Source organism: Macaca mulatta, chromosome 1 (assembly GCF_049350105.2).
Source record: "Macaca mulatta isolate MMU2019108-1 chromosome 1, T2T-MMU8v2.0, whole genome shotgun sequence".
NCBI lineage: Eukaryota > Metazoa > Chordata > Mammalia > Primates > Cercopithecidae > Macaca > Macaca mulatta.
The window spans coordinates 127129490-127201262 of record NC_133406.1 but is presented as its reverse complement, the minus strand read 5'-3'; the positions used below and the strand labels follow the sequence as shown (position 1 = coordinate 127201262).

The 71773-nt window shown below is 42.7% G+C and overlaps 1 protein-coding gene across 5 annotated transcripts; it reads left to right on the top strand.

The window, feature by feature from the left end:
- Window positions 1-13752: 13752 nt before the first annotated feature.
- On the top strand, window positions 13753-71548 carry LRIG2 (leucine rich repeats and immunoglobulin like domains 2). Of its 5 annotated transcripts, none has more exons than XM_077950984.1 (20): window positions 13753-14202; window positions 14685-14786; window positions 34613-34678; window positions 37205-37279; window positions 37440-37574; window positions 38131-38274; window positions 38404-38547; window positions 39664-39807; window positions 40011-40154; window positions 43085-43165; window positions 44878-44949; window positions 45087-45155; window positions 52893-53056; window positions 56180-56500; window positions 58405-58686; window positions 60309-60758; window positions 62398-62547; window positions 62856-62909; window positions 65010-65300; window positions 70227-71548. In XM_077950984.1, exons 3-20 carry the CDS (start codon window positions 34665-34667, stop codon window positions 70451-70453), a joined length of 2961 nt encoding a protein of 986 aa, XP_077807110.1. In that variant the 5' UTR covers window positions 13753-14202; window positions 14685-14786; window positions 34613-34664; the 3' UTR covers window positions 70454-71548. The 5 variants fall into 5 exon arrangements, with proteins under 5 accessions (XP_077807110.1, XP_015004011.2, XP_077807114.1 ...); XM_077950987.1 differs by having other exon boundaries at window positions 13918-14202; window positions 14360-14786; XM_015148525.3 differs by lacking the exon at window positions 14685-14786.
- Window positions 71549-71773: the final 225 nt, after the last annotated feature.

Below are 71773 nucleotides of genomic sequence, written 5' to 3'. Positions count from 1 at the left end.
CAGTGAACTGGATTTGGGTTGCTCAGAAGGAATCCTTGCAGTTGCATGTAACAAACTTCCACCTCCACGTCCTAGCAACTTGCCCCCAACACTTGGTTAGGAATTACGTTCCATAGGCTAAATCTCATGGTAATCCTTATCCCCCTATGTCAAACTAAAGCTTCCTCCATGGAAAAATAAAATGTCTCACCATTCCTGCAGCTAGCCTTCTCTTATGCAGGATGCCTGCAGGAGCTCAAAGTAAAGGGAAATTCCTTGTAAGAGAATCAAGATAAGAAGTGCAGCTGTGGAGTCAGGTAAATGGATATCATATCTCTGCTCTGATACTTTCTAATCATGTGGCTTTAGGCAAATGACTTCACCTCTCTGAGACTAATTTTCCTCATCCGTAAAATAGGGAAAATTAACATACCTGTCTCATAGGGTTGGACATAGAGGAATGTAAGTGCTATATTTATTTATGCATTGAGCCTCATTTCCTATCACTCCCTACATGGCAGTGGTTAAGAGTTTGGCCTCTGGAATCAGATTGTCTAGGTTCAAATCCTAGCTCTATTACTTGTTTTATTTATTTATTTATTTATTTATTTATTTATTTATTTTGAGATGGAGTCTTTCCCTGTCGCCCAGGCTGGAGTGCAATGGCGTGATTTTGGCTCACTGAAACCTCTGCCTCTTGGATTCATGAGATTCTCCTGCCTCAGCCTCCTGAGTAGCTGGGATTACAGGTACATGCCACCCTGCCCAGCTACTTTTTTGTATCTTAAGTAGAGACAGGGTTTCACCATGTTGGCCAGGCTGGTCTCAAACTCCTGACCTCGTGATCTGCCCGCCGTGGCCTCCCAAAGTGCTGGGATTACTGGCGTGAGCCACCGTGCCTGGCCTATTCCTTATTATGAGTATGATTTTGGACAAAGCTCTTTGGGCCTCAGCTTTTTCATCAGTAAAATGGATATTCTCATCTCATAGGAATCTTATGAAGATTAACTGAGTAAATATAAAACAGTAAAGTGCCTGGAACACAGACAATCAGGAAATGAGGCTGTTCTACTTTGCTGCTGATGAAAAAGTAGCATGTTTCCTATATAGAACATGAAGTTTGTAAAACTATCTTCTAAGTCCCTCCCCGTCCCCTCCCCAAACACTCAGAAAGTGAGCTGCTGGCTCCAGTCTTAAATCTAGTCCTGTCTTCCTGTGCTGTACGATGTTCCTCTCTTCATCTCTTTCCTTCTCACTCTTCCGGCTTCTCTTTCTCTCCCTGCCCAGGCCTCTCATTAGTCCAATTAATAAACCGTTGCTGTCATTTTAGTTCAGCTCCAGGATCAGGGTCCCTTGGGGATACGCATTATGCTGGGGAAGTGAGATGGTGGGGGAGCTGCAGGGACATCCTCATTTCCACAGCGGAGTGGAACTAGGAACCAGGGTTGGCAGCAGATGAACCTCCCCGGGCCCAGGTCTCCTGGGCCATCATCAGGATAATCAGTGAGAACTTCATTATATACAGTGAGAGTCTGGCTGTTTGGTATTGTGCCAGGGTCCCATTCAGGGTCAGGAAGGTTCTGGCTTGGAGATAATGACCAGCCTGAGGCCTCTGCCTTCTGTGCACTAGCCTTCAGCTCCCTCTTGGGCATGCACACATACGCATTCATGCATTCATGCAGGCAGGCACGCAAGTTCCCTGGGCTTTCAGTCAGCTCAAGGGTTTGTGGGTACATTCCCAGCCTGGAAAGCTGGTGAACAGAGTGAGGCTGGAGGGCCGAGAAACGCATGACTGCCTCTGCTGATTGCTGAGAATAATCAAACTCTGAAGTTCCCACCAAGAGCCCATTAAACCAACGCAAGTGTCTCATCCAGAGTGAGAGCAAGGTTTCCTCCCAACCTTGAAAGGATAAAGGGGCAGGTCTGGGGAGTAGCCCAGCTAGCTGAAAACACAAAAATGGGACTCGTTGCAGGTTAGCTCAGAAGATCAAGCAGCCCATGGACAGGATGGTTTGCTGGGTATGGGATGGAGGTCAGCATTTTCAATCCCTTCCTCCCCATGCCTTTAGGGTATGAATCGAGTTTGTGCAGAGGATGGGGACTGGGGTGGGAGTATGAAGGGCATGGTTTGATTTTCTCAACCAGTTACATTGTACTTACTTCTTCAGGCATGTATTTGGAAGAAAGGGGGTTCATATCACACTAATTCTCCTGACATCTGGCTCCTACCTGCTGCACTGTCAATACTCCTATTCACCACCTAGAATTATGAGCTTCTGTGCTGGCCTCAGCCCAAAGAGAATGTAGAAAATGGCACTCTTTCATTCACTGTTTGCCTCTTAATTCCTCACAACCACAAAAACACCTGTATTATGTAGACAGACTTTACTGTAGGTCCCAAAGTGTGGTTTTTAAGTATAATCTATGGACCAGCCACTTCAGCAATACCTGGGAACCTGTTAGAAATGCAAATTCTCGGGTCCCACTCTAGACTTACTGAATCAGAAAGTCTGGGGCCAGCTCAACAATCCATATAATAACAAGCCCTCTGAGTGATTCTTTTATGGTTATTATTATTATTATTTTTTGAGACAGAGTCTGGCTCTATTACACAGGCTGGAGTGCACTGGTACGATCTTGACTCACTGCAACCTCCATTTTTCGAGTTCAAGTGACTCTCCTGCCTCAGCCTCCTGAGTAGCTGGGACTACAGGCGTGCACCACCACGCCTGGCTAATTTTCTATATTTTAGTAGAGGCAGAGTTTCACCATGTTGCCCAGGCTGGTCTTGAACTCCTGAGCTCAAGTGATCCACCCATCTCGACCTCCCAAAGTGCTGGGATTACGGGCATGAACCACAAGCCCTCCAAGTGATTCTGATACTTCATGAAGTTTAAGAACTTACTGCTGTATGTTTAAGGGTAACTTGAAAAAAGGTTACAATGTAAGGAATGAAACTTAAAACTGATTTTCTTTTCTTTTTTTTTTTTTTTTTTTGAGATAGAGTTTCACTCTTGTTGCCCAGGCTAGAGAGCAATGGCTCAAACTTGGCTCACTGCAATCTCTGCCTCCTGGACTCAAGCGATTCTCCTGTCTCAGCCTCCCAAGTAGCTGGGACTACAGGCATGGGCCACCACGCCCGGCTAATTTTTTTATATTTAGTAGAGATGGGGTTTCACCATGTTGGTCAGGCTGGTTACGAACTACTGACCTCAGGTGATCCCAGCCTCCCAAAGGGCTGGGATTATAGGCTTGAGCCAACATGCCAGGCCAAAACTGAATTGTAAATAGGGCTGTTTAAAAGCCTACAGGAGCCGGGCGCGGTGGCTCAAGCCTGTAATCCCAGCACTTTGGGAGGCCGAGACGGGCGGATCACAAGGTCAGGAGATCGAGACCATCCTGGCTAACATGGTGAAACCCCGTCTCTACTAAAAATACAAAAAATTAGCCGGGCGAGGTGGCGGGCGCCTGTAGTCCCAGCTACTCGGGAGGCTGAGGCAGGAGAATGGCGGAAACCCAGGAGGCGGAGCTTGCAGTGAGCTGAGATCCGGCCACTGCACTCCAGCCTGGGCGACAGAGCGAGACTCCGTCTCAAAAAAAAAAAAAAAAAAAGCCTACAGGAGCAGCTGGGTGCAGTGGCTCACGCGTGTAATCCCAGCACTTTGGGAGGCTGAGGCAGGTGGATCACGAGGTCAGGAGACTGAGACCATCCTGGCTAACACGGTGAAACCCCGTTTCTACTAAAAATACAAAAAATTAGTTGGGCATGATGGCACACTCTTGTAGTCCCAGCTACTTGGGAGGCTGAGGCAGGAGAATCGCTTGAACCCCGGAGGCAGAGGTTGCAGTGAGCCAAGATTGTGCCACTGCACTCCAGCCTGGACAACAGAGCAAGACTCCATCTCAAAAAATAAAAAATAAAAAGAAAGAACCCCACCCCGCAAAAAAAAAAGCCTACAGGAATATAAAAAGTGTCTTTCATGGGGTTTTGCTTCCCTCTCTGGGGGTCCACGTGGTAGAGGTTGATTTTTTTCTCCTACTAAGTTAACAGAAAGCATGTACCCATACATTCACACATGAACTCATTCCTCACCTTTTCTCCACAGAGGTCACAACATTTTTGAATTTGGTATTTGTCACTCCTCTGCATGTTTTTACTATATATTTCCTACATAGTCTTTTGGTTTTTGCTTTTTTTTTTTTGAGACAGAGTTTCCATCTTGTTGCCCAGGCTGGAGTGCAATGGCGTGATCTCAGCTCACTGCAACCTCTGCCTCCTGGGTTCAAGCGATTCTCCTGACTCAGCCTCCTGATGACAGGCACGTGCCACCATGCCCGGCTAATTTTGTATTTTTAGTAGAGATGGGGTTTCTCCATGTTGTCAGGCTGGTCTCCAACTCCCAACCTCAGGTGATCCGCTCGCCTCGGCCTCCCAAAATGCTGGGATTGCAGGTGTGAACCATCATGCCCGGCCCTACCTAGTATTTTCCACATATTTTGAACATTGTATATTTTAGATATATTGTACATATCTGTTAGCAGTTTGCTTTTTTCCCATTTGCCACTGTTTTTAGATTTATCTGTGATCCTACTACATCTACCTTTTTTTTTTTTTTTTTGAGATGGCTTCTTTCGCTGTTGCTCAGGCTGGAGTGCAGTGGCATGCTCTCAGCTCACTGCAATCTCTGACTCCCGATTTCAAGCAATTCTCCTGCCTAAGCCTCCCAAGTAGCTGGGATTACAAGCCTGTGCCACCACATCGGCTGATGTTTGTATTTTTAGTAGAGATGGGGTTTCACCATGTTGGCCCAGCTGATCTAGAACTCCTGACCTTGTGATCTGCCTTTCTCAGCCTCCCAAAGTGCTGGGATTATAGGAGTGAGCCACCGTGCCTGGCCAGTTCTACTTTTTTAACTCTGAGAGTGTCTTTGTGATTATTTTCACCTTAGAATACCATGCACATTTGGGATTTTTATTTTTTTTATTTTTTATTTTATTTTTTTGAGACGGGGTCTTGCTCTGTCACCCAGGCTGGAGTGCAGTGGCCGGATCTCAGCTCACTGCAAGCTCCGCCTCCCGGGTTCACGCCATTCTCCTGCCTCAGCCTCCCGAGTAGCTGGGACTACAGGCGCCCGCCACCTCGCCCGGCTAGTTTTTTGTATTTTTTAGTAGAGATGGGGTTTCCCCGGGTTCGCCAGGATGGTCTCGATCTCCTGACCTTGTGATCCGCCCGTCTCGGCCTCCCAAAGTGCTGGGATTACAGGCTTGAGCCACCGCGCCCGGCCTCATTTGGGATTTTTGTGATTATTTTCACCTTAGAATACCATGCACATTTGGGATTTTTATTGGGATTGCATTAAATCTGTAAATCAGTCTGAGAGGATTGACATCTTTTGTTTGTTTGTTGTTTTTTTGTTTTTTTTTTTTTTTTGAGACGGAGTCTCGCTCTGTGCCCAGGCTAGAGTGCAGTGGCCGGATCTCAGCTCACTGCAAGCTCCGCCTCCCAGGTTCACGCCATTCTCCTGCCTCAGCCTCCCGAGTAGCTGGGACTACAGGCGCCCGCCACCACGCCCGGCTCATTTTTTGTGTTTTTAGTAGAGATGGGGTTTCACCGTGTTAGCCAGGATGGTCTCGATCTCCTGACCTCGTGATCCGCCCATCGCGGCCTCCCAAAGTGCTGGGATTACAGGCTTGAGCCACCGCGCCCGGCCTGTTTTTAATTTATTTTTAATTTTAGAGGAAGGGTCTTGTTGTGTTGCTCAAGCTGGCCTTGAACTCCTGGGCTCAAGCAATCCCACTGCCTCAGCCTTCCAACTAATTGAGAGTACAGGCCCACACCACCACACCTGGTCATTACAATAGTGATTTTTTTTTTTTTTTTTTTTTTGAGACAAAGTCTCGCTCTGTTGCCCATGCTGGAGTGCAGTGGCACAGTCTTGGCTTGCTGCAACATAGGACTCCTGGGTTTAATTGATTCTCCTGCCTCAGCCTCTGGAGTAGCTGGGATTACAGGCACCTGCCATCACACTCAGCTAATTTTTGTATTTGTAGTAGAGATGAGATTTCACCATGTTGGCCAGGCTGGTATTGAACTGCTGACCTCAAGTAATCCACCCGCTTTAGCCTCCCAAAGTGCTGGGATTACAGGCACAAGCCATTTCGCCTGGATTATAATATTGATTCTTTCAGTCTGAGAGCATAGTATTTTTCTCCATCTATTTAGATCCTTTTTTATACTTTCCAATAAAGTTTTAGAATGTTCTCTATATACTTTTTCTCTTGTATTTCTTTGTTTGATCTAGGTATCTTTTAGTTTTTATTGCTATTGCATATGCCATCTTAAAAATATTTTATAATTGCTGATTTATTATGATAACATTGATTTTAGTATATCGATCTCATAGTCACATCCTTGTTGAACTTTTTTGTTAGTTTAAATTGTTTACTTGAGATTCTTTTGGATTTTTTTTCTGCAGAGAATCATATCCTGTGTAAGTAAGGGCAGTTTTGTTTGTTCCCTTATGATTTTTTTATCTTTAATATCTTTTTCTTAACTTGTACTGGTTAGGACCTCTTAGTGTCCAGTAGAAGCAATGATAGGCATCGTTGTCTTGATCCTAATGTAAAAGGAATGTTTTAAATGTTTCACTCTTAAGTAAAAGTTGCTATAGGTTTTGGTAAACACCTTTTATTAGCAGGAAGAAGTTCATTCTATTCCAAGTTGGCTAAGAGTTTTTGTTTTTGTTTGTGTTTTTGTTTTTGAGACAGTCTTGCCCTGTTGCCCAGGATGGAAGGCAATGGTGCGATCTCAGCTCACTGCAACTTCCGCCTCCCAGGTTCAAATGATTCTCCCGCCGGGCGCGGTGGCTCAAGCCTGTAATCCCAGCACTTTGGGAGGCCGAGGCGGGCGGATCACAAGGTCAGGAGATCGAGACCACAGTGAAACCCCGTCTGTACTAAAAATACAAAAAATTAGCCGGGCGCGGTGGCGGGCGCCTGTAGTCCTAGCTACTCAGGAGGCTGAGGCAGGAGAATGGCGTGAACCCAGGAGGCGGAGCTTGCAGTGAGCCGAGATCGCGCCACTGCATTCCAGCCTGGGCAACAGCGTGAGACTCCGTCTCAAAAAAACAAAACAAAACAAAACAAAACACAAAAAAAAACAAATGATTCTCCCACCTCAGCCTCCTGAGTAGCTGGGATTACAGATGCCTGCCACCACACCCAGCTAATTTTTCTATTTGTAGTAGAGATGGGGTTTCACCATGTTGGCCAGGCTGGTCTTGAACTCCTGACCTCATGATCTGCCCACCTCAGCCTCCCAAAGTGCTGGGATTACAGGCGTGAGCCACCACGCCCGGTCAACTCTTGGCGATATATTATATATCATACAGTATATATTTATATATTTTATATGATATGCATATGATATATATTATATATTAAATAGTACGTATGTGTTAAAGAGGAAAAACCATACTATTTCAGGATGTACAAATATATGCTACATATATATGACATATCACATATATCACATAAAAAGTCGTATTTTTTCATATACTAAAATAGTTATGTTTTTTCTCCTTTACTCTGATAATGTAGTGGATTGCTGGCACTCTCTAGTTTACCTATTAAAGAGGCCATTTGTAGGCCTGTTTGCTGTGTGGGTGGTTTTGATGGGAACAAGATGGAAAGATGTGTTCAGTTACGAGGCTACTAAGGTGGTAGAGATGAAAGATTATTGTGTCTTGGATTGGTGTGGTGGTAAGAGAGATGGAAAGAAGTAGTCAGTTTTAAAATATATTTTGGATTTGCTGAAGGGTTGGATAAGGTAAGGAGTAGATGGAGAATAAAGGGAAAGGAAAGAAAATACTCAAAGTTGAGTTCCAAATTTCTGGCTGTAGATTTTTCTTTAAAAATTGTGGTAAAAAATATGTAACATAAAATTTAACCATTTGGAACTATTTTTAAGTATACAGTTCTGTGGTAATAAGTACATTCACGGGGTGAGGGGAGTGGGGAGGGAGAGGATTAGGAGATATACCTAATGTAAATGACCAGTTAATGGGTGCAGCACACCAACATGGCACATGTATACATATGTAACAAACCTGCACGTTATGCACATGTACCCTAGAACTTAAAGTATAATAATAATAAAAAAATAACAACAACAAAAAAGTACATTCACATTGTTGTGCAACCATTGCCACCATCTATCTCCAGAACTTTTTTCATTTTCCCAAACTGAAACTCACCATGCATTAAACAATAACTCCCCATTCTCTCCTCCTCCTAGCTCCTCCTAGCCCAATCACCAATCTATTTTCTGTCTGTATGAATTTGACTATTTCTAAGTACCTCATATAAGTGCAACCACACTATTTGTCCTTTTATAACTGATTTATTTCTTTTTTTTTTTTTTTTTTTTTTGAGGCGGAGTCTCGCTCTGTCGCCCGGGCTGGAGTGCAGTGGCCGGATCTCAGCTCACTGCAAGCTCCGCCTCCCGGGTTTACGCCATTCTCCTGCCTCAGCCTCCCGAGTAACTGGGACTACAGGCGCCCGCCATCTCGCCCGGCTAGTTTTTTGTATTTTTTTTAGTAGAGACGGGGTTTCACCGTGTTCGCCAGGATGGTCTCGATCTCCTGACCTCGTGATCCACCCGTCTCGGCCTCCCAAAGTGCTGGGATTACAGGCTTGAGCCACCGCGCCCGGCCTGATTTATTTCATTTAGCATAATGTTTTCAAGGTTTATATACATTGCAGCAAGTATCAGGATTCCCTTCCTTTCTTTTTTTTTTTTTGAGATGGAGTTTCATTCTTGTTGCCCAGGCTGCAGTGCAATGGTGCAATCTTGGCTCACTGCAACCTCTGCTTCTCAGGTTCAAGCGGTTCTCCTGCCTCAGTATCCCGAGTAGCTGGGATTACAGGTGTGTACCACCATGCCCGGCTAATTTTTTGTATTTTTAGTAGAGATGGGGTTTCACCATGTTGGCCAGGCTGGTCTTGAACTCCTGACCTCAGGGGATCCACTCACCTCAGTCTCCCAAAGTGCTGGGATTACAGGTGTCAGCCACCGTGCCCGGCCAGGATTCCCTTCCTTTCAAAGGCTGAATCATCAAATTTTGCTTGTTTATTCATCCATTGATAAGACACTTGGGCTGCTTCCATGTTTTGGCTATTGTGAATAATACTGCTATGGAATATGGGTATACCCATATTTCTTCAAATTGTTTCAATTATTTTATGTTTAATTTTTTGAGGAAATACTGTATGATTTTCCACAGCCTCCCCTCTCCTCTCCTCTCCTCCGCTCCCCTTCTCTTACCCGCCCCCCCTTCCCTCCACTCCCCTCTCCTCTCCTTTCTGAGATGGAGTCTTGCTCTGTTGCCCAGGCTGAAGTGCAATGGCGCCATCTCAGCTTACTGCAACCTCCGCCTCCTGAGTTCGTGATTCTTCTGCCTCAAAGAAGAATCTTCTTTGATTCTTCTTTGAATCTTCTTTGAATCTTCTTTGATTCTTCTTTGATTCTTCTTTGAATCTTCTTTGATTCAGAAGAATCTTCTGCCTTTGATTCTTCTCCCAAATAGCTGGTATTACAGGCATGCACCACCAGGCCCAGCTACTTTTTGTATTTTTAGCAGTGATGGGGTTTCACCATGTTGACCAGTCTGCTCTCAAACTCCTGACCTCAGGTGATCTGCCGCCTTGGCCTCCCAAAGTGCTAGGATTACATGTGTGAGCCACGATACCCAGCCAGCTACACCATTTTACATTCCTACCAGGAATGTACAAGAATTGTAGTTTCTCCACATCCTAACCAAACTTGTTATTTTCTGGTTTCTATACATATACATATCATATATATATAATTGCCATCCTAACAGATGTGAAGTAGTATCACATTGTGGTTTAAATTTGGATTTCCTTAATGATTAGTGATCTTGAGCATATTTTACTTGTGCTTATTGGTCATTTGTGTATCTTTGGAGGAATTCAAGTCCTCTGCCTATTTTTAAATTGGGTTGCTTTTTTGTTGTTGAGTTGTAGGAGTTACTTGTTTTTCTGGATACTAATCCCTTATCTGATATATGATTTGCAAATCTTTTCTTCCATCACATGGGGTACTTTTTCACTCTGTAGATACTGTCCTTTAATGAACTGTTTTTAATTTTGATGAAGTACAATTTATCTATTTTTTCTGGCTTTAGGTTTCACTTCAATAAATAGTAGTTACAATTATTATCATTATTTCTCCTTTGTTTTAGTGGGAAAAGGAGATAGGTGAAGGAAGAGATGGAAGGAGACAAAAATGCATTCTCACTAGATTTGGGCATATTTACAGAGAAGCAGTGAAATTAACAGTAATTTTTTTTTTTTTTTTTTTGAGAGGGAGTCTCGCTCTGTCGCCCAGGCTGGAGTGCAGTGGCCGGATCTCAGCTCACTGCAAGCTCCGCCTCCCAGGTTTACGCCATTCTCCTGCCTCAGTCTCCCGAGTAGCTGGGACTACAGGCGCCCGCCACCTTGCCCGGCTAGTTTTTTTTTTTTTTTGTATTTTTTAGTAGAGATGGGGTTTCACCGTGTTAGCCAGGATGGTCTCGATCTCCTGACCTCGTGATCCGCCCGTCTCGGCTTCCCAAAGTGCAGGGATTACAGGCTTGAGCCACCGCGCCCAGCCTAGAGATGGGTTTTCACCACGTTAGCCAGGATGGTCTCGATCTCCTAACCTCGTGATCTGCCCACCTCGGCCTCCCAAAGTGCTGGGATTACAGGTGTGAGCCACTGTGCCCGGCTTTTTTTTTTTTTTTTTTGAGATGGAATCTTGCTCTGTTGCCCATGTTGGAGTGCAATGGTGCAATCTCGGCTCACTGCAACCTCCGCCTCCTAGGTTCAAGCAATCCTCGTGCCTCAGTCTCCCCAGTAGCTGGGATTACAGGCGTGCAGCACCAAGTCTAATTTTTGTATTTTTAGTAAAGACAGGATTTTGCCATATTAGCCAGGCTTGTCTCGAACTCCTGACTTCAAGTAATCTGCATGCCTTGGCCTCCAAAATTGCTGGGATTATAGGCATGAGCCACTCTGCACCCAGCCAAATTAACAGTAATTTAGTCAACAATAAATATTTATTCAGTGTTGCTTATATTCCAGACACTGCTCTTAGCAATGGAGATATAAAATGACAAAACATACCTGTAACAGTATGCTTTGGAAAGAAAATTCTAGTGACAGCTTAGAGACTTGGAGACAGGAGAGACTGGAGGACAGGACATGGGTTCAAAGGTTATTGGAATACTAGTCATATGAGATGAAGGTCTGAACTAAGTAGCAGTGGGGAAGGAGAGCTGGGGAAAGATCTGAGACATTCCTGAGGGGGAATCAAGAGAGTCTACTGACTGGATGTGACAGGAAAGAATGGGAGGAAAGCACAGGCAATCCTGAGACTTCTAGTTTGACAGAATAGAACTGATAAGGTTAGTTAGCTATGACTTTGCAAAGAGTAAAGTCCTGAGGTAAGGAGATATAGGGCAGCTAAATTGTAAGGGATTGGTGTTTATGCTAAGGTGTAGAACAAGGGATATCAAGTAAGTAGTTTTTTGTTTTTTTTTAAGTAATCTGGAGTTGGGGTATACTGTGCTTATGGATTCCACTGAACTCTAAAATCTCGGCCCAGGTACCTTAGCACCCACAGATTAATTAGACAATTGAGGGCAATGAATATAAAAACCCTATATTCCATTGTTAATCAGAAATGAATCACTAAATTCTGTAAAAGACATGTATTCGTGTCTGGGAGTGGTGGCTCACACCTGTAATCCCAGCACTTTGGGAGGCTGAGGCAGGCGGATGACCTGAGGTCGGGAGTTCAAGACCAGCTGACCAGCATGGAGAAATCCCATCTCTACTAAAAATGCAAAACTAGCCGGGCATGGTGGCGCACGACTGTAATGCCAGTTACTCAGAAGGCTGAGGCAGGAGAATCGCTTGAACCCAGGAGCAGAGGTTGCGATGAGCCAAGATCGTGCCACTACACTCCATCCTGGGTAACAAGAGCAAAACTTCGTCTTAAAAAAAAAAAAACCCAACAAAAACATGTATCTGTGGGCAATCAGGTTGGCTCATGCCTGTAATTCCACACTTTGAGAGGCTGAGGTGGGTGGATCACCTGAGGTCAGGAGTTTGAGACCAGCATGGCCAACATGGTGAAACCCTGTCTCTACCAAAAATGCAAAAATTAGCCGGGCATGGTGGTGCACACCTATAGTCATAGCTATTTGTGAGGCTGAGGCAGGAGAATCGCTTAATCCGGGAGGCGGAGGTTGCAGTGAACCACTTATTGGGGAGGATACAGGCTAGAAAGCATTAATTTCTAATGGCCCCATTTGGTATAGTTTCATAGGAAAGCTCTGAAACTATAATGCAGAAAGGAACTAAACTGCCTCCTTTTTTTTTTTTTTTTTGGTGGGGTTCCTGCCTGTGCTGGATTTCTTACCAGAGTTTGTTAAGTCTGCTCAACAGCTAAGGGAAGGAGGTTAAGAGTACGTTTCATTCTGCTGTCTTGGCTTTAAATGTTTGGTTTGGGCTGGAGCATTGGATATGGCCTTGTTTCCAATAGATACTTCAATATTAAAAAAAAAAAAACAGAAAAAGGTTTTTAAAAACATAATTATGACTCCATAATCTGCCATGGCAAAGATTGCTTTCAGTTACTTTCTAAGAGAACCCTAATCTAGGCATTATCATTCTTTTTAACCTGCTCAGATTTTCAATTTATGTCAGAAAACCCATGTTAATGTCGAACCTGCCCCTGCCTCAGAGTAACCTGGTTTAATCTCTTTGGGCTTGTTTCATCATCAGCAATAATTGTCTTGCCAATGTCACTGTCATTGAAGGAGCAAACAAGGTAACAGAGCAAATGCCCTTTGAAAAGTTCCCTACATATAAGTGAACCATTACTATTATTCTCAAAGTCTTAAGGTGGTCAGACTTCACTGTTCCTAGTAAGTTTTCCATAGCCTCTGCTTTAGGAGAAATAAATTTCCTCACATCCAGTCTTTGCTTTGTTGACTGCTCAACACCCTCTTTACTTGTCTCGCTTGCTTTTCTGAGAGTGACCATGACAGCATCCCTCCAAACAGAAGGGTGTTTCCCTTATATAGACAAGCAGGTGCAGTCCCACCAAAATTTATTGAACTCCAAGCTAGATCAAAAGGTGGAGGCGCACCGATGAAGAAACGGAGCCTCTGTTTTCAGGAGCTTACACGGCCATTAACAGAGTGATACTGATCACATGCAAGTGGGAGTTGCCGCCTACTTGCAGAAGAGCAGGGGCTACAGTCAAGCAGCAGAGGGCAGAAGAGACTCGAGCTCGGCTCTGGAGGACGAGCTGGCCAAAGCCAGGATAGAAACTCCCGTGACTCATTCGTGTCTGCGACTTGGAAGGTAGCCCTTCTGCCACTCCGCTTTCTTAAAGCCCAGAGCAAATAAAAGATCCTTTTCTACAACTATAGTAGATAGACCTGTAGTCAGGACTTTGAACTCACAGCGATTTGCCGCACCATTCCCTCTTAAGGAACTACTGCGCCCTGCAGCGGAAGAACAGCGGCGGAATTCCACAGCGACACCTAAAGTCCCTGAACACCTTAAAGTCCTCCTCCTAAAGAATCTCGGCTGCGTCTGGCCCCGCCCCTCACTCAGTTCCGCCCCGGACGCAACCTCGTCTTATGGCACCGATTGGCTGACCCCTGTGCGTGAGGGCGTAGCGTCGTGGGGCGGGGCGGAGGAGCCCCGTCAGGCCTCAGCGGTGTGTCCCAGGCCGTCGCCCCCGCTGTCGCGCTGCATCTGCTCCTTGCATGCCTTTAGATGGTACAGCCCTCAGCCGGGGCTTGGGGAGACAGTGCAGCCGCTGAGCATCTCTGCTGAGCTTCTCCGCCGATCCTCCTTTTCTAGCAGGCAGCTCATCTAGGCCAGGTCCAGGTCGAGGGGGAAAATGGCGCCCGCGCCCCTAGGCATCCCGGAGGAGCAGTTGCTGGGGTGTCGATCTGGATTGCTTTCCCGGTTACTCTTCCTCGCCCAGAGCGCTCTCCTCCTGTTGCCCGCCGCCGGAGCAGGTCTCTGCCCCGCGCCCTGCTCCTGCCGCATTCCTCTCCTGGACTGCAGTCGCAGGAAACTGCCCGCACCGAGCTGGAGGGCGCTGTCGGGCCTGCTGCCCCCCGACACCGCTATCCTGTGAGTAGAGTGGCCAGGCAGAGTGACCAAAAGGAGGGGGAGCTTTCCTTCCATAGGGGCAGGCAGGAGGGAGACAGGCCTGTCTGGTGGGAGGGCGTGGTCGAGAGCCTAAGCCCTGAAGGAAACTGCCCTCAGGATGTTATGAACTTTGTTTTAGGTGGTGGTAGCCTGAAAAAGCCGGTGTTAAGGTTTCTGGAGACATTTATGATGAAGACCAGAGTTAAGATTCTTGGGGCCAAGGAGTCTGTGATTTCCTCAGTTGGGGAGGAATTGGGGCGGGGATATTTAATGATAAGGACTCACGGGTCCTGGGCACCAGCATGGACTTTGGATGGTTGGTGGGGGTGGGTTGAGCACGGAACAGTGCTTTCTGCTTACTTTGAGCTGCATTATTTGGTGTGTACCTCAGACTTAGTGGTCCTCAGGCACGTGATTTTATAACCATGATCTCCAAAGACCTATGAACTGTCTTTTGTCCTTAGTTCGCATGTTGGCTGATTTTGTGCTGCAGTTTTGATACTTAACAGGGTTGAAAAGTTCATTATGATGAATCAGGAGATCCTGTACTAATTCAGAACATCTTTGTAAGTAGCATTCTTGATCTAATTTAAACTTAACTGTAAAGAGGAGTATTTTTTCCAAAACCATTTGATGCCTTGTTTTCAGGCATCTTCTTGTGGCAAATAACCCAAAAATCAGTTCTGTTTATTTATGTATGTAAAGCAGGTACAACGGTTGAATGCATTCTGGAGTCTCCACTGTTGAGTTTTCACTTTGACAGGTCTTTATTAGACAGTGGAACTTGGAGGGCTCCTCAGTCTGAGTCAGCCTGGGTATTAGGAACAACGGCAGATATTAAATGTTGCAATTATGGGGCCTCTTAACCACTAACATACAGTTATTTCTCGTCACTAACTGAGCAACACGTTTATTAACTGACAGATTTCTGATGGAGTCGTTAAGAGTCATCACTGGGCCAGGCCCGGTGGCTCACCGCAACCTCTGCTTCCTGGGTTCAAGCAATTCTCTGCCTCAGCCTCCCAATAGGTTAGCACAGATAGGAAAGAAAGCTACCTCATATAGTCATTGAGAAAATTAACATAAATAACCAAATGTTTTAGTAAACATAGAACTGCAGTGCCAATAAGATGCTTTCTGTCTTATGGTAGTGACACCTGTAGTCAATTCTGGTTTTATTGACTCAAATTTAAAAACTCGTATCAGTGTGCAGTGTAGTCTGAGTTAAACCTAGCGCAGACTCTTTGTTATGCAGCAAGTGCCTTTTTCTAAGACATTCTTGGAAGAGCTACGTGATTATAACAATAAATCTGGCACAGATTTGACAAAACAATTCATTTAGCTGTAATTGCAATGAATGTGGCCTACTTTTTTTGTTTTTTTTTTTGAGATGGAGCCTCGCTCTTGTTGCCCAGGCTGGAGTGCAATGGCGTGACCTTCGCTCACCGCAACCTCTGCTTCCTGGGTTCAAGCAATTCTCTGCCTCAGCCTCCCAAGCAGCTGGGATTACAGGCATGCGCTACCATGCCTGGCTAATTTTTTGTATTTTTAGTAGAGGTGGGGTTTCACCATGTTGGCCAGGCTGGTCTTAAACTCCTGATGTCAGGTGATCCACCCACCTCAGCCTCCCAAAGTGCTGGGGTTACAGGTGTGAGCCACCAAGCCTGACCTGGCCTACTTTTTTTTTTTTTTTTTTTTTGAAAGAGTCTTGCTCTGTCACCCAGACTGGAGTTGCAGTGGCACGATCTCGGCTCACTGCAGCCTCTGCCTCCCGGGTTCCAGTGATTCTCCTGCTTCAGACTCCCACGTAGCTGGGATTACAGACTGAAGCCAGTATGTCCGCCTAATTTTTGTATTTTCAATAGAGACGGGGTTTCACCATGTTGGCCAGGCTGGTCTCGAACTCCTGACCTCAGGTGATCTGCCTGCCTCAGCCTCCCAAAGTGCTAAGATTACAGGCACGAGCCATTGCGCCCGGCCACAGCCTGGCCTAGTATTTAAGATTCTCCATTGGTTGGTAAACATTTAGAAGTAATTTTATGTAAGATATATTTTTGTGTTAAGGTTTCATTTTTGTTTAATGAAGACCAATTGCCTAGAGCCAAGTGACATTCAAAATTTTTAATGTCCTATAATGAAATTGACATTTTCAGTTGAAATGAAATGCCTTAGAGAGCAATTCTGTTGTAGAAATGTAATTGGATGGAAGTCTTGTATTGGTAGAACTCTTAGAATATTAAAAGATAGTACCATACTATTTTAAATTGAGAAATGAAACATTCTTCAGCAGTTGCCTTTAGCTATAAAACCACCGAGTACATTTGGATTTCTTTATGTAATTTTGAATGTTGAAACACATGTAATGCTTTAAATATATTAGTGATTCAAATTCACATGCTCAAACCTGTGACCATCAAAATGATTATGGACAAAATTCATTAATACTGGTTTTTGGAAACCTACTCAGATGCTATCTTTATGCTTCTCTGTATGAGAAACTCTCTAGAATATTATTTGATCATTCAGAGCTTGACTGGATTCTCTGTAGGTACAGAGCTCTTTATCACATTGTTCTGTTTACACACACACAGCCTTTAAAGACTAGGTTTATCACTCAACTTATTTTGCAAAGTAACTTTGTTAGAACCCCTTTCCCCCAATGATGTGTTGTCTTGGTCATTTCATGATAGTACCAAAACATTAAGAAGTATGTATTTTTAGGGTTAAGGACGCTTTTATAGATTATATAGATTTAGCTTTATGAAAAATTTGTAACCTTTTCTTTACTGTTTTATTTCACTGTAGACTGCTAAATTTTTTTTTTTTTTTTTGAGATGGAGTTTCTCACTTTCGCCCAGGCTGGAGTGAAGCAGTCTGATCTCGACCCACTGCAACCTCCATCGCCTGGGTTCAAGTGATTCTCCTTCCTCAACTTACATGGTAGGGATTATAGGCCTCCTTCATCATGCCCGGCTCAGTTTTGTATTTTTAGTAGAGACAGGGTTTTGCCATGTTGGCCAGGCTGGTCTCAAACTCCTGATCTCAGGTGATCCACCTACCTCAGCCTACCAAAGTACTAGGATTACAGGTGTGAGCCACTGTGCCTGGCCAACCGCTAAAAGTTTTGTTTTGTTTTGTTTTGTTTTGTTTTTTTGAGACGGAGTCTCACTCTGTCGCCCAGGCTGGAGTACAGTGGCGCGATCTCCGCTCACTGCAAGCTCCGGCTCCCGGGTTTGCGCCATTCTCCTGCCTCAGCCTCCCGAGTAGCTGGGACTACAGGCGCCGCCACCTCGCCCGGCTAATTTTTTTGTATTTTAAGTAGAGACGGGGTTTCACCGTGTTAGCCAGGATGGTCTCGATCTCCTGACCTCGTGATCCGCCCGTCTCTGCCTCCCAAAGTGCTGGGATTACAGGCTTGAGCCACCGCGCCCGGCTGCTAAAAGTTTTATCATGGATCAGTATTGGGAACCCATGCTGTACTTGATTAATTTATTGGATTATGTATATACTTAGTTACCTATACTTTTTTAGTTCTTTCTATTTTCATTATAATTGTTTAAAATTTGCTTGCATTTGTTTCTTTATAATGGTTGTGAACAGATTCGTGTTTTAGCATATAGAGAGGACATAAGCTTATGTTTGTTTGTTTGTTTTTTGAGACGGAGTCTCACTCTGTTGCCTAGGCTGGAGTGCATTGGCGCAATCTCAAATCACTGCAACCTCCACCTCCTGGGTTCAAGCAATTCTTTGCCTCGGCCTCCCGAGTAGCTGGGACTACAGGTGCACGCCACCACGCCCAGCTAAGTTTTGTATTTTTAGTGGAGACGGGGTTTCACCATATTGGCCAGGCTTGTCTTGAACTCCTGACCTCAGGTGATCCACCCGCCTTGGCCTCCCAAAGTGCTGAGATTACAGGCATGAGCCACTGTGCCCAGCCATGCTTATGTTGAATAGCTCTACGAAAGTCTTTCCATGTGTGACTTGGGCTTCAGCCTCTGTAGCTATTTTAGTAACCCTGGCAAAATGTTTTCACTATTAACATGTGGATTTAGTCTTTTTTTTTTTTCCAAGATGGAGTCTTGCTCTGTTGCCCAGGCTGGAGTGCAGTGGCGGGATCTTGGTTCACTGCAACCCCCGCCTCCTGGGTTTAAGTGATTCTCCTGCCTTAGTCTCCCAAGTAGCTGGGATTGCAGGTGCCCACCACCACGCCTGGCTAATTTTTGTGTTTTTAGTAGAGACAGGGTTTCACCATGTTGGCCAGGCTGGTCTTGAACTCGTGACCTCAGGTGATCTACCCACCTCAGCCTCCCATGGATTTCGTCTTGATCCCTTTAAAGATTATGAGCTAACGGCCGGGCGCGGTGGCTCAAGCCTGTAATCCCAGCACTTTGGGAGGCAGAGATGGGCGGATCACGAGGTCAGGAGATCGAGACCATCCTGGCTAACACGGTGAAACCCCGTCTCTACTAAAAAAATACAAAAAACTAGCCGGGCGAGGTGGCGGGCGCCTGTAGTCCCAGCTACTTGGGAGGCTGAGGCAGGAGAATGGCAGGAACCTGGGAGGCGGAGCTTGCAGTGAGCTGAGATCCGGCCACTGCACTCCAGCCTGGGCGACAGAGCGAGACTCCGTCAAAAAAAAAAAAAAACAACACAAAAATTAGCCGCGGTGGTGGGGTCTTGTAATCCCAGTTACTCTGGAGGCTAAGGCAGGAGAATCGCTTGAGCCCGAGAGGCAGAAATTGTAGTGAGCTGAGATTGTGGCACTCTAGCGACAGAGCAAGACTCCATCTCAAAAAAAAAAAAAGGTTGTACCTTTTGAGAGAAATCAGGAATGAATTTTTTTTTTTTTTTTTTTTTTTTTTTTTGAGACGGAGTCTCGCTCTGTCGCCCAGGCTGGAGTTCAGTGGCGCAATCTCGGCTCACTGCAAGCTCCGCCTCCCGGGTTCACGCCATTCTCCTGCCTCAGCCTCCTGAGTAGCTGGGGCTACAGGCGCCCGCTACCGCACCCGGCTAATTTTTTGTCTTTTTAGTAGAAACGGGGTTTCGCCGTGGTCTCAATCTCCTGACCTTGTGATCCGCCCGCCTCGGCCTCCCAAAGTGCTGGGATTACAGGCGTGAGCCACCGCGCCCGGCCAGGAGAAATTTTAAAAGAAATTAAAGCAACCCATTATCATTTGCTTCTGGTCTTTTAAATGTCTTACTATATGGTTTCTTTTCAAGGTACCTCATTATCTATAGTAAATGTTGTGAATGAATCAGGGCGTTATCTTAGCTAATTATTTCAAAATCATCTTTTTATTTTTTTATTTTTTATTTTTTTGTCTTTTTATTTTTATTTTTTTTTAATTGAGACAGAGTCTCTCTCTGTTGCCCAGGCTGGAGTGCAGGCACTATCTCGGCTTATTGAAAACTCTGCCTCCTGGGTTCACACCATTCTCCTGCCTCAGCCTCCCGCGTAGCTGGGACTACAGGCACCCGCCACCACGCCCGGCTGATTTTTTTGTATTTTTAGTAGAGACAGGGTTTCACCGTGTTAGCCAGGATGATCTTGATCTCCTGACCTCGTGATCTGCCTGCCTTGGCCTCCCAACGTGCTGGAATTACAGGCGTGAGCTACTGAGCCCGCAAAATCATCTTTTTAAACAAAGAAAAATTCTAAATATGGGAACACTAAAAGGTTTTTTTTGAGACAGAGTTTCGCTCTTGTTGCCCAGGCTGGAATGCAGTGGTGCGATATTGGCTCACTGCAACCTCCGCCTCCTGGGTTCAAGGGATTCTCTTGCCTCAGCCTCCTGAGTAGCTTGGATTGCAGGTGTGCACCACATGCCTGGCTAATTTTTGTCTTTTTACTAGAGACCAGGTTTCACCATGTTGGCCAGGCTGGGCTCAAACTGCTGACCTCGTAATCTGCCCACCTTGACCTCCCAAAGTGCTGAAATTAACAGGCGTGAGCCACCGCACCTGGCCCGAAAAGTTATTACTAGCTCTGGTTCCCATCTTACTCTGCATCTGGGATGTTTCGTCTAATTGCCTCAAAATTCAGAAAAACATATCCACAAGTAATCTTTCATTTTTTTCTTTGTTTTTTTTTTTTTTTTTTTTGAGACGGAGTCTTGCTCTGCCGCCCAGGCTGGAGTGCAGTGGCCGGATCTCAGCTTACTGCAAGCTCCGCCTCCCGGGTTCATGCCATTCTCCTGCCTCAGCCTCCCGAGTAGTTGGGACTACAGGCGCCCGCCACCGCGCCCGGCTAGTTTTTTGTATTTTTTAATAGAGACGGGGTTTCACCGTGTTAGCCAGGATGGTCTCGATCTCCTGACCTCGTGATCCGCCCGTCTCTGCCTCCCAAAGTGCTGGGATTACAGGCTTGAGCCACCGCGCCCGGCCTTTTTCTTTGTTTTTATAGAGCCTTGCAGCATCCATCAGATAGTTACTAAATTTTTTTTTTTTTTGGGAAGCCCCTGGCTTCCACGATACTGTTACAATGAATTGTTTCACTTGCAACAATCATTTCAAAGCATATACGTGCTTTCACTGTATTAAGGATTTTAATATATTTTATCTTCTTTATCCTAGTATATCTGGGGAAGTGGTAAACAGCAAATGTGAGCCTTCAAAATCTAGTGCAGTCTTCAAGGCATTTTTGTTAATGTATAAGATACCTGAACAAGAAAATCTGCAACAAGAGAGCCTTAAGAAGTCTGATCTAATACAGATCTGATACAGATCACTTGGGCTTGGTTGTTAACACAATACTACCCTGATGTATTAGTCTTTTGCACTGCTATATAGAATTAACTGAGACTGGGTAATTTATAAAGAAAAGAAGTTTAACTGGCTCACAGTTCTATAGGCTATACAGAAAGTGTGGCACTGGCACCAACGTGGCTTCTGGTGAGGCCTTAGGGAGCTTTTACTTATGGCAAAAGGCGAAGTGGGAGCAGGCATTTCACATGGTGAAAGTAGGAGTGGGAGAGAGAGTTGTGTAGGGGAGGTGTCACACTATTAATTTATTTTTATTTATTTATTTATTTATTTATTTATTTATTTATTTATTTTGAGATGGGGTCTCGCTGTGTCTCCCAGACTGGAGTGCAGTGGCGCGATCTTGGCTCACTGCAAGCTCCGCCTCCCGGGTTCACGCCATTCTCCTGCCTCAGCCTCCTGAGTAGCTGGGACTACAGGCGGCCGCCACCACGCCTGGCTAATTTTTTGTATTTTTAGTAGAGACGGGGTTTCACCGTGTTAGCCAGGATGGACTATTTATTTATTTAGAGACATGGTCTCACTCACTCACTCACACAGTTTGTTTGTTTATTTATTTATTTATTTATTTATTTATTTATTTATTTGAGACAGAGTGTCTCTCTGTTGCCCAGACTGGAGCGCAGTGGTGAGATCTCGGCTCACTGCAACCTCTGCCTCCCAGGTTCAAGCAATTCTCCTGCCTTAGCCTCCTGAGTAGCTGGGATTACAGGTCCCTGCCACCATGTCTGGCTAATGTTTTTGTATTTTTAGTAGAGATGGGGTTTCGCCATGTTGGCCAGACTGGTCTCAAACTCCTGACCTCAGGTGATCCACCCACCTTGACTTCCCAAAGTGATGGAATTATAGGCATGAGCCACCGGGCCTGGCTGTACACTTTTTTTTTTTTTTGAAACGGAGTCTTGCTTTGTTGCCCAGGCTCGAGTGTAGTGGCACCATCTTGGCTTACTGCAACCGCCGCCTCCTGGGTTTAAGTGATTCTCCTGCCTCAGCCTCCCGAGTAGCTGGGATTATAGGCACGCACCACCACACCTGACTAATTTTTGTATTTTTAGTAGGAACGGGGTTTCTCCATGTTAGCCAGCCTGATCGCGAACTCCAGACCTCAGGTGATCCACCTGCCCTGGCTTTCCAAAGTGCTGGGATTACAGGCGAGAGCCACTGCGCCCAGCCAGCTGGACACTTTTAAGCCACCAGATCTCATGTGAACTCAGAACATCCTTGGCCCATCAGGCTTTGGGTTATTAGATGGATTTCTGGACTGGTAATGTTCTCAGCCCCACCTGTGCATTGGACTGTTGCTTGGAGAGCTTTTACAAAATACCATTGTTGAGAACACTTGGACACAGGGTGGGGAACATCACACACCGGCGCCTGTCGTAGGGTGGGGGGAGGGGGGAAGAGTAGCATTAGGAGATACACCTAATGTAAATAACGAGTTAACGGGTGCAGCACACCAACAGGGCACATGTATACATATGTAACAAACCTGCACGTTGTACACATGTACCCTAGAACTTAAAGTATAATAATTAAAACAAACAAACAAAAAACATTGTTTTGGCCTTACCTGATGATTCTCTGATTTGTTTGGTCGGGGGTGGGACTTAAGTATCAATATTAATCTTCCCTATTGAGGTTAATGTGCAGTCATGATGGAGAACCACTGAACCATAAGCAATTTTTGCTTACTGAATGTTAGTTGAAGAAATTTGTACTTAATTCTTTAAAATTATTTTCTGCTTTGGAGGACCCGTTTATTTTTATAGAGATTAATGTCCTAATTATGTTTCATTATATTACAAATGTTTTGCATTTTCCAATGTAAAACAAATAGAATCAGCACATGAGTAATCAAAGGATTACTTGTATATTAAGATAATCACTTGGTTTCCTAATGCTAGAAAATACATTTCCTTCATCTTAGATCCATGACATTTTATGTGCTTTCTCTTTAAAGGTCTTTCAATCCTAATGGAAAACTGGCATTTAACCAGTTGAGAAAAGATCACATCATATTAAGTAAAGGCTTAGCAAAATGTTTTTTTAGAAGTACTCTGAAAGCATTCTTATGTCATATTTCCTATGCCAGAGAAAATGACTCAACACATTTATTCTGTATTATTTCAGTCATGAAAAATGTTACAATATTCAGTTGGTGCAAATAAAAAATAAAAGCAATTTAAGTAATTACACTATGCAAATTATTAATTTTATGTGTGGGAGAAAAACCTGGAGAATGGCATAGTTAATGAGTTTTACTTTGTTGTAAGCCAGTTTTTTAAGGTATTTGTGTTCTTCATCTCTTCTTCTTTTGCCCTTCCTCATCTCTTCTCCTTTTGCCCTTCCTCAGCCTTTCCCAAACAAGACTGTAATTATGTTATTTGTAACAAATAACTGGCAGAATAATTGCCAGAATAATTAGTGGTGATTAGCAGTTTTAAAGTTAAACCATTAACAGAGCAACAATAGTGAAGTGTGGTGTAAATCAACTCCTATCTGAATTCTTGGTTTTTTTTGTTTGTTTGTTTGTTTTGAGACAGAGTTTCATTCTTGTTGCCCAGGCTGGAGTGCAGTGGCAGGATCTCAGCTCACCGCAACCTCCACCTCCCGGGTTCAAGCGAGTCTCCTGCTTCGGCCTCCTGAGTACCTGGGATTACAGGCATGCGCCACCATGCCTGGCTAATTCTGTATTTTTAGTAGAGACAGGGTTTCTCCATGTTGGTCAGGCTGATCTTGAACTTCCGACCTCAGATAATCTGCCCGCCTTGGCCTCCCAAAGTGGTGGGATTACAGGCGTGAGCCACCACGCCCAGCTAAATGTTTCTTAATTTTGGGCTTCTCACACATATTTTTTGTGTATCTATTTCAGAATCACTATAAGAACTTGCTTATGTAATCAAAATCTTGGTAGGTTGCAGCAGGAAAAGCATAGCCAACCCTGAGCATAGTGTGCTTATTTGAGGAGATATTAGACTTGGTGCCAGGTTAAACTACATAAGCATTAAGGAATGGTGGATTACATCAATAATGAGAAATCCAACTGATGCATGGCTTTTTTTTTTTTAGACGGAGTCTGGCTCTGTTCCCCAGGCTAGAGTACAGTGGCGTGATCTTGGCTCACTGCAAGCTCCGCCTCCCGGGATCATGCCATTCTCCTGCCTCAGCCTCCTGAGTAGCTGGGACTACAGGCGCCCGCCACCGCGCCCGGCTAATTTTTTTTTGTATTTTTAGTAGCGACGACGTTTCACCGTGGTCTCGATCTCCTGACCTTGTGATCCGCCCGTCTCGGCCTCCCAAAGTGCTGGGATTACAGGCGTGAGCCACCGCGCCTGGCCAGATGCTTGGCTTTGATTAAACCTTCTTTACCAATAATATAAGTGATAAGATGACTTGTTTTACTCTCGATTAACTTGTAAAAATCTTTACAATAGGTTGGGTGCAGTGGCTCACACCTGTAATCCCAGTACTTTGGGAGGCCAAGGCGGGTGGATCACCTGAGGTCAGGAGTTTGAGACCAGCCTGGCCAATGTGGTAAAACCCTGTCTCTACTAAAAAAAGAATACAAAAAAATTAGCTGGGTGTGGTGGCGGATGTCTGTAATCCCAGTTACTCGAGAGGCTGAGGCAGGAGAATCGCTTGAACCCAGGAGGTGGAGGTTGTGGTGAGCCGAGATCGTGCCACTGCACTCTAGCCTGGGCAAAAGAGTGAAACTTCATCTCAAAAAAAAAAAAAAAATCTTTACAATAACTTAATAATTGTAAGATATAAGTAGTCTGATACAAAGATATGAACCTAGAAAATGCTGGTACCTAAATGCTCACTAATAGTGATGGAAGATGTCATAGTTTTCTGCATATTTTCTTTTTTTTTTTGAGATGGAGTTTTACTCTTGTTGCCCAGGCTGGAGTGCAATGGCACGATCTCAGCTCACTGCAACTTCCACCTCCTGGGTTCAAGCGATTCTCCTATCTCAGCCTCCTGAGTAGCAGGGATTACAGGTGCCCGCCACTATGCCCGGCTAATTTTTGGTATTTTTAATGGAGACGGGGTTGCACCACGTTGGGCAGGCTTGTCTCGCACTCCTGACTTCAGGTGATCCGCCCGCCTGGGCCTCCCAAAGTATTGTGATTACAGGCATGAGCCACCGTGCCCGGCTAGCTTTCTGCATATTTTCTTTCTTTTTTTTTTTTTTTTGAGACGGAGTCTCGCTCTGTCGCCCAGGCTGGAGTGCAGTGGCCGGATCTCAGCTCACTGCAAGCTCTGCCTCCCGGGTTTACGCCATTCTCCTGCCTCAGCCTCCCGAGTAGCTGGGACTACAGGCGCCTGCCACCTCGCCCGGCTAGTTTTTTGTATTTTTCAGTAGAGACGGGGTTTCACCGTGTTCGCCAGGATAGTCTCGATCTCCTGACCTCGTGATCCGCCCATCTCGGCCTCCCAAAGTACTGGGATTACAGGCTTGAGCCACCGCGCCCAGCCTCATATTTTCATATATAAATATGAACCTGTGTTCCACTGTTACTGAACTATTATTTTATTCTAAATGAGGGCAGGAAGGACAGATGTTAAAAATATGGATAGGAGTGGTATTCCATGGTTTTGTACTGCTCACTAAAAATTCAGCTCTGTTCATTTGAAATTTGAAGGCCAGATACTAGGTTCTAAAGTGGAATTTACGATTTCATACATCCGTCTAAATAAACAGTCTAGTATATTTGTATTTTTCACTATCTTTCTGAGGTATCTTACTGATTAGGAAGGCAAAAGGACATGGAGTTGATAAGTTTTTCTTGTTCCTTGTCAGGTGTCATAATTAACCTGATTTGGTCAATTTATGGTATTATTCTGAAAACATTTGGTAGGAAGAATTCTAATCTCAGAAAAGTAACAAAATTAAAATCTTATTTCTGGTTGTGTGTGGTAGCTCATGTCTGTAATCCCAGCACTTTGGGAAGCTGAGGAAGGAGGATTGATTGAGTCCAGGAGTTTGGAACCAGCCTGGGCAACATAACGAGACCCTGTCTCTACAAGAAATAAAAAATTATCCTGGCTAACACGTCTCTACTAAAAATGTACACACACACCAAAAACAATTAGCCGGGCGTGGTGGCAGGTGCCTGTCGTCCTAGCTACTCAGGAGGCTGAGGCAGGAGAATGGCGTGAACCTGGGAGGTGGAGCTTGCAGTGAGCTGAGATCAGGCCACTGCACTCCAGCCTGGGCGACAGAGCAAGACTCCATCTCAAAAAAATAAAAATAAAAAATTAGCTGGGTGCAGTGGCACATGGCTGTAGTCCTAGGTACTTGGGAAGCTGAGGTTGCAGAATTTTTTGAGCCTGGGAGTTAAGGTGAGCCATGATCAAGCCACTGCACTCAGCCTGGGCAACAGAGTGAGACCCTGTCTTGAAAGATAAAATCTTATTTCCTAGTACATTCTAGGTTAAAGGTATATTTAAATAAATTAATACCCATGGTAAACTTTTTTTTTTTTTTTTGGAGGCAGAGTCTCACTCTGCTGCCCAGGCTGGAATGCAGTGGCACAATCTCGGCTCACTGCAACCTCTGCTCCCCAGGTTCAAGCAATTCTCCTTCCTCAGCCTCCTGAGTAGCTGGGATTACAGGTACCTACCACCGCACTTAGCTAATTTTTTGTATTTTTAGTAGAGAGGAGGTTTCACCATCTTGGCCAGGCTGGTCTTGAACTCCTGACCTCGTGATCCACCTGCCTTGGCTTTCCAAAGTGCTGGGGTTACAGATGTGAGCCACCACACCCGGCCATATTTTTTTTTTTTAGATTGAGTCTTGCTCTGTTACCCAGGCTGGAATGCAGTGGTGCGATCTCAGCTCACTGCAACCTCTGTCTCCCAGGTTCAGGCAATCCTCCTGCCTCAGCCTCCCAAGTAGCTGGGATTACAGACATGTGCCACCACGTCCAGCTAATTTTTGTATTTTCATTAGAGGCAGGGTTTCACCATGTTGGCCAGGCTGGAGCCCATGATAAACTATTAAAATGGTACAAAACATTTAAAGTCGGACAATAACAAGTTCCTTTGTCTTACCTAAAGAGAATTCACTGTTAATTGTTTCCTGGGTTGCTTCCAAAATTTTACACATACATCTATTTTTCCTTTTCTTTAAAAACACACAAAACCATACCAAGTGTATAACTCTCTATATTACTGTTTTTATTGACTGCAGGGAATTCCATTGTATAGGACTTGCATAAATTATTTAGCTGATCTCATATTGATAAGCATATAGGTTTCTTTTTATGATTTTGTTGTTATAGTAACTTCCTGGTAGATATCTTTTCATAACTATAGATATATATGCAGAGTAGATTCTTAGAAATGGTGTCACTGGGTAATTCTGTTTTTGTTTTTTTTTTTTAATTTTTTTTTTTGAGACGGAGTCTCACTCTGTCGCCCAGGCTGGAGTGCAGTGGCCGGATCTCAGCTCACTGCAAGCTCCGCCTCCTGGGTTTACGCCATTCTCCTGCCTCAGCCTCCCGAGTAGCTGGGACTACAGGCGCCCGCCACCTTGCCTGGCTAGTTTTTTGTATTTTTTTAGTAGAGACGGGGTTTCACCGTGTTAGCCAGAATGGTCTCGATCTCCTGACCTCGTGATCCACCCGTCTCGGCCTCCCAAAGTGCTGGGATTACAGGCTTGAGCCACCGTGCCCGGCCAACTGGGTAATTCTGAAACATCAAATCTTATGATGTGTATGCGTACTCCAGTAATTTGACCAAATCTTTGGTGAGCTGACTTGTTACTGGCATCTCTCATAAAATTAGAATTCAGAAGCAATATTTAGATTACTATTTCAATAAGTTAATTAGGGGAGTAGTCCCAATTAAGGTTTTATATTCTTTTTACATATATTATTCTAGTCTTCTAAGCAATCTGATAAGGCTGGTACTAATGGAAGAGACTGAAGTTGAGGTTCAGTAATTTGCCCAATGTCCCAAAACTGGGCATGCTGAGGTTGCATTCTTAAATGTATCTGTAGAATTAATATTTTCTGTTTTTTTTTATTGTTGTTACATTCCCTGGTGAAACAACATTTTTAATTATTAAGAACTCAAGGAGCTGGGCACGGTGGATCTCGCCTATAATCCTAGCAATTTGGGAGGCTGAGGCAGGTGGATCACAGATCAGGAGTTTGAGACCAGCCTGACCAACATGGTGAAATGCCACCTCTACTAAAAGTGCAAAATTAGCTGGGCATAGTGGCACATGCCTGTAATCCCAGCTACTCAGGAGGCTGAGGCAGAAGAATCCCTTGAACCCGGGAGGCGGAGGTTGCAGTGAGCCGAGATCGTGCCATTGCACTCCAGCCTGGGCAACAAGAGCAAAATTCCGTCTCAAAAACAAAAACAAAAACCTCAAGGAAAGATAAAGGAAGAAAAGAAAACATGCCCCTTATTCTTTAAATGAATGTTCCTATCTTCATACTACTTCTAATTTTTTTTCTCTTCTTTTTTGTTGTTTTGGAGACAAGGTCTCCCTCTGTTACCAAGGCTGGTGTGCATGGCTCACTGTAACCTCAAACTCCTGGGCTCAAATGATCCTCCCCTCTCAGCCTCCTGAGTAGCTGGGACTACAGGTGTATAGTCCCACCTTGGTCTCCCAAAGTGCTGGGATTACAGGTGTGGGCCACCATGTCCAGCACCTCTGATTTAAAATTCATATAAAAAGTATTGTATGATGTATTACAAATAAGCAGTACAAATGAAATATAGAAAGTTTAATTTGGAACAGCTTTATGCTTCAAGCTATAATACAATCTTATTTATCCTGAAGATCTTTACCTAATTTATTCACAGAAAAGACTCTCAGATCTCATTTACTCCTAATTCAGATAGTTCTAACAGGAACTGGGGTCTCCTAGCCTATGACAATTGATTAGAAACAAATTTTTGTAAAAAGTTAAAGTAGCCTGTTATAGAAAGGAAGGCTGAAATTTCCAAGAAATGAGAGCTTTTAGTGTAAAGCTATTAGTGGTAGAGGAAAAGCCAACTTACAAGAGCAGACGATTTTCAGAGTTGTTTTAGAATTCTTGTGTTTAGTTCACTTTACTCCAAGAATACTCAAGATCATAAGCATGTTAAATCACACTATAGTAATTGATTATAATAGTAACCCTGAGTTTTTTTTTTTTTTTTTTTTTTCTGAGACAGTTTCACTTTTGTTGATCAGGCTGGTGTGCAGTGGCGCCATCTTGGCTCACTGCAACCTCTGCCTCCTGGGTTCAAGCGATTCTCCTGTCTCAGCCTCTGAGTAGCTGGGATTGTAGCCACGTGCCACCACACCTGGCTAATCTTTGTATTTTTAGTAGAGATGGGGTTTCACCTTGTTGGCCAGGCTGGTCTCAAACTTCTGACCTCAGGTGATCCACCCGCCTCAGCCTCCCAAAGTACTATGATTACAGGTGTGAGCCACATGCCCGGCTGAGAATTATTTTTAAAACTAAATTATGCTAGGTACACGCTTAACAAGACAAGGATTTCCAAATTATGCTGGCTAAATGAAGCACTGTCATACCCAAAATATTAGATACAATATTTTCTTATCCTTTAACTTTTACAAAGGGCCTCTTTGTCAGATGTTTTGTTGCTGAAGTTCCCGGTTCAGCCTATTATTGCTGCATATTCTTGAAAACAAAATCGATGATTCAGATGTACGTGTGACTGCAGAAGAAAACCCTTCCATTTCTGTTGCTGTAGGACTTCGTTGCAATTAGCTTGCTGAACTTGATTTTCTCTTCCAACTGTTGTGATTGTTCTTTACATCCTATAAATAATTTACCCCTGATGGTACTAAACAAGTACCTTAATGGCACCTCTGGCTCCACATGATATCAAGGACATTAATAATTCATCATTTATTACAGCTACATCTCTGTAGATTAGCATGAGTGGGAATTGAGTTTACAACATTGAGATCAGGCCTTCTGAGAGACCTTTACTCCTCTGTCATCGTATCTATAAATATTCAGATATCAGTGGTGTTAGAAAATAAAGGAAAGACTGTTACAAAGCTAGACTTTAGGTTAAGTTTATTAAGCATTAGATTTACAGCCTGGGCAACATAGGGAGACCCCATTTCTGCAAAACAGAAAAAATTAGCTGGGCTTGGTGGCATTTGCCTGTGGTCTCAGCTACAAGGAGGCTAAGGTAGGAGGATTGCTTGAGCCTGGGAGGTCAAGGCTGCAGTGAGGTGTGATCTCACCACTGCATTTCCGCCTAGGCAATAGAGCATTAGATTACTTCAAGTTCTTAAGTACATTTTAGGGATATTTGAAAGAGAGTTCTCCATTTCAGGACTCTTGCTTTTTTAAAAAAATTATGCAAACCACCTGGAATTAATGGGCATTGGGAAGAATAGTGAGACCAATTTTTAAAATCATCCAAATCCATATTCTAAGAGTTTTAAATTTGATATTTGAAGTCTTCATTTGTTTATTTATTTTTAATTTTTTAACTTTTTTTGGGATGGAGTCTAGCTCTGTCACCCAGACTGGAGTGCAGTGGCACGATCGTAGCTCACTGCAACCTCCACTTCCTGGGTTCAAGCAATTCTGCCTCAGCCTCCCGAGTAGCTAGGATTAAAGGTGCCTGCCACCATGCCTGGCTTTTTTTTTTTTTTTGAGCTGGAGTCTTGCTCTGTCAGCCTGGCTGGAGTGCAGTGGCACTATCTTGGCTCACTGCCAGCTCCACCTCCCAGGTTCATGCCATTCTCCTGCCTCAGCCTCCCGAGTAGCTGGGACTACAGGTGCCCGCCACCACGCCTGCCTAATTCTTTGTATTTTTAGTAGAGACGGGGTCTCACCATGTTAGCCAGGATGCTCTCGATCTCCTGACCTTGTGATCTGCCTGCCTCGACCTCCCAAAGTGCTGGGATTACAGGCGTGACCATCACGCCCGGCCAATTTTTGTATTTTTAGTAGAGATGGGGTTTCACTGTGCTGGCCAGACTTGTATCAAACTGCTGACCTCAGGTGATCTACCTGCCTCGGCCTCCCAAAGTGCTGGGATTACAGGTGTGAGCCACTGCGCCTGGCCCTGAAGTCTTCATATTTTAGTCTTCTGTCTTTTGGGAGGTACTTAACAAAAAAGAAATAGGAAAGGCATGCTTATGGGGAACGAGAGTATGTCTGTGCACTCCTGTGTGCACATGTCATTTGATTAAATTCCAGAGTGAAATTAGGTGTAAAAGCTAATTTACCTGTTTGCAGTAAAGGAGAATAGTAGAGTTGATGTTGAATTTTCTTATAGTTTTGGAGTGACTGCACCTCTGAGAATTGTTAAGTGCTGCTTTCAGAAAAAGAAAAAGGTTACTAAAGTTGACAGTGCTTATAACCCTAGCACTTAGTCCACTGCCTGGCACATGGTCCAATAAATGTTTATTGTATGAGTGACTAATCAGATCAATCCATATAATTCTAGTTAGACACTTGGTAACTTAAAAACAGTTGTACCGATGCTGATGTATATTAATTGCTTTCTATGATAGTACTGCTTTGGGAATATATTTCAGTTCACCTTTAGTGTTTTTTAAATCTTAACTGAATGTGGGTTTTAGAAGGGTCTAGAGAGCCTCATTATATGGGGCTCTGACCTATGAGGCTGCTTGAAAGCATATATCCTTTCAACAACATTATCCAGTACAGAGGCTGCAGAGAATTTCAGGTATCCTTTGGGTTGCATTGAAAAGCCTATAGATTCTTCAAAGATGAGAGAAAATTACTCTTTCCCAAAACAGAGGACACTGGACAGTTTTCACTAGTACCGAATACTAAGTTATTTGTAATGTATAAATTGATTGCTTTAGGTTTTATTGCTTTAGGTTTCTTTAATAATTACTTTCTTTAAAAATGATTGTGTGGGTCATTGATTATTGACATTCATAGGAGAACTCTAGGGGATGAATACAGTAAAGAGTTACATTGCTAGGAAGATTTAGGGTTGGGAAAGGCATTATGAACACTGTTAGGATTAAAATGAAAGCCCTTAATTTGGAAGGGGAAAACTGCTAAGTTATAGTAGTCACAAGATACAAAATTAGATCATACTATGCTAGCCTGCTACACAGATGATATTAGCTCTTCATTTGCCAGACTAAGCAGCTTGGAGTAGAATATAGAATATCTAACTTAAAATTAGAACAGTTGAATTTCTCCTTGAGTCAAAACACCACAAAACGACAACAAAAAACATCTTTTCACTTATATTTTTATACAAGTGTATGTGTTTGTTGTTTAGTAGCAAGTGTGAACTGGATGAAGTATCTGAATATGAGATTTTTATGTGTAGTGAATTCATATTTTTATCCTTTATATTTTCTGACACCCTCCTCCTTTCATGAGTGTCCTTGAGCTGATACCTTGTGCCAGACATCCTGGCATATTTTAGAACTGCTGTGGAAAAGTGATGGTTTAACACACAGCTTCTGTTATGTCATGGTGTAAATTAAGCTCTTAAATGAAAGTGGCTAGCTTTTACAGATGGGCAGGCATGAATCTAGCTGAGAACAAATTGTTCTAATGTGATAGAGACATTCTTCAGACCTGCATGCGTCTGTCAACTGCCTACAGTGGCACAGTGAGATAAAGTGATCTGCAGTGTTTCTGTAATGTGTTCCTGTTGCTAGCCATCTTGTAACATATAGTACATCTTTTAGGCAGACAGCTTGTGTGGGCTGCATTCCACCTCAGCCTTGTAAAGATGCCAGAAGCATCAAGGTGAATTTTTAAAGCCTATTTAACTATTTAGACTTAACTAATTTCAGTGAAATCTCTACTGTATCTAATAAAGTACTTGCTAGAAGTGAGATGAAATTTCAAAATTTTAACTTTTATTGGTTGTTTTGACCTTAGATTGACCAATTAGTAATCTTTCTATGCCTGTTTCCATATTGGGAAAGTGAGTATTTTAAAAGTATTTGCCTCATAAGATTGTTGTGTGGATTTAGCCAGTTAATATGTGTCAAGTGCATAGAAGAATGCCTGCCTTAATAAATGCTAGCCACCAATGCCGTCATTATTATTAACATAATTTGGGGTGAGATTAATTTCCTTTTCCTGAAGGTGGATTGTGTTTTTTTTTGGAGCAGAGTCTTGCTTTGTCATCCAGACTGGAGTGCTGTGGTGCAATCTTGGCTCACTGCAACCTCCGCCTCAAGGGTTCAAGTGATTCTCCTGCCTCAGCCTCCCGAGTAGCTGAGATTACAGGTGCATGCCACCACGCCTGGCTAATTTTTTTGTATTTTTAGTAGAGATAGATTTCACTGTGTTGGCCAGGCTGGTCTTGAACTCCTGACCTGGGGTAATCCACCTGCCTTGGCCTCCCAGAGTGCTGGGATTACAGGCATGAGCCACCATGCCTGGCCTTTTTTTTTTTTTTTTTAAAAGGAAGGCCACATCCCTATCAAGGATGTGGTCAACTTCAATTTTAATACAGAAGCTCACCATTTTGACTTGTGAAATATATCTTCGAATGTATTTACAGTTAAGGTATAATACATAATCACTACAAGGAATAAAGAAACTATATACTGCTATGGAATGGTCTAAGATGTATTACTGAGTGAAAAAAGCAAGGGGCAAAATAATGTGTAAATTGTTCTATCATTTCTGTAAAACTTTGCTGTACATGCTTAAAATATCTAGAAGTCTGCACAAGAAATGGCATATTTTCTTTTCTTTTTTTTTTTTTTTTGAGACGGAGTCTCGCTCTGTCGCCCAGGCTGGAGTGCAGTGGCCGGATCTCAGCTCACTGCAAGCTCCGCCTCCCGGGTTTACGCCATTCTCCTGCCTCAGCCTCCCGAGTAGCTGGGACTACAGGCGCCCGCCACCCCCGTAGAGAGGGGGTTTCACCATGTTAGCCAGGAAGGTCTCGATCTCCTGACCTCGTGATCCACCCGTCTCGGCCTCCCAAAGTGCTGGGATTACAGGCTTGAGCCACCGCGCCCGGCCGAAATGGCATATTTTCATTTGTTGTTACTGGGAAGGGGAATTGGGTGGCTGGAGACAAAAGTGGGAGACTTTTTACACTTTTTGATTATTGGACCATGTGAATGTATTCCCAAACTCAGAAGCTACACACACATATATAAATAAACACACACGTAAAGTAAAATAGCTATTTTTAAATTGAGATATATTTTTATTCATCCTTTACAAACATTCTTGTCTCAAATTCACATTTAATAGGACTTTTATTTTTTTTTTAATTAAAAACATTTTTTTTTTTGAGACAGAGTCTTGCTCTGTCACCCACGCTGGAGTGCAGTGACGTGAACTCGGCTCACTGCAACCTCCACCTCCTGGGTTCAAGCAATTCTCCTGCCTCAGCCTCCCGAGTAGCTGGGATTACAGGCATGTGCCACCACACCTGGCTGATACTTGTATTTTTAGTAGAGATGGGGTTTCACCATGTTTGCCAGGTGAGTCTTGAACTCCTGACCTCAGGTGATCCGCCTGCCTCAGCCTCCCCAAGTGCCAGGATTACAGGCATGAGCCACTGTACCTGGCCAAGAGGACTTTTAGTATTTCTATTCAGTTTTTTTTTTTTTTTTCTTTAGGTCTACTCTCCAGCACTAAACTAAAAATGACATTTTGTCCTCTTTCAGGGATTTGAGTCATAATCGGTTGTCTAACTGGAACATCAGCTTGGAATCACAGATGTTACAGGAAGTGTAAGTTATTTTTATTTATTTAAAGTTATGTTAAATTCCTGAGGGAACTTAATAAATTGTGATTTGCGGGATGTTCAATCCAGAGATGCCATAAAAAAATTGAAGGAAAAAATTAGTTAAAAGAAATAATTTGAAACCTAAAATGTTTTGACTTTGTTATTATCAGACTGTCTTGGCATTGGGTTGGTGATTTCAAGTTGCAGGCTGTGGGGAAATATTTTACCTTCCTGGGGCTAAAAGTAAGATTTACACCTCTTCAGAGCAAATTATGTTTTGATTTTGGCCAAGTTTTCAGCCAGTGAAACTCTTGTATAACCTTTTTAAATGTCTTGACATGTTATCTAAGATTGGGAGCATCATGTCTAAAGTAGATTTATATGAAATAGAATCATCTTGATATCGTATGAGAATGTAATGGTTGATAGAATTCAGTTTTTCTCTTTTTTTTTTTTTTTTTTTTTTGAGAGGGAGTCTCGCTCTGTCGCCCAGGCTGGAGTGCAGTGGCCGGATCTCGGCTCACTGCAAGCTCCGCCTCCCGGGTTCACGCCATTCTCCTGCCTCAGCCTCTGGAGTAGCTGGGACTACAGGCGCCCGCCACCACGCCCGGCTAGTTTTTTGTATCTTTTAGTAGAGACGGGGTTTCACTGTGTTAGCCAGGATGGTCTCGATCTCCTGACCTCGTGATCCGCCCGTCTCGGCCTCCCAAAGTGCTGGGATTACAGGCTTGAGCCACCGCGCCCGGCCAAGTTTTTCTCTTAACTAAAGTTTTTCCTTTAATACCGAGATGTATTATGTAATTTTGGAGGGAGTTTTCTAAGATATTAATATTAGTTTTTGCATCGTTACATTCCTAGAGCATTGTTACATTCCTAGAGGCACAACCATTAAGGTATGTAGGCCTATTTGCCTCTAGACTTAACACCCTCGGAACCCTGAGATTTACTTTCCTTTTTAATTCTTTGCTGACAGGGATACCTTCTTCATGCTCATTGTCTCTGCATTCTCTCCTCCTAGCCCCAAATTCACTACTTCTAATGTGTTGTGGATGAGTACACAGTTGACAAGTTTGTTAGCTGAAAGAGTAGGCACTGAGGAAAGACCTGAAAATGCTTCAGTGGGAAGTGCATGGGCTTTTTGTAACTTTGGTTGGTTTCCTGAAGGTCTTTAGTTCTGGTTTCTTTTCTGTGCTCTTTTGTTGAGATTGTTGAGGTTGTTCAATGACTAAAAACCAGGTTAATGAAATGTGATTGTATTAGATTTGCTACTAAAACATTTGAGACAATCTGTTTAAAGGGCTGCTGGGATCAGATGCAACACGTTATGTTATCTGTAAAATTAGTCATAGATTCCATCTCTGGGTGGGCTGATAAATTTCATCTGTGGTCTCAAGTGACACTCTCTAACATTTGTATAGCTTCAGAATATATGTATACACACACACATTTATATGTGTGTGTTTATGTATATTTAGAGAAAGAGAGATCTGGATGGACTGATTATGCCTTCTTTGTTTAAGGACTCAAATTAGCTGTCGTAAACCCAACTTATTCAAAGAACTTTGCTTGAACTAACAATATTTAATGTGGAAAATACTTCGTAGCCTTTCTGATATTAATACCAATAGTAGATCAACACTATGAAAACACATTTCTTGGCCAGGCGTGGTGGCTTACACCGGTAATCCCAGTACTTTGGGAGGCCAAGGTGGGCGTATCACCTGAGGTCAGGAGTTTGAGATCAGCTTGGCCAACATGGTGAAACCTGTCTCTACTAAAAATACAAAATTAGCCAGGCGTGGTGGTGCATGCCTGTAATCTCAGATACTCAGGAGGCTAAGGCAGGAGAATCACTTGAACCCAGGAGGCAGAGGTTGCAGTGAGCCGAGATTGCACCATTGCACTCCAGCCTGGGCAAAAATAATGAAACTCTGTCTCAAAAAAAAAAAAAGAAAGAAAATAACTTTAAAATTAAATTTTAATTTAAAAATTAAAATTTCGGCCGGGCACGGTGGCTCACGCCTGTAATCCCAGTACTTTGGGAGGCTGAGACGGGCGAATCACGAGGTCAGGAGATCAAGACCATCCTGGCGAACACGGTGAAACCCCGTCTCTACTAAAAATACAAAAAAATTAGCCGGGCGTGGTGGCGGGCGCCTGTAGTCCCAGCTTCTAGGGAGGCTGAGGCAGGAGAATGGCGTGAACCCAGGAGGCGACGGAGCTTGCAGTGAGCCGAGATGGCGCCATTGCACTCCAGCCTGGGTGACAGAGCGAGACTCCGTCTCAAAAAAAAATAAATAAATAAAATAAATAAATAAATAAATAAATAAATAAATAAAAATAAAAATTTCTCATTAAAACCTCTAATTTCTCAATAAGTACATTTTTATTTTAGTCTAACTCATTCTGAGTCATAATTATTTTTCAAATTTGGCACCTATTCTAAAGAATATGTGTTAGCCAGATGGTAGAATTCAAGAGGTAATATTTCCCTCACTAAACATTTAAATCTGTTTTTCCTCTTGCCTAGGAAAATGAATTACAATGAACTAACAGAAATCCCGTATTTTGGAGAACCAACGTCTAATATTACTCTACTTTCATTGTAAGTTAATAAGTTTTCAGGTTTTTTATTTAAATTATGACTAGTATACAGTTTTTTTTTTTTTTTTAAGCACATATATTGTTGATTCTAATTATTTAACGTTTTTGTGGCCTAGGGTGGATCCAGTGGCAGCAGCTTCATTATAATCTTTGTTTTACAGAGTCCATAATATAATCCCAGAAATAAATGCACAGGCACTCCAGTTTTACCCTGCTTTGCAGAGTTTAGACCTCAGCTCAAATATAATATCAGAAATCAAGACATCTTCATTTCCTCACATGCAGCTTAAATACCTGTAAGTAACACAGATTAAATTAGATTTACTTTAAAGCACATGTTTATTATTCATCAGTACCTATCTTTTCAAAAGTATTTATTTATTGTGCTTTTTATATGCATATGTGAGACAAACCTAGGGTTGGTATATTGGGTGGTTGGCTTTGCCCACTCACCCCACAAGCCCCCTAAAGAAAGATCGCACTATTGTCAGAAAATACTGGTAAATATCAAGGGTAATTTTGAGATTCAATTTTTTTTGTTTTTTAAACCAAGCTTTCTAAAAGGTAAATAGAGATTTGTTAAACAATGGCTTACCGTATATAATGATAATTTGCATGTGTGCCAATGTTTTCCAGTTTACAGAGCATATTCACACATGCTGTTTTGTAACAACCTAAATGAAGTAGGTAGCCTCCATAGATGAAGAAACAGAGCATTTAAATGATTTATAAAGTTGTGGATAGTCATTAAGTGATAGCTGGGGGTTTATACATAGATATTTGGCAGCTTTCTAGTGGTAGAATTTTTATTTTACTAAATGTTTTCTTTTGCTATTATCTTGTTTATTTTAGGAATTTAAGTAATAACAGGATAACCACCTTGGAGGCTGGCTGCTTCGATAATTTATCGAGTTCCTTATTAGTGGTAAAGTTAAACCGTAACCGAATAAGCATGATTCCACCTAAGATCTTCAAGCTGCCTCACCTCCAATTCTTGTGAGTAACGAAATAGTTGGATTATAAAAGATAGTTTTTTTGTTACAGGGTCTTTTTCTTTTTAATTTAATTACTGTTAGAGCATTTCAGCAAACCAATTTCCTGACTCTAAAACTATTTTTGTTAAAGGGAACTTAAAAGAAACAGAATTAAAATTGTGGAAGGTCTTACATTCCAAGGGCTTGACTCCTTAAGATCTTTGAAAATGCAGCGGAATGGAATTAGCAAACTTAAGGATGGAGCATTTTTTGGCTTAAATAACATGGAAGAACTGTAAGTACTCGGGACTAGAGGTGATTATTAGGAAAGTAGTCTGTCTGGGACTTTTCAATGTCAAATGGCTAGGATAGTTGTTCTGATTATAATTATAGAGATATGTTCATTCTTTCCCTGCTCACTGATGTGAAATAAGTGTACATAAAACCTTTAAAGTTTTGTTAGCTAACTGATCATTTTTGAAATAATTCTTACAAACTTCTCATCTAAAAAGTTTATATTCTTTTTTTTTTCTTTTTGAGACGGAGTCTCACTCTGTTGCCCAGGCTGGAGTGCAATGGTGTGATCTCGGCTCCTGCAACCTCCGCCTCCCAGGTTCAAGCAACTCTCCTGTCTCAGCCTCCTGAGTAGCTGGGATTACAGGCGCGTGCCACCAGCCCTGGCTAATTTTTGTATTTTTAGTAGAGACGGGGTTTCTCCATGTTGGTCAGGCTGGTCTCAAATTCCTGACCTCGTCATCTACCCACCTCAGCCTCCCAAAGTGCTGGGATTACAGGCACAAGCCACTGCACCAGGGCAAAAAGTTTATATTCTTAATGTTTTAGTTAATGAAAATTATCAGAATTTATCCAAATGGGTATACTATACCACTTGGCCTGTTGGTTTTGTAGAGCTGCTCTTTTAGACAGTCTTAGTATCTTCTAGCACTAAATCTTTTTTTTTTTTTTTTTGAGATGGAGTCTTGCTCTGTCGCCAGGCTGGAGTACAAGGGGCGCGATCTCGGCTCACTGCAACCTCTGCCTCATGGGTTCAAGCCTTTCTCCTGCCTCAGCTTCCTAACTGGGACTACAGGCGTGTGCTGGCACGCCCAGTTAATTTTTGTATTTTTAGTAGAAACAGGGTTTTACCATGTTGGTCAGGATGGTCTCAATCTTTTGACCTTGTGATCTGCCCACCTCGGCCTCCCAGAGTGCTGGGATTACAGGCGTGAGCCACTGCACCCAGCCAAGCACTAAATCTTAAATAAAATATACATTTTTATTGAATAGAATTGGTCAGCTCAGTTGGCTTGAACAAAGATATATGCTTCTCTGGGAAAAACTTAAGATTTAAAGCTAGTTAATTGAACTGCCTTGTTTTGGAAAGTATTTTCTTCTTTCTCTAATTCTGCAGAGAACTGGAACACAATAACCTTACACGAGTGAACAAGGGGTGGTTATATGGCTTGCGAATGTTACAGCAGCTCTATGTGAGCCAGAATGCTATTGAAAGAATCAGCCCTGATGCATGGGAGTTCTGCCAAAGACTATCCGAACTGTAAGTGTTGGATAGCATTTCACTGGAGGCTGTGAGACTAGAGCAGATTGAAATAAATCATTCCCATGGACAGTAATGAGATATAACATCCCTCTTTACTAGAAATTTGTAGAAAGCTCTAAATTTACCATGTAGATGTAATAAGAATTGTAAGTTGAACCAAATACAATGAATTCCTTACCTTCCACATTTCTTGTTTTCAGTGATTTGTCGTATAACCAGCTGACCCGCCTGGATGAATCTGCCTTTGTGGGTCTGAGCTTATTGGAGAGATTGAATTTGGGAGACAACAGAGTCACTCATATTGCTGATGGTGTATTTAGATTTCTTTCCAATCTTCAGACATTGTAAGTATATCCATTCTCTTTTTTGGTTGTTGTTACTGATTTTTTTAGTACAATAAAGCAAATTAATTAAAACAGCTAATCAGTCTGCAAATTATGTATGCTAATATTTTGCGGTTCTTCTGTCCTGTGCCTCAGAGCAAGATAGTTTTATTTGTCTCCCATCTCCATAAAAATCTCAAGCCTGTAGTAGGCAATTCAGTTTGTAGTTTAATTCTGAGTTAATCCCATAAACAGCAAAGCATGTCTTATTGTGTTAGTTGCTATGGAATAAAACACAGTTGCTAGTGTCAGGAATGCAGTCATTTTCTTGTTCCTTTGAACTTGACAATACACCAGAGCTACTAGTTCTCATTCAAAAGGATGCAGGATGTGTAGAGGGAACTGCCATGGTAGGAGATCAGTTCACTGTTACTGGTTTGCTACATGACTTTGGATGGAAGAAACTAATACTTATTATCTGATGTGTGCCAGGTGCTTTCAAATACTAGGATGATACTGCTGTTTTCCATATTAGGAGGCTGAGGTTCAGAGAAATTTAAATAATTTTCTCAAAGTCACATAGCTTGTAAATATTGGGCCAGAATCAGATCCCAGGTCTGTTTGATGCTAAAGCTCATGCCCATTTTATCATACCACCAGAAGAACAAAATCACTTAGCTTTTCCTGGGCATCATTTTTTCTTCTCTTTTTTTTTTTTTTTTTTGAGACGGAGTCTCGCTCTGCCGCCCAGGCTGGAGTGCAGTGGCCGGATCTCAGCTCACTGCAAGCTCCGTCTGCCGGGTTCCTGCCATTCTCCTGCCTCAGCCTCCCGAGTAGCTGGGACTACAGGCGCCCGCCACCGCGCCCGGCTAGTTTTTTGTATTTTTTTAGTAGAGACGGGGTTTCACCGTGTTAGCCAGGATGGTCTCGATCTCCTGACCTCGTGATCCGCCCGTCTCGGCCTCCCAAAGTGCTGGGATTACAGGCTTGAGCCACCGCGCCCGGCTTTTCTTCTCTTTTATACGGCGAATGAAGGATATAGGATTAGATGGTTACTAAAGGCAGTTTCCATGCTAAAATTCTGTGGTACTGTAAGTTACTTAATTTATAGAATATAAGAATATGTTTTTATGAACTTTTTGTATTTATATATAAATATATCTAATTTTAGAATATAATTTTACTAAATAAAGAGGTATTTTAATGAAATATAGTAGTCTCAAACACAGAGCAGAATAAAAGAAAACAAAGAGTAAGTAGTAGAGTCTTAAGTTTCCTGAATAGGGTACTTTATGGTCGTTAGGTTTTGAGTTGAAATGGTTCAGAGAAGAGGCAGGTTCCCAACTTGGAGACCTAACCATCAATGAGAGGGAAAGCAAGATAATTTTGTGAAGGGTATGTACATGCACAGGTGTGTATTTGATTTTTTTTTTAACTTTCTTTAGATTTGGCCTTGAAAAATTAAAAGTGATTGTATTTTTCCTTTTCCTATATTATCAGAAGTGAAATTGGATCAATGCAATCTCAGAAACTTAGATGTAACTGCAGCCTTTTGGCAGTTGAAGGGGTCGCAAATAGGTTATTTTAGTATACCACTGATTATTACTTTTAGAATTAAAGTTTAAGGAAGTAATAGCAGAAGTAAATGGTTGTGTAATACCACAGAGATAGTTAAGACAGAATTAGGATCAAATCTGGGGAATTCTGGCTTTAGCCTCGTGCTCTTGCCAGGGTAGATACAGTTCTTAATTTGTTGAATGGTTTCTATTTATGCTGTGCTGTGGAGGAGGGGGAAAGTCCTGAAGAGCTGAGCCATTGGTTCTTTCCTTATTTATTCCTTAGTAAAATAAAATGAGCTTTATTAGCTTTTCACTTAAAGAAAGCCAAGTGAAAAGAGGGATCTCCTCTTTACTGCTAATCACACAACTCTGCATGTCCCTTATAAAGTAGAAAGCTTTGTGCTTTATTATGAGATGACTTAAAGAAGCAAAAGTGATTAAATATTTTTAATTCTATGGAAATAATTATTTTATCATAACATGATGTGGTACAATTGCATTTCCTTTGAGAATGGAACAGTGAATTTTAGAAGATCCATAGTTTCCCTTTGAAAGAAAATCTGATGACACTGTAACACATGGGTATATCATTTTTGCTTCCCATGGGGCATCTTTAATTGCTCTTGAGCAGTGAAGCTCTGTATTGATATTACGCTTTGTCAGCCATTGTAAGTTTAAGGTCCCAGGGGAAGGCTTGGGTCACCCAGAAATCCCATTAGTCTGAAATCAGATTTATAAGCCATATACTCTGCATCTTGAAACCCTCCTCTTTTCAGGACCCTGTGTATACTTTTTAATATGCTAACATAATGAGGGACTTTTAGCTCGGAAGAGTAATACTTTTAGCAGGTTGCTTTATTTGTCAAGGCCAGCTTAATTCTTAGCTTGTAAGAATCAGTTCTTACATGTTTATTACAGATATTTCTTTTTTTTTTTTTTTTTTTTTGAGACGGAGTCTCGCTCTGCCGCCCAGGCTGGAGTGCAATGGCCGGATCTCAGCTCACTGCAAGCTCCGCCTCCTGGGTTCACGCCATTCTCCTGCCTCAGCCTCCTGAGTAGTTGGGACTACAGGCGCCCGCCACCGCGCCCGGCTAGTTTTTTGTATTTTTTAGTGGAGACGGGGTTTCACTGTGTTAGCCAGGATGGTCTCGATCTCCTAACCTCGTGATCCGCCCGTCTTGGCCTCCCAAAGTGCTGGGATTACAGGCTTGAGCCACCGCGCCCGGCCCAGATATTTCTTAAGAAGCAGAGTTGAGCCTTCTTCATAAATAACTGTTAAAGTAAGGATCAGAATTAGCATGTGCACCTTGACATCACCATGCCAGGATGCTGCTCAATGTTATAATGGTTGTATTGACTAATAGAACCTGTCTTTCTCTGACATTTTTGTAGAGACTTAAGAAACAATGAAATTTCATGGGCCATAGAAGATGCTAGTGAAGCCTTTGCTGGACTCACAAGTCTCACTAAATTGTATGTATTTATAATATTTATGTATGTCTGCATAGGCGTGTTTTCAAGAACCGACTGTAAATATGACTGAATTATGTTTATTTCATATGGCTAGAAAGTCTGAGCTTTCTGACACTCTGGGAGCTTTGTGGAGGTTTCTTTGTTTGTTCGTTATTTTGAGACCGAGTCTCGCTCTGTAGCCCAGGCTGGGGTGCAGTGGTGCGATCTTGGCTCACTACAACCTCTGCCTCCTAGATCCCTGTTCAAGCAATTCGCCTGCCTCAGCCACCTGAGTAGCTTGGATTACAGGTGTGTGCCACCGTGCCTAGCTAATTTTTGTATTTTTAGTAGAGATGGGGTTTCACCATCTTGGCCAGGCTGGTCTTGAACTCCTGACCTCGTGATCTGCTTGCCTCGGCCTCCCAAAGTGCTAGGATTACAGGTATGAGCCACTCCACCTGGCTGGTTTTTTCTTTCTTTTTTTTTTTTTTTTTTTTGAGATGGAGTCTTGCTCTGTCGCCCGGGCTGGAGTGCAGTGGCCTGATCTCAGCTCACTGCAAGCTCCGCCTCCCGGGTTTACGCCATTCTCCTGCCTCAGCCTCCCGAGTAGCTGGGACTACAGGCGCCGCCACCTCGCCTGGCTAGTTTGTTTTTTTTTTTTGTATTTTTTGTAGAGACGGGGTTTCACCGGGTTAGCCAGGATGGTCTCGATCTCCTGACCTCGTGATCCGCCCGTCTTGGCCTCCCAAAGTGCTGGGATTACAGGCTTGAGCCACCACACCCGGCCTTTTTTTTTTATTTTGAGACAGGGTCTTGCTCTGTCACCCAGGCTGGAGTGCTGTGGCGCAGTCACAGCTCACAGCAGCCTCAACCTCCTGGGCTCAAGTGATCTCCCACCTTGGCATCCTAAGGAGCTAGGACTAAAGGTGTGTACCACCATGCCCAGCTAATTAACTTTTTTTTTTTTTTTTTGTAGAGACAGAGTTCTCACTATATTGCCCAGGCTGGTCTTGAACTCCTGGGCTCAAGTGATCCTCCCACCTTGGCCTCCCAAAGTGCTGGGATTATAGGCATGAGCCACCATGCCCAGCTAGTTTTTCTGTTTCTGTGTTTTTTTTGTTGTTGTTGGGGCACTTTTTATTGAAAAAGCATTCCTATGGACACTTAAAGAGAAGTTATTTATAGAAGTAGAATTTCTGTTCAAGTAAAAGGAATGCATTGAGAAAGTAATGTCTTGATAATCTGTTTGATTTGTAGTTTGTTTAATTGTATGAGATTTATGAGTAATTTATCTAGCAGAAGTAGAGCATTCTCTCACATAAGATTTTAGATTTTCTCCCATGAGAATAATTTCTCCAAAGGGTCACACTTGTCTGAATTTCTCTGACAATCTTTTGCTATGAATGGAGACATGAGGAATATAATTGAATTTAGCATCTGAAAATTACCAGTTTATCAGTGGTCAAGATGGTTGTTCACCTCATGGAGCTTTGATAGACGCCTTTATGCTATGTTTTACATTGATTAATAATTAAATTTCTTAACTTTCTTAAAAATGCATGGTTCTCATCAAATTGTACACGTTAAATATGTGTATTTTTTTGTATACAGTTGTACCTCAGTAAAGCTGTTAAATATACAAAAAAGTACGCTAAGCAAAAATAGGTAGATGTTTAATGAATTTAATTTTGTTTAGTGGAGAGCTTTCTTACAAAGGTCTGTTTATATTTCAGAGTCTTACAAGGAAACCAGATTAAGTCAATTACAAAGAAAGCATTCATTGGTCTTGAATCCCTTGAGCATCTGTAAGTATTTGTCATACATTTTGCTTACTCTATAAATAATCTTTGCTATTAGCAGAGGTTTTCATGACCATGTAAAGTGTTTATGTAACTTCATATAGAAATGGTGACTGATAATGTTTCATTTCTCTTTATTTCAGAGATTTGAACAATAATGCTATAATGTCTATCCAAGAAAATGCTTTTTCTCAGACTCATTTGAAAGAACTGTAAGTAACTTGTCTTTTTAAGATCACCAGTTGGATCATTGTTCCTGCTTGTTGTGCTTAAAGTGTGATGGGAGTGACCCAAGTTATTTCCAAAAGCACACAGTTCAGGCAGGAAGAAAGTATTAATACTCAGTTATTTTAGTGGCTAGAGGTAATTTTAAAATACCCAACACTGAAAAGCCCAGAGTGTGTGGCATCAAGACCTTCTGTTTTGCCTGTTCTACCAACGCTTATAATTAGGAGACCTTAGCACTGCTCCTTATGCTTTTTGTATAACCTACTGTTCCTTTTTGGATTATCAGAAATATGTGTTACCAGTTCTTAGCACTTTGTGTGGGTTACAATAAAGGTATCAGGTAATTTTGTTTTATAGTTTCCGAGGTGATTTAACACTTAGGATAATTGTCAGAGAAGTCTCTAACCTGTTCAAACTACTAAAATGTCAAAATAGACAAGTGTGTATATGTACCCTTTTTCATTCATGAGTTTTAAAAATTGCTCTTACTGGTTTCGAGATTTCCCTAGGGGATTGGAAGTTAGTTGGGCATTGGTATTATTTATATTTATATATTTTATATTTTTTTGGAGACAGAGTCTTGCTCTATCCCCCAGGCTGGAGTGCAGTGGTGTGATCTCGGCCCACTGCAACCTCTGCCTCCTGGGTTCAAGCGATTCTCATGCCTCAGCGTCCTGAGTAGCTGGGATTACAGGTGCCTGCCACCACACCCGACTAATTTTTGTATTTTTAATAGAGACAGGGTTTCGCCATGTTGGCCAGCTGGTCTCGAACTCCTGACCTCAGGTGATCTGTCCGCTTCAGCCTCCCAAAGTGCTGGGATTACAGGCGTGAGCCACCAGTCCTGGCCTGGTATTGTTTTTAAACTCTATTGATTCAAATATGCAGTCGGGTAAGAACCACTAGACAATAGAAATTATTTTGCCTTGCCTGGGAAGCTACTCAAAGGATACTCTGTGGAGCAGAACCGGTTGATGACAATATAAGGATAGAAATGCAGCCGGGCGCGGTGGCTCAAGCCTGTAATCCCAGCACTTTGGGAGGCCAAGACGGGCGGATCACGAGGTCAGGAGATCGAGACCATCCTGGCTAACCCGGTGAAACCCCGTCTCTACTAAAAAATACAAAAAAACAAAAACTAGCTGGGCGAGGTGGCGGGCGCCTGTAGTCCCAGCTACTCGGGAGGCTGAGGCAGGAGAATGGCGTAAACCCGGGAGGCGGAGCTTGCAGTGAGCTGAGATCAGGCCACTGCACTCCAGCCCAGGCGACAGAGCGAGACTCCATCTCAAAAAAAAAAAAAGATAGAAATGCAGAATAAGCATTTAGAAACTTTTAGAACAATTTGACATTACTGTGACACTTTTGTTGTAGTTTATAAAAGTATTGGTCTGCAGTAGATTGGCAGTTTAAAAGACTGGTCCTTACCATGGATAATTTGAGATGCACTGGAAATGTGTGAGTTTTCAAACTGCCTAGGTTCAAATCCTTACTCCATTCCTTACAACTGTGTGACAGTGGGCCAACTCTTAGCCTAAGACTCAGTTTCTGTTCCCAGAATGGGGATAGCACCTCCCTCAGGGTTATGTGAAGATAAAGTGAGATAACTTGTTTACTCAAATATTTATTCATTATCTGCTATGTAGGATACTGTTCTGGATGATAAAAACAGTAGTGAACAAGACAGAGTCTCTGTGCTCATAGCATATTACAGTAAATCCTAGTGAGGAAGATAAATAATATACCAGTAGATATATAATATCTCATCAGGTAACAACTGAAGAAAAATAAAACTAGGTCAAAGGTATGGAGAGTGATGGGGATTGCTATTTTAGATAAAGTAGTGAGGGGAAACTCTTTTGAAGATACAACATTTGAACCACGACCTTAATGAAATGGCAAACCATGTGAACACTCGGTGAATGGCTTCCCAGGCACAAGGAATAGGAAGTAAAATGAGTTTAGAGAGTTAAGCAGAGTAGAATAATTAAATATGTACAATTTTTTTTGATATTAATCATCTTATTTCTCATTAGTCGTTCTCTTCATTTGTTGCAGTATTTTTTTTTTTTTTTTACATTAATTAATTTTTTTTTGAGGTGGAATCTCACTCTTGCCCGGGCAGGAGTCCAGTTGTGCCATTGCAGCTCACTGCAACCTCCGCCTCCCAGGTTCAAGTGATTCTCCTGCCTCAGCCTCCTGAGTAGCTGGGACTACAGGTGTATGCCACCACGCCCGGCTAATTTTTTTTTTTTTTTTTAGTAGAGACGGGGTTTCACTGTGTTAACCAGGATGGTCTCGATCTCCTGACCTCGTGATCCGCCTGCCTCAGCCTCCCAAAGTGTTGGGATTACAGGCGTGAGCCACGACATGTAGCCTGTCAAGATATTTTTCTTTTATCCCAAACTGCTTTGTTCTAACTTACCTTTTTTGTTGTTCTTGAAAAGCATATCGAATTTACAGTTTTATTAGGTCCAACAATAAAATTATGCTCATATTTTTCTTTTTAAAGAGACAGGAGGCAGATCATAATAGACCATGAGGAATTAAGATTTTTGCTTTTTTGAACATACTAGGAAACGAGGGTTTTGAGAAAATGTTCAGCAGAGCTTGGCACAGGGTAGAAGTGGAGTAATGTTAACAATAAAGACTAAAATTAAAATGTTATGAAAATCATCATTAGTTATTTTCTGCCAGATTCTTAAAGTAGATATTTTGATCTGTTGAGATATTTTGAGTTATTTCTCATAGGCTTAGTTTAATTATAAGTTGTGACTTACTACAAATTAGTATACCCCCCCGCCTTTTTTTTTTTTTTTTTTTTTTTTGTCAGTGATAACCTGAGGGCCAGCAAGAAAGTTTTAACTGTTAGGAGAACTCAATTTAACATAAAATTTAAACAGTAGGTGAAAGCAAATATTGCAGTCGCAATCTTCAGAGAGTCATTTAATAATTTGGGAGTCGTGACAAAGATTCTTTGGTTAACCAACCTTTAGGCAAGCAAGCCCTTAAACCTTCTCCTAGGCCTAGCTGTGTAAAATCCAATTTTAGCACGAACCCTGTAAAACCAGTTTAGCAAGAACTCTTCCACAATGTAGACCATTCCCAGGTGATGTCTGATCACCCTGGCTTGTCTTCAGCAAGAATCCTGTTAGGGTTTAGCCAGAGTCTCCCTTTCTCTGGATGTTATTTTTTAGTAATTTCACATCCACTGAATGGGATGAAAGCAAACCCACCTTGCTCCTTGGCTATACTTGCCCTTGCTGTTTCCCTACTGTCTCTCCCTCACTGAGTTGAGCCCAGTCTCTCTCCCCAACTGCAACATCACATCGCCATGGTTCCTATATCTATTGAGATGATCCTGAATAACGTCTGCCTTACCATGCTTTAACAAGTATCACTGAGTAATTTTTCATTTAACAGTTATGGTGCTGTGACTCCGATAGGATCAGATTCATCATTGGACCCCCAGACCTCTCACCCAGGACCCCAAGTGTGCACCTTTGAAGCCATTGTCTTCACTCCTGACTGATAGATCGGGGATCCAATGGTGAGTCAGACTATGAACCATTGCTCCGGACAAACATCCGTTGAAGCTGGTAAGGAAAGATTTCGATTCTCAAGATTGTGAATATATTCTCTGGAGTTGGGCTAGAGGCCAGGCTTCTTTTGAAAGGTACCTCCTGGGCTTAAAGGTCTTCCTGGCTCTCTTAGTGGGGTTTATTCCCTGACTCCCTGGACTAAAAGTTCTTGGAACTCTGTGAGGCTACTCTGTTCTCTGTAATGGATCCTACTTCTCCCATGGCAATTTCTCTGGCATCTGAATCCCTTCTTTTTGAGCCCCTGCTAACTCTATTGCTCCACCACTCGTTTTGTCCACCTCCTCCTTGTTGAACCTTTATTGGCCTCTTTGGGATACTTAGGATCTCTTCAGACCGCATCCTGTAAGCTCTCTTTCTTCCCATTACTACTGCTCCTTATTCCTCCTCTTACCACCTTTAATGTTCCCTCCGGTTCCCTTAAGCCCTTTGATAAGACTCCCTTCAAATCCATCTGTCCACCCACTGCTAGACTTTTTCCTTCCCACTCTGGACTCTTAGTCACTGGGACTGTAGGCCCCCCACCCTCCTGGGGATCTCTCAGGGGACTTGGGGACTCCCAAAAGTAATGACTTGAGGTTGAAAAGGAAAAAGAATAATTGGAAATAGACTAAATATTTTATCTACACTCAGATGGGCTTTGGAGATATCCAGACAGCCTTTAGATGTTTCTTCAGCCTCCATAAGATTACACATGGCAAAAGAAAAAAATTTTTTTTTTCTTTGAGATGGAGTCTCCCTCTGTCACCTAGGCTGGAGGGCAGTGGCATGATCTTAGCTCACTGCAACCTTCGCCTTCCAGGTTCAAGCTGTTCTCCTGCCTCAGCCCCCTGAATAGCTGGGATTACAGGCGCCTACCACCACACCCAGCTAATTTTTGTATCTTTAGAAAAGAGGAGTGACCTCGTCCAATTTATGTTTTCTTAGGTATACTGTAAGCTGGACTCATAAGACCTGGGCTCATATCCTAACTCTACTATTTATTTTATTTTATTTTATTTTATTATTATTATTTTTTAGATGGAGTCTCGCTTTGTCACCCAGGCTAGAGTGCAGTGGCACGATCTCAGCTCACTGCAGCCTCTGCCTCCCAGGTTCAAGAGATTCTCCTGCCTCAGCCTCCCAAGTAGCTGGGAATACAGGCGCATGCTACTGCGCCCAGCTAATTTTTTGTATTTTTAGTAGGGACGGGATTTCACCATCTTGGCCAGGCTGGTCTGGAACTCCTGACCTTGTGATCCACCCGCCTCAGCCTCCCAAAGTGCTGGGATTACAGGCTTGAGCCACCGCGCCCAGCCTCTACTATTTATTTTAGACATAATACTGAATGCCCCCAAAATCTCATTTTCCATTTCTAGAAAATGGAATTGAAAATGCCTACCTCAGCCGGGTGCGGTGGCTCACATCTGTAATCCCAGCACTTTGGGAGGCCGAGGCAGGCAGATCACGAGGTCAGGAGTTTGAGACCAGCCTGGCCAATATGGTGAAACCCTGTCTCTACTAAAAATGCAAAAATTAACCAGGCGTGGTGCCATGTGCCTGTAGTCCTAGCTACTCAGGTGGCTGAGGCAGGAGAATTGCTTGAACCCGGGAGGTGGAGGTTGTGGTGAGCTGAGATCTCGCCACTGCACTCCAGCCTGGCTGACAGAGCAAGACTCTGTCTCAAATAAATAAATAAATAAATAAATATTTAGCACAGTGCCTGACCACAGACAAAACTTAATTCACAATAGCTCCCTTCACTTCTGTTTCTTTTGTTTCTTTCCACTCTTCATATACTAACCAAACCCTGACCACAAGTACTTAACAGAGTATAAGGTATTCTCTCAACAAGTGTGTGGATAGATTATACTAAAATATTTCCAGTGGTTTTCTTTGAGTAGTGAGGATTTGGGGGGCTTTCTCTCCCTCTTGGTTTAGTGGTACTTTCTAATTTTCTACTACATAATTTTAATGGAAAATGTTTTAAAATTTATATGCAACTTTTTCATACACTTCTTATTATTGATGCAAAGCCTTGTGGGGAATACCAAAAAGTATAAAGAGAAGATTTTAATAAATGTTGACCTAAAAAGTATTATAAATATGACTTCTAAAGTAACCAAAAGCAACCAACAATTCTCAGTAAAAAAGTTCCATTAGATCCAGGTGTGGTGGCTCATCCCTGTAATCCCAGATACTCAGAAGGCTCAGGTGGGAGGAGCCTCGAGTCCAGGAGTTAGAGACCAGGCTGGGCAACACAGCGGGTTCTTGTCTCAAAACACAGTTGCATTAAAGTTCCTGCAATAGCAGTTTGTTCAAACCAACTGTTAGAGAAGAAATTACTCAATGAAGCTTGTTAAAGCATTATAAAAGCACAGTCATCTTTGCCAGTGCCCCCTTGTTTAATAACAATATAAGTCAACTTTGAACAATTGAACAATGTAAGTCAATTTTTTTCATTCTTAGAATTGAAACTTTGCCAGGCGTGGTGGCTCACACCTGTAATCCCAGCACCCTGGGAGGCCGAGGCAGGTGGATCACGAGGTCAAGAGATCAGACCATCCTGGCCAACATGGTGAAACCCCGTCTCTACTAAAAATACAAAAATTAGCTAGGCATGGTGGCACACACCTGTAGTCCCAGCTACTTGGGAGGCTGAGGCAGGAGAATCGCTTGAACCCAGGAGGTGGAGGTTGCAGTGAGCCAAGATTGTGCCACTGCACTCCAGCCTGGGCAACAGAGCAAGACCCTGTCTCAAAAAAAAAAAAAAAAAAAAAAAAGTTAAAATTGAAACTTCTGTGGAATCAGATCTTAGATACTTTATTCAAATATTAAACTTGATGAGGATTTTATCATGTACATAAAGCAAGTTCTCAAAATCATTTACTTTCCCTGCTTCTAAGTGGATGGGATATTTAAGGGGTCATTGAGAGAAAATACTGATTTTTCAGATATGTTTTACAGGGTTATACACCACAAATACTTTTTCAGTGCTCTTAGTTTAGATTGCATTATACATTCCCACAGTGCTGAAGTGGTTTTTTGTTTGTTTGTTTTTGGGAGACAGAGTCTCAATCTGTTGCCCAGGCTGATGTGCAGTGGCGTGATCTCGGCTCACTGCAACTTCCGCCTCCCGGGTTCAAGCAATTCTTCTGCCTCAGCCTGCCAAGTAGCTGGGATTACAGGTGCCCACCACTATGTCCAGCTAATTTCGTATTTTTAGTAGAGACAGGGTTTCGCCATGTTGGCCAGGCTGGTCTCGAACTCTTGACCGCAGGTGATCCTCCTGCCTCTGCCTCCCAAAGTGCTAGGATTACAGGTATGAGCCACTGAGTCTGGCTTAGTGCAGAATTGTTTTTAGTCTTCATGAAATAATTTGACAGTAATTATATGCTGTCTACAACAGAGATCTCTCGATGCTCCAATATATATAGTGTTACATCCCAATACTTTCATGAGAAAAAATTTAAACCTCCAAAATTTAAAGGAAGGTGCAATTAACACCATATATGCTTTATCTAGATTCACTGACTGTTAACGTTTTGCTAAATTTGTTCTGTTTCCCTCCCTCCTCCTCTCTCATTTTAGCTCTTGCTCTCTCTCCACGTACACACAAATATATATATATACACACATACACAGTTTTTTTGCTGACCATTTAAAAGTTGCAGCCATGATGACACTTCACCTCTAAATATCTCAGCATGTATTTTTTAAGAACAAGTACATTTTCTAACGAAGACATCACCATTACCACACCCAAGGAAATTAACATTGATAAGATAATATTAACTAACACACAGTCCATACTCAAATTTCCCCAATGTTAAAAAAAAAAGTCCTTCGTAGATGGTTTTTTTCAATCAAGAATCACACATTTCATTTGATTGTAATGACTCTTTAGTCGTCTTCAAAATAGGTCCCTGGCCACCCTTGTTCCCCTCTCTTTTTTTAGTGTCTTTCATGAGGTTGATACATTTAAAGAATTTTGGCAGACAGTCTCAATTGGTTTTCTCATGATTACATTTATGTTGAATGTTTTTGGCAAGAATAATGGATAGGTGTGTGGTAAGGTTTTAATACTGAAGACGTTTAGAACAAAAAGTAAAACAAAGGATGCTTTTCCTCTTTTCTTTCCTGCAGGATTCTGAACACAAGCAGTTTGCTCTGTGACTGCCATTTGAAGTGGCTACTTCAGTGGTTGATTGATAATAACTTTCAACATTCTGTGAATGTAAGCTGTGCACACCCTGAATGGCTAGCAGGGCAAAGCATCCTGAATGTGGATCTGAAAGATTTTGTCTGTGGTTTGTATTTTTGTTTTAAAATTTTATATATTACACACTTAATAATCTTAACAGAATTTAAAAAAATAAAACCAGAATGATTTTCCACTAGCAATTTTTGTAATCATACAGTTTTAATTGCCATTAAAAATGATCACAGGCATTTTAATGAATGAAGGCTTTTCTCTTTTAGGGGGATTGTTAACCTTAGGTTAGGTATTTGGTAGTCAGATTCCTGAATCAAGCAATATGAGTTTTTTTATATGAACATTTTTAGTAGATCTTGAAAAGTGCCACCAGGTACTTTCTATTTTTTTTTTTTTTTTTTTTTAGAAGGAGTCTTGCTCTGTTCCCAGGCTGGAGTGCAGTGGCGCGATCTCGGCTCACTGCGAGCTCCGCCTCCCGGGTTCACGCCATTCTCCTGCCTCAGCCTCCCAAGTAGCTGGGACTACAGGCGCCGCCACCTCGCCCAGCTAGTTTTTTGTATTTTTTAGTAGAGACGGGGTTTCACCGTGTTAGCCAGGATGGTCTTGATCTCCTGACCTCGTGATCCGCCCGTCTCTGCCTCCCAAAGTGCTGGGATTACAGGCGTGAGCCACCACGCCCAGCCCCAGGTACTTTCTAAAAAGATAGCACTAGTTTAAAGTTGTCACCAGCAGCGTATGAATATACTGATTCTGTGTGTTTCGTATTTTTTATGCGGTTTCATAACATTAAAGTGGCAGAGTTGTGTTTTTTCTTTGAGGGGAGAGAGAGAGTCATAGACAAGTTGTCCTGATTCTAGCACGTATACTTTCAAATATACTTTTTTTTTTTTTTTTGAGATGGGGTCTTGCTGCGTCACCCAGGCTGGAGTATAGTGGTGTGATCTCGGCTCACTGCAACCTCTGCCTCCTGGGTTCAAGCGATTCTCCTGTCTCAGCCTCCTGAGTAGCTGGGATTACAGGTGTGTGCCACCATACCTGGCTAATTTTTGTATTTTTAGTAGAGACGGGGTTTTGCCATGTTGGCCAGGCTGGTCTTGAACTCCTGACCTCAGGTGATCTCCCTGCCTCTGCCTCCCAAAGTGCTGGGATTATAGGTATAAGCCACTGTGCCCAGCCAATTTCAAGTATACTTCTATATTATTCTTTCTCAATTTGGAATTTTTTCCTTTACACTTAAATTTCCTTTAGGCTGGGCATGGTAGCTCACACCTGTAATCCCAGCACTTTGGGAAGCCAAGGTGGGTGGGTCACCTGGGGTCTGGAGTTCAAGACCAGCGTGGCCAACATGGTGAAACCCTGACAAATACAAAAATTAGCTGAGTGTGGTGGCACACACCTGTATATCCCAGCTTCTCGGGAGGCTGAGGCAGGAAAATTGCTTGAACCGAGTTGGAGGTTGCAGTGAGGCAAGATTGTGCCACTGCATTCCAGCCTGGGCGACAGAGTTAGACTTTGTCTGAAAAAAAAAAATTTTTTTTCTTTAAAGTGGAATGACTGATTCTTAGCTTTACATAGGAGACCTTTTAGCTCAGTGTATCTATGTTGCATATCCCTAGAGTATCTCTGATCATTTGAGTACCTATATGTTGCCAAATCTGTTTTCACAGTGTACTTAAAGATGGTTGGAACAGAACACACACTTGGAAGTTCGGGCCCACAAAATACATCCATTGTTTTTACAAATTTTAAAGAAGAGAACAGAATCTAGTAAAGGTTAAATTATGCTGACATTGCCACACAATCCCTTTTTACTTAGTTTTAAATATAGACATACCATATATTTTTTTCCTCCCCTTCCACTTACTGCTTTTATGGCACAATGAAATGTTATCCAGTGGAGATACTGGTTAAGATTTATATACCTGCTTCTCTCAGTCAGTCCAATAACATTATTAATTATGAATCTATATTTTATTAGCTAGTCCTAAGCCAATCTTCTTTTTTTTTTTTTTTTTTTTTTTTTTTTTGAGACGGAGTCTCACGCTGTTGCCCAGGCTGGAGTGCAGTGGCGCGATCTCGGCTCACTGCAAGCTCCGCCTCCTGGGTTCACGCCATTCTCCTGCCTCAGCCTCCTGAGTAACTAGGACTACAGGCGCCCGCCACCGCGCCCGGCTAATTTTTTGTATTTTTAATAGAGACGGGGTTTCACTGTGGTCTCGATCTCCTGACCTTGTGATCCGCCCGCCTCGGCCTCCCAAAGTGCTGGGATTACAGGCTTGAGCCACCGCGCCCGGCCCCTAAGCCAATCTTCAGTTGGACATTTGACCTATTTGGATTTTTTCACTGCTTTAGGTGAAACCTGTGCACATACAAAATGCTTTCAAATAATTTGTTTTATTAGGTATTCTCTGTGAAATATAAATCATTCATAAGCTCCCCATTTTATATTGGCACAGAAAGGATAATGGTTTTTTATATATATATATATATATATATATATATTTTTTTTTTTTTTTTTTTTTGAGACAGAGTCTCACTCTTTTGCCCAGGCTGGAGTGAAGTAGCATGATCTCAGCTTGCCTCCCCACCCTGGGTTCAAGTGATTCTCCTTCAGCCTTTCAAGTAGCTGGGATTACAGGCGCCCGCCACCTCGCCCGGGTAATTTTTGTGTTTTTAGAAGAGATGGGGTTTCGCCATGTTGGCCAGGCTGGTCTCGAACTCCTGACCTCAGGTGATCCACCCACTTTGACCTCCGAAAGTGCTAGGATTACAGGCATGAGCCACCGCTCCTGGCCATATACACGTTTATCTATCACATACATTATATACAAGGGGTAATAGAAGTAGAACTTGTCTTGAAATCCTAATATAAGGTTTCTGTTTTTCCCCAATAAGTGATAATGCTTGAGAAATACATTCCGAGCACACAGGTGACAGTAAGGGCTAGTAGAAAAGTGCTGGATCCTGAAGTCAGGAAACTTGAGTTCCAGTCCAGGCTCTGCCACTGACTTGACATGTCTTTGAGCAAGTCATTTGAATTTTCTGGGCCTCATTTCCCCCATCTTTAACCAAGGGAATTGGACTCTAGCTCTGTGGTCTCTTTAAACTTCAATATGCCACTTTGTAAACAGAACACACAAATTTATAGTATTTGTTTTAAAATTTAAAGCAAAAATATATAACTGACTTGGCTGCGGATGCATTTTTTTCCCCTTAGATGATTTTCTTAAGCCACAGATAAGGACACATCCTGAAACCATAATTGCTCTAAGAGGCATGAATGTGACTCTGACGTGCACTGCAGTGAGCAGCAGTGATTCACCCATGTCCACTGTGTGGCGCAAAGACAGTGAAATCCTGTATGACGTGGATATTGAGAATTTTGTTCGTTATCGGCAGCAAGCTGGAGAAGCTCTGGAATATACTAGTATCTTACATCTTTTCAATGTGAATTTCACAGATGAAGGAAAATATCAGTGTATTGTTACTAATCACTTTGGTTCTAATTATTCTCAGAAAGCCAAACTGACTGTAAATGGTAAGGAATTATGCTCCTTGATTATTTTTTAGTTTAGAAGGATTTTTCATGTTCTGTTTTGAATCACTTGAGAGAATTAGGCTAAACCTGACATTTAAGCAGGACTCTTACTGTCTTTTGAGTTGTGATAACGTGTCAAGTGGGTGGGATTTTTGGATTAGTCAGTCTGCCCACTTATGGTCTCTAATTGGTCTTTGGTTGAAGGGTAAATGCTGTGGCCCTAAGAGATAAGCTGTTTTCACTGCTGTTTATGCTTTTGAAGACATTCTTATGAAATTCTCAGTTTTCATTTCAGAACCATAAATCTCTCTTGATAACTATAAAATTTATTCCTGATGGGCCTTATAATAACTGGGAATATCTAGGTCATTTTTGGGTCTAATGGTCATTATCATTGTCTAAATGTAGTTACACAGGATCATTTGTGTGTTTGTGTGTGTATTTTTATTTATTTATTTTAATTTCTCTTTTTTTTTTTTTTGAGATGGAGTCTCACTCTGTCACCCAGGATGGAGTGCAGTGGCATGATCTCAGCTCACTGCAACTTCCGCCTCCCAGGTTCAAGTGATTCTCCTGTCTCCTGTAATTCCGAGTAGCTGGAATTACAGATGTGCGCCACCAGGCCCACCTAAATTTTGTATTTTTAGTAGAGACGAGGTTTCACCATTTTGGCCAGGTTGGTCTCAAACTCCTGAGCACAAGCGATCCATCTGCCTTGGCCTCCCAAAGTATTGGATTATAGGTGTAAGCCACTGCACCCAGCCTTATTTCAGTACCTTTTGGGGGTACAAGTGAGTTTTTTCCCCATGGATTATAGTGGTGCATTCTGAGAATTTAGTGCACCCATCACCAAGTAGCATACATTGTATCTAATGTGTAGTTTTTTATCCCTAGCCCCCCGCTCACCCTCTCCATTCTGAATCTCTAAAGTCCATGATACCACTCTGTATGCCTTTGTGTACTCATACTTAGCTCCCACTTATAAGTGAGAACATACGGTGTTTGGTTTTCCACTCCGCACAGGATCATTTTAAAAATGAATACTCTTCTTTCCTGCAAAAGCTTCTCAAAAATAGCTTGATTTATCTATTGCGTATCAAATTGAATAACTACAACATTTTAGGCTTTGTGCAACCAAAAGATGTACTTATGTTTCGCTTCTGTTTTTTAATGATACTTTTGAAGGCATAAGTTTTTTTTAGCATGCAGTTTCCTTTTGTAGATGTTGGTTTGGGCAACATCTTTTGTTTTTGAGATGGAGTCTCACTTTGTCACCCAGGCTGGAGTGCAGTGGTATGATCTCGGCTCACTGCAACTTTCACCTCCTGGTTTCAAGTGATTCTCCTGCCTCAGCCTCCCAGGGAAGCATCATTTAGCTTTATAAGTGAGGGAATCACGGTAAATATCAGGTTCTAAAATAGGAAGTTCAAGAAGGTTTGTGGCCTTCTGCTTTCCCTAGTTCCAGCTGATGATTAAGTGTATCATGCATCCTAGAAGACATAGTTATCAGTGTGCTCCAAATACCCTGAGGTTCTGGAAGAAGAGATGGCCTCAAAACCATATTCACTCTTGGCCGGGTGCTGTGGCTCAGGCTTGTAGTCCCAGGACTTTGGGAGGCCAAGGTGGGAGGATAGCTTGAGGCCAGGAATTTGAAGCTGCAGTGAGCTGTGATTGCGCCACTGTACTCCCACCTGGATGGCAGAGCAAGACCCTATCTCTAAAGGTTTTGTTTTTTTTTTTTAATTTATAAAACCATATTCACTCTCAATCAGAGAGCTTGTCTTCACAAAGAAATGGAACATTACAGGGTGTTTTGCCTACTAGACTCTTTCATGCCTATTTGTATATATATATGTGTCTTTGTTCCCCTGCCCACTTTTTCTTGGTGGTCTTTCTGGAAACAGAGATGCCATCTTTTCTGAAAACGCCAATGGATCTGACTATTCGCACTGGTGCCATGGCCAGATTAGAATGTGCTGCAGAGGGACACCCTGCACCTCAGATTTCCTGGCAGAAAGATGGTGGTACTGACTTCCCTGCGGCTCGAGAAAGACGCATGCACGTCATGCCCGAAGATGACGTCTTCTTTATTGCCAACGTGAAAATAGAAGATATGGGAATCTATAGCTGCATGGCACAAAATATAGCAGGAGGTCTCTCAGCAAATGCTTCCCTAACAGTGTTAGGTACGTTTACTGTTTCATGGGTCCCTGCTCTTTTTGGAGTCTTTGGGATCTACTCTTGGTCTTAACAAGCAAGAAAAATAAGTTTGAGATTACCTCTCTGATTCTTAGATCTTTATCTTATTTCACAATTTTATGCAGGGTTATGTCAGTCTAGGAATTAGTAGGTCAGATAACTGAAATGTGGGAAAATACATAGGGCAAAATTAGGTAGGCATCCTTATCACAATAATTGAAAGTTCAAATTCCTTTATCAACTTACTTTTTCAAGTCCCTCACTGTAAGGTTTCTATTTCATGTAGGTGTGTTTACCATTCAGTGAGTTTGCATTGAGAGTTCCACTGTTCTCTTAGGAGTATCCCAGCCATTTGATGCTGCTTCACTTATTGCTTGATAGGAACCTGACTAACTGTTTGCTCCTAGTTCATTTTCAAAAAAAATTAAACAAAAAATGTATTTTCTAGTTAGAGTTTCTGCTTTCCTTTTCAGTGTGTTCTTCTTAACCCTATTTCTGGTAAAATGCCTTTTTTCCTAAACATTTCCCCCCAGCTAGCCTGGGTTTTTTTTTTTTTGTTATTGTTTTGTTTTGTTTTTTCTTCCTTGTTATAATACTTTTCTTCATGGAACTCAAATCCAAGGTAAATTCTACTTTCCAGTTCTGTATTTTCCTAGATGTCAGTTATTATTATTAAGTTTGTTGGTTTGTGTTACTTGTATAACCAGAAAAATAAGAAGTTATTTATTTATTTATTTATTTATTTATTTATTTATTTAGAGACGGAGTCTCACTCTGTCACCCAGACTGGAATGCAGTGGTGCGATCTCGGCTCAGAGCAACCTCCACTTCCCGGGTTCAAGCGATTCTCCTGTCTCAGCCTCCTAAGTAGCTGGGACTACAGGCACATACCACTGCGCCCAGCTAGTTTTTGTATTTTTTTTAAGAGACAGGGTTTCACCATGTTGGTCAGGCTGGTCTTGAACTCCTGATCTCGTGATCCGCCCACCTCAGCCTTAGAAAAATAAGTCATTTATTGTTTTAGCATGTTAAGATATACAGAAAATTAGGAAAAGGGGAGGAAAGTCACTCAGACACTGAAGGATTTTAGCATATTCTAGACTTTCCCCTCTCACTTTTATGTAGTTAAATATACCTACATTTTTTTCATTTAATATTGTACCACAAGTTACCTTGTTATTAAAGTCTTTGTAAAACATCATGTGACTATACTATAATTTACTTAATCATTTTTCTGCTAGGTTTTAAAATATTTTTCTTTATTCTTTAAAATTACAAATTTTGTAGTAAACATCTTTGCATATAAATCTTTGAATTTCATTTTTTTTTTAAGTTATTTTTAACCTTTTTTAATGGGTCACCCCTGCTCACCTCCTCCAGCTATTGCAGCTGCCCTGAATTTCTTACTTAGGATAGCTTGCCTAAGCTGGAATTACTGAGAAACGATTGAGGCTTTTGTCAGGATTTTGTTCTGAAACATTAACTTCTAATCCTCCTATGAGTATATAAAATTACTCATTTTATTATACCCTCATTGATCTAATTCAGTAGGAATTAGGGAATAAAACTGCCTAACTTTTCATTTTTTTTTTGAATGTTTTCCTGTTAGAGACACCCTCATTTATTAGACCCCTGGAGGATAAGACAGTAACCCGAGGTGAAACTGCGGTGTTACAGTGCATAGCTGGAGGGAGTCCTGCACCTCGTCTCAACTGGACTAAAGATGATGGGCCTTTGCTGGTGACAGAACGACATTTCTTTGCTGCAGCCAATCAGCTTCTCATCATTGTAGATGCTGGGCTAGAAGATGCTGGAAAATATACCTGCATTATGTCTAACACCCTTGGGACAGAACGTGGCCACATTTACCTAAATGTCATTTCATCCCCCAATTGTGACTCTTCTCAGAGTAGCATTGGGCATGAAGATGATGGCTGGACTACAGTTGGCATTGTCATCATTGTTGTGGTCTGCTGTGTTGTTGGCACTTCTTTGATCTGGGTCATTGTTATTTACCACATGAGAAGGAAAAATGAAGACTATAGTATCACAAACACAGGTAAGTAGTACCCACATGACACCTATGGCTTGTACTTGAGTCAAGAATGTAGTATAGGATTAATTGTACAGTATAAAAAACAGAGCTGGTCATAGTAGCACATGCCTGTAGTCCCAGCTACTCAGGAGGATGAGGTGGGAGGACTGCTTGAGCCCAGGAGTTCAAGGCCCATCTGGGCAACATAGCGAGACCTCATCTTCCCCTCAAAAAACTGAAGAGCTGTGATACATTACCTGATATGTGATGGAAGGGAGTTTTTGTTGTTAAAATGTTCAACTTCTTTGATAGAACCTCTTTGAGGAAAGAATTTTGTTTGTTTATTTGAGATAGGGTGTTACTCTAATGCCTAGGTCAGAGTGTATACGGCTCACTGCAGCGTTGACTTCCCAGGCTCAGGTGATTCTCCCATCTTGGCCTTCTGAGAAGCGGAGACTATAGGCATGTGCCACCGCACCTAATTTTTTATGTTGTTAGTAGAGTCAGGTTTTGCCATGTTGCCCAAGCTGGTCTCGAACTCCTGGGCTCAAGCAGTTTGTCTGCCTTGGCCTCTCAAAGTGCTGGGATTATAGGCATGAGCCACTACGTCTGACCAATTTTAAGAATTTGTAAATACTTTTTTTTTTTTTTTCCGAGATGGAGTCTCACTCTGTTGTCAGGCTGGAGTGCAGTGGCATGATCTCGGCTCAATGCAACTTCCACTTCTTGGGTTCAAGCGATTCTCCTGACTCAGCCTTCCAAGTAGCTGGGACTACAGGCGTGTGCCACCACGCCCAGCTAATTTTTGTGTTTTTAGTTGAGACGGGGTTTCACCATGTTGACCAGGTTGATCTCAATCTTTTGACCTTATGATCTGCCCGCCTTGGCCTCCCAGAGGGCTGGGATTACAGGCGTGAGCAACCATGCCTGGCCAAACTTGACTCTTAAAAACGCATTACAGATGCATTCTCTTTAATGTCAAAGGCTCCTTTTCATCATAATTTTGCTGTAAGGAAGAATGGATCCCTTGCGATTGAGATCAGTCTTTTTTTTCCCTTGAATATCAAACTGGATTGTTGAGGTCAGTCTTTTACACCTCTCACCCTGAAATCCTGCAAGAAAAGAAATCTAGTCAGATAGATTATGAAAGTGTGGCAGTAGATAAGATTTCAACCTTTAGGTTTTGTTTCTTTTGGTGAAACTTTGAGAAGAATTCTAGTGAGAAATAGTTTTAGGGGAAGTACCAAGAGCTGTCAGGGTCCTAGGTACATACAGTTTTTCTTGCTAATAGTAATCCCAGCACTTTGGGAGGCCGAGACGGGCGGATCGCGAGGTCAGGAGATCGAGACCATCCTGGCTAACACGGTGAAACCCCATCTCTACTAAAAAAAAAAAATACGAAAAACTAGCCGGGCGAGGTGGCAGGCGCCTGTAGTCCCAGCTACTCGGGAGGCTGAGACAGGAGAATGGCGTGAACCCGGGAGGCGGAGCTTGCAGTGAGCTGAGATCCTGCCACTGCACTCCAGCCTGGGCGACAGAGCGAGACTCCGTCTCAAAAAAAAAAAAAAAAAATAGTATCCAAGTGGAACACATTTGCAAAACAGTCTTCTGAGTGTTGACTTCAACTGCCTACCTTTGAGAGTTAAAAATGTCTCTTTTACAGAGGAGCTCAATCTGCCTGCAGACATTCCCAGCTACTTGTCTTCCCAAGGAACGCTGTCTGAGCCACAGGAAGGCTACAGCAACTCTGAGGCAGGCAGTCACCAGCAACTTATGCCTCCTGCCAATGGATATATACACAAAGGCACTGATGGTAATGACTCTGTTGTTTATGGTTACAATTTCAGCCTCATCTATTGAGTTTATTTTTCAGTGTGTAGTTTCTCCATTAATCTGAAGCAATATTTTAAAGTAAGATACCTAATGAAAGCATTTAGCCACATGCAAAATAGGATGAAAATTGACTAAAGTCTTAACAGGATAAGAAAATCATCTTACAGAGTGGAGAAACACATTAAACAAGAGATTAGAGTACACAGCAGAGGCTCCCAAACTTGTGTAATTATAGGAAAGGGATGTTCTGGAAACTTTTTTCAGGTATCTCTTTCTTACCCTTTTCAGGCGGGGGCATCCTTCAGACCACATCCAAGGAAAGCTGGTTTCTCTTCCTGACAGGTAGACATTCAGTAAAGTTTAAAGGGTATCTAAGAGCCAGGCATGGTGGCACGCCTGTAGTCCCATTTATCCATGAGGCTGAAGCAGAAGGATCGCTTGAGGCCAGGAGTTTGAGACTATATCATGCTGTGAGCACACCAATGAATAGCCACTGTACTCTAGCCTGGACAACACAGCAAGACTCCCTACCTCTAAAAAAATCAACAAAGGGTAGCAGTGGTTCTCAGCATATATCAGAGAGATGTAAAGAGTTCTCTAATTAAATGAACCTACATCCCAACATGTAGAGATGCGTACTCATACACAGAGCTCTTCTCCCTCCACCCTTTTCATACCCTCGCTCCCATAGGGAGTGACAGAACTGAATGAATTAAGGGATAGAAGAATTGGGTTTGACTGATACTTCTTCCTTTTTCCAGCTCTGTGACCATGAACTAGTTACTTAAGATCTGAGCTTTACTTTTCTAATTTTTAAACAAAGAAACAATAGTTTGTAAAGCACTTCCCCCAAGATTCTCACAGATCTTTTTTACAAATCTTTGTGGTACTTCAAATACTATACAAATGAAAGATATATTCCATTTCTTCAGATACTTTTTTAGACTGAGTGTCAACAGAACTTTATCTAATTGATAAATGGGATTTTATTTTGGCTTTTCATGAAAAATATAGTAGTTCTGACTCTTTTCTTGTTTCTGAGAAAGAGTCTTACTCTGTCACCCAGGCCAGAGTGCAGTGGCACAATCTCAGCTCACTGCAACCTCCACCTCACAGGTTCAAGCAATTCCTCTGCCTTAGCCTCCCGAGTAGCTGGGATTACAGGTGCGTGCCACCATACCCGGCTAATTTTTGTATTTTTAGTAGAGACAGGTTTCACCACGTTGGTCAGGCTGGTCTTGAACTCCTGACCTTGTGATCTGCCTGCCTTGGCCTCCCAAAGTGCTGGGATTACAGGCGTGAGCCACCGTACCTCGCCAGCATTTCTGACTTTTAAAAGAATACTTAAAAGTCTATTCTTTGAAATATGTGGGAAATAACACTGCTTTCTGGGTTAAACTAAATTACTTTTCACTCTCTTCCAGTTCTAACATTCTGTTGCGTGATTTTGTTTTTTTGTTTTTTTGAGACAGAGTTTCATTCTTGTCACCCAGGCTGGAGTGCAATGGCGCCATCTCAGCTCACTGTAACCTTTGCCTCCCAGGTTCAAGTGATTCTCCTGTCTCAGCCTCCCGAGTAGCTGGGATTACAGGCACCCACCACCACGCCCAGCTAATTTTGTATTTTTAGTAGAGACACGGTTTCACCATGTTGGCCAGGCTGGTCTCAAACTGCAGACCTCAGGTGATCCACCTGCCTCGGCCTCCCAAAGTGTTGGGATTACAGGCGTGAGCCACTGCTCCTAGCCTGTTGCATGATTTTGAATAAGTGACTCACTCTATTTCTCTCTCTCTCTTCTCTCCTTCATCATTCAGTTTTCAAAGCACATAATAATCCAGGGAGTTCATTATTAAACCTATACTTCTGTCAACCATGTACTTGTCAGGCAGGACTCATTGTCAGAAGCTTTCTCTAGGGATGCTTGTAGCAATTGGTGTTACTTAACCTCTTGACTCATGAAAGTAACATGGTTTTTCATGAAGTGAAGTCATAACTCCTTATTCTCTGACTTAGTTTGCTTAAGCCAAGCATGTGTCTTGTAGCACAGTACCAGCTTTATCTTGCTCCCTTGATTTGGGCATGATCTATCCATCCACGATAGATATGTTTCAGTGTAGTTTTCAAGAGCATGGGCTCTGGAGCCAGAATGGCTGTTTCTGCTCCTCACTCTGGCAGTATGACTTTGGTTAAGTTACTTAACTTCTCTGTGCTATAGTTTAGTTTACCCTGTCTGTAAAGTGGGGATAATAATAATACCTACCTCATAAGGATGTTGTGAGGATTAATGAATCAATTCACAGAAAGGGCTTGAAACTTCACCTACTTTATAAAGTAAGTGCTCAATACATGCTAGCAATGATGACAACCGTTGAAGAAAACTGATGATTGGCAAAAAATAATTCCTTAACAGAAAGATATTTAGATTCTTTTTCTTGTTATTAGGTGGCACTAGTACCCGGGTGATTTGCTCAGATTGTTATGACAATGCCAACATCTACTCCAGGACCCGAGAATACTGTCCATACACCTATATTTCTGAGGAGGATGTTCTTGATCAGACACTGTCGAGCCTCATGGTCCAGGTGCCTAAAGAGACATATTTAGCTCATCTTCCCCAGGATACTACTGCCCTAGAGAGCCTGATATCGTCAGCTGACGGAGAGCCATCTGCCTTTCCCACCAACCATGAGAGGATAAGTGAGAAGAAACTTCCGTCCACACCGATGAGTGGTGGTAAGGGATGCATTTTTGTTTTTTTGTTTTTACTTTCGTCTAATTGACTCTTCCTTCTGTCATATAGGTAGTGCTCTCATTTGACAGGAAGCAAACGGATTGGTATATAGGAGAAACTGGCCATTGTTAAATGGTGTAAACTATAGCCAGAGATTTCTACATACTAGGGTTACAAAGAAGTCTTCATCTATAGGATGGAAACAACTTTTGTGGGGGTAACAACATCACACTACTAAAAATTGAGAGGCCACACACAAAAACATTTCATACAGGGTATTTATTTATTTGAGACAGAGTCTCGCTGTGTCGCCCAGGTTGGAATGTAGTGGCGCAATCCCAGCTCACTCCAACCTCTGCCTCCCGGTTCAAGCAATTCTCGTACCTCAGCCTCCCAAGAAGCTGGGACTACAGGCGTGCACCACCACACCCAGCTAATTAATTTTTGTATTTTTAGTAGAGATGGGGTTTAACCATGTTGGCCAGGCTGGTCATGATCTCCTGACCTCATGTGATTTGCCTGCCTTGGCTTCCCAAAGTGCTGGGATTACTGGTGTGAGCCACCACACCTGGTATCATATAGGGTATTAATTTTTCTCCCATCTTTATTTAAATAAAGAATAAAATATGGGGGGCTGGGCGCAGTGGCTCACACCTGTAATTTTAGCATTTTGGGAGGCCAAAGCGGGTGGATCATTTGAGGTCAGGAGTTTGAGACCAGCCTGGCCAACATAGTGAAACCCCGTCTCTACTAAAAATACAAAAATTAGCCAGGTGTGGTGGCGGGCGCCTGTAATCCCACCTACTCAGGAGGCTGAGGCACGAGAATCACTTAAGCTCAAGAGATGGAGGTTGCAGTGAGCCAAGATCATGCCACTGCACTCCAGCCTGGGCAACAGAGTGAGACTCTGTCTCCAAAAAATAGTAATAATAAAATTTCGGCATAATTTGGTGATGGTTTTTACTGAGAAGATTTTTTTTTTTTTTTTTGGAAATGGAGGTTTGCTCTTGTTTCCCAAGCTGGAGTACAATGACGCAATCTCGGCTCACCACAACCTCCGCCTCCCAGATTTAAGCAATTCTTCTGCCTCAGCCTCCCGAGTAGCTGGGATTACAGGCATGTGCTACCATGCCCAGCTAATTTTGTATTTTTAGTAGAGATGGGGTTTCTCCATGTTGCTCAGGCTGGTCTCGAACTCCAGACCTCAGGTGATCCGTCCACCTTGGCCTCCCAAAGTGCTGGGATTACAGGCATGAGCCACCGTGCCTGGCCTACTGAGAAGATTTTTTTTTTTAATTTGAGATGTATTCTAGCCCTGTCGCCCAGGCTGGAGTCCAGTGGCGTGATCTCGGCTCACTGCAACCTCTGCCTCCCAGGTTCGAGCGAACATGTTTTGTTTCGTTGCTGTTCTAGTAGGTAAACATTTAAGCTCAGCTTCACTTGGCGAGTGTTTTCTTCTATGAGGTACGATCAAGGTCATAAGTGAGAATGCAGTTTTGGGCTTGTGTCCCCTGTCTCACATGGCCCAGGAAAAGAAATATACATTATACTGTATAGATTAGGCATTTGATAACCACTTGGCATTTGAAACAAAACTCTTTCTAGATCATGGAGAGTAATGCTGAGCATGTCTTCCTGTCCATCCAAGCTTTTCATCAGCTTTCATCCTTCTGTCAGCCTGACATGCAGGAGCACTGGAATAGGGTAGGAGGTCAGGCTGGGTGCAGTGGCTCACTTTTGTAATCCCAGCACTTTGGGAGACCAAGGCGGGTGGATCACAAGGTCAGGAGTTCGAGACCAGCCTGGACAACATAGTGAAACCCCATCTCTACTAAAAAAATTAAAAATTAGCTGGGCATGGTGGTGGGCGCCCGTAATCCCAGCTACTTGGGAGGCTGAGGCAGGAGAATCACTTGAACCCAGGAGGTGGAGTTTGCAGTGAGCTGAGATTGAGTGATTGCACTCCAGCCTGGACATCAGGGTGAGACTCTGTCTGAAAACAACAACAACAACAACAACAACAACAACAAAGATAGGGTAGGAGGTGAGAACTACAGGTTTCCAGAGGAAGGCAAAGTATACTGTGATACTCCTGGGGATAGTTCTGGCAGGAGTGAATGATCTAATGTCCCACGTTTGATTATGTCCCACAGGTTACAGGATCATGCTTTTGATTTTAGTAGGACTTGGAACATTCAAGATGGTAGTGAGGGTACATGAAACTCTCTTCAGGATGAAATCTGGCCAGAGACTTATTAATTTTGCATTTACTACTTCATGTCCCACATTAGATCATTTACTCCTGCCAGAACCATCTGTGAAAGTTTCTAAGATATGCTCGCTTTTTTTTTTTTTTTTTTTTTTTTAAAGATACAGAGTCTCGCTCTGTTGCCCAGGCTGGAGTGCAGTGGCACGATCTCGGCTCACTGCAACCTCTGCCTTCCATGTTCAAGCGAGTCTCCTGCCTCAGCCTCCTGAGTAGCTGGGATTACAGGTGCCCACCACCACGCCCGGCTAATTTTTTGTATTTTTTAAAAATAGAGACAGGGTTTCACCATGTTGGCCAGGCTGGTCTTGAACTCCTGACCTCAGGTGATCCACCCACCTCAGCCTCCCAAAGTGTTGTGATTACAGGTATGAGCCACTGCACCCAGTCTCTGTTTTTTTTTTTTTTTTTTAGATACGGAGTCTCGCTCTGTTGCCCAGGCTGGAGTGCAGTGGCTGGATCTCAGCTCACTGCAAGCTCCACCTCCCAGGTTTACGCCATTCTCCTGCCTCAGCCTCCCGAGTAGCTGGGACTACAGGCGCCCGCCACCTTGCCCGGCTAGTTTTTTGTATTTTTTAGTAGAGACGGGGTTTCACCGTGTTCGCCAGGATGGTCTCGATCTCCTGACCTCGTGATCCGCCTGTCCCGGCCTCCCAAAGTGCTGAGATTACAGGCTTGAGCCACTGCGCCCGGCCTGTTGTTCTTAAGAGATTAAAGTCTTCCAAAGAGGTTACAGGTCAGAGGAAAGCACTATTATTGAAGCACTATTATTATTGAAGTTAAATCTCTTAATCTTTACATTAAGTGTTCATGAAAGAAATGCATCAACAGTAAATCCACTTTAAGTTGGATGTCTTAGAAGAGTTAACACAAAAAGGGTTTAAGAAGGACCAGAAATGTAGTCCATCTTTTTTCTAACTTTAGGGATGCCTTAATTTTTAAACTGGTCCGTAAGTAAGGAAATCAGCAAATGAAAGTGCTTTGGCGCATTGGCCATTTTTTACTTAGGGTATCCTAGCTTCTTCTTACTCAAAGTCAGGTCTATTGACTATCAGCATCACCATTACCTAAGAGCTTGTTAGAATGATCCCAGCGCAGACCTAGCAAATCAGAGTCTACATTTAACAAGATCCTCAAGTTATTTGTGTGCATATTAATTAAAACTTGAGAAACCCTGATCTAGCTTACTTTTCACATGGATTTTATTTTTTTTTCTGGGTATTTGTTTTTATAATGTTTGACTAGCTTTTTCCAAAATGCACCCATGAAGTTAATATAATTTTCAGTAAACAGTCTTTGGGAAAATAGTTCACTATTGTACTAAAGAAGAATGAGAAATGCATATTTGAAACCAGTGTGCAGATAATTTGATTTAATATAGCTCCTTTGGCTATCATTTGTTGTTAGAATTGTTGACATGCTAGGAGTTGGAAGGGAATGGCCGTTTATTTTTAAAACAATTTTGTGACATATTTAAAGATGTAATGGCTGCACTGAATCAATGATTATTATCTATCATGAAACTTTCATTACAATATGGATACCGTTTTGTCTTTTAGTTCTTTTACATGTGTCTAAAGAGTTTTATTTAAAAATCTTGTGGCTGGGCACAGTGGCTCACGCCTGTAATCCCAGCACTTTGGGAGGCTGAGGCAGAGAGATCACATGAGGTTGGGAGTTCGAGACCAGCCTGGCCAACATGGAGAAACGCCTGTCTCTACTAAAAATACAAAATTAGCCAGGCATGGTGGCACATGCCTGCAATCCCAGCTACTTGGGAGGCTGAGGCAGTAGAATTGCTTGATCCCGGGAGGCAGAGGTTGCAGTGAGCCGAGATCACGCCATTGCACTCTAGCAACAAAAGCGAAACTCCATCTCAAAAAAAAAAATAAAATAAAAAAATTTTTGGCAACAGAACCACTAAAATAACAGGTGAAAGTACATGATATATAATATGATCTCAGTAAATAATTGGTTAGGTTTGTGAAGTAGAGGGATTTGAAAGACCATGTTCTGGTGGTGGTGGTGGTGGTGGTGGTGGTGGTGGTGGTGTGTGCGCGTGCGCGCGTGTGACTGTGTTTGATTTCAGTGTGAAAGTACATGATATATAGTATGATCTCAGTAAATAATTGGTTAGGTTTGTGAAGCAGAGGGATTCGAAAGACCATGTGGTGGTGGTGGTGGTGGCGGTGGCGGCGGCGGTGGCGGCGGCGGTGGCGGCGGCGGCGGGGGGGGGGGGCGGCGGCGGCGGGGGGGGGGGGGCGGCGGCGGCGGGGGGGGCGGCGGCGGCGGCGGGGGCGGCGGCGGCGGCGGGGGGGGCGGCGGCGGCGGGGGGGGCGGCGGCGGGGGGGGCGGCGGCGGCGGGGGGGGCGGCGGCGGCGGGGGGGGCGGCGGGGGCGGGGGGGCGGTGGCGGTGGGGGGGCGGCGGGGGCGGCGGGGGCGGCGGCGGGGGCGGCGGTGGGGGTGGGGGTGGTGGGGGTGGGGGTGGGGGGGGTGGGGGTGGGGGGGGTGGGGGTGGGTGCGTGTGCGCGCGTGTGACTGTATGTGTTTGATTTCAGTGTCCTTATTCAGGAATATTGAACATCTTTATTTCTTTGAGGATTTGGCTAAAAGGATATTGTTTTACCAGTCACTACTGATAATTCTTGTCTTTCATTCTCAGAAACATTGCAGCGGCCCGTCTGGAACATAAACAGAGAACTAGGCCTGCCTCATCCTCCTTTTTCCCAGCAGCCAGTCCATGAGTCACCACAACTTCATCAAAATGAGGGCTTGGCAGGGCTGGAGCCAGACTGTTCGGCTTCTTCCATGTCCTGCCACAGGTTACAGGATCATGGTTTTGATTTTAGTAGGACTCGGAACATTCAAGATGGTAGTGAAGGCACATGAAACCCACTTCAGGATGAAATCTGGGCAGAGACTCATTAATTAATTTTGCATTTACTACCTCAGAGCTCAGAAGAAACTCCAAAGTCAGCATTTGCTTTACTCTTTCTTTATGATTGCATCTGACTGCACCAAGGTGGGCCATGCGTTGTTTGGTCTTATACCTGATGAAGAAATGGTAACAGCTGACAGAAATGGGTACGGCTCATCAAAAATGTGCAGCATCGGCAGAGGGAAGATACGGGGCAAATGTGCTTCCTGATGGTTCCATGGGGATGTGCCCCAGTGTGCATCTGCCTGTCGGAAGAGTCACATTGCTGCTTAACCTGCTGGATTGCCCTAGTCTTCAGAATGGTCCTGAGAAAACATCACTACTTGGATGTTCTGCTTTGCCTTCCAAGGAGCAAAAATAACTTTGGAGCCTTGTGGGAAGTGTGCCTGGGATTCTTCAGTGGTTTCAGGCAGATAGTTGAGACTGGGGCTTTGATATTCAAGGTCTTTGGCAAGAATCCCAGACTTGACCAACTGGTACCAGGTCAAAGGTTTTTGTATTCTTGTGAATTTTTTTTTGTCCCTATTGCCCAGGGATGTCACTGTAAATATATGTACATTTATAAATAATTTTTGTATTCATTGACCATATGTGTTGGCTGCAATGTAAATATTTTTGATATGCCAAAATTATATATAATATTCAGTTATAATATTGACAAGTAGCTTCTCAGATCACAGATTTTAAATAACTTGATTTAATGATATCTAAAAATTTTATTTAAAGTATAAAAACTGTGGCTCACACCTGTAATCCCAGCATTCTGAGAGGCTAAGGTGGGAGGATTGCTTGAGGCCAGGAATTTGAGACCAGGCTGGGCAACATGGTGAGACCCTGTCTCTGCAAAAAATAAATTTAAAAAATAGCTGAGCATTGTGGCATGCTGTTGTTGTCCTAGCTACTTGGGAGGCTGAGGTGGGAGGGTCATTTGAGCCCGGGAAATCAAGGCTGCAGTGAGCTATGTGAAGCCACTGCACCCCAGCCTGGTGACAAAGCGAGACCTGGCTCAAAAATAAATAAAATAAATAAAAAGTTTTAAAAACTTACTTGTTAAGAAGTGTATCTGTAGAGGCAGCTGCTTGGTGATTGTATACACATAAACACAGTCTTGGTGTAATTAACTGCCTTCTTCAGGCCTAGAGGTTCATACTTCTGGTCATTTGCCATCTGTTTAAAAGTGCTAGGTGATACTCCCTTTCTAACATAAAAAGCTTGTTCTTTCGGAGCCTGGCAGTCCTGTCACAGCTGTATGTACCTAGAAGAAAACTCGT

What these genes read in the sequence shown, in the direction of transcription:
- LRIG2 (XM_015148525.3), top strand. Translation starts at nt 13,964, where the DNA reads ATGGCGCCCGCGCCCCTAGGCATCCCGGAGGAGCAGTTGCTGGGGTGT. An exon ending in AATATTACTCTACTTTCATT is followed by an intron (nt 37,280 to 37,439) that starts GTAAGTTAATAA and finishes TTTGTTTTACAG; the next exon opens with AGTCCATAATATAATCCCAG. An exon ending in AGCCAAACTGACTGTAAATG is followed by an intron (nt 56,501 to 58,404) that starts GTAAGGAATTAT and finishes TTCTGGAAACAG; the next exon opens with AGATGCCATCTTTTCTGAAA.